The sequence below is a fragment of the Adiantum capillus-veneris genome, chromosome 24 (genome assembly GCF_014529385.1).
Source record: "Adiantum capillus-veneris isolate H3 chromosome 24, ASM1452938v2, whole genome shotgun sequence".
Lineage (NCBI taxonomy): Eukaryota > Viridiplantae > Streptophyta > Polypodiopsida > Polypodiales > Pteridaceae > Adiantum > Adiantum capillus-veneris.
This window is the reverse complement of record NC_140954.1, coordinates 125,398,191-125,470,279: the sequence shown is the minus strand read 5'-3', so window position 1 is coordinate 125,470,279 and position 72,089 is coordinate 125,398,191. Positions and strand designations below refer to the sequence as shown.

At 43.6% G+C, this 72,089-nt stretch overlaps 1 protein-coding gene and 1 pseudogene across 4 annotated transcripts; one reads left to right on the top strand and one right to left on the bottom strand.

The window, feature by feature from the left end:
* The first annotated feature begins 1,247 nt into the window (after positions 1-1,247).
* LOC147427094 (uncharacterized) lies at positions 1,248-2,269 on the top strand (annotated as a pseudogene).
* A 14,776-nt stretch (positions 2,270-17,045) lies between these two features.
* On the bottom strand, positions 17,046-64,318 carry LOC147427093 (RNA-binding protein involved in heterochromatin assembly dri1-like). Of its 4 annotated transcripts, none has more exons than XM_086497955.1 (5): positions 64,074-64,318; positions 63,891-63,974; positions 63,115-63,748; positions 17,758-17,867; positions 17,046-17,498 (listed from the first exon to the last, which is right to left on the bottom strand). In XM_086497955.1, the coding sequence occupies exons 3-4, from the start codon at positions 63,729-63,731 to the stop codon at positions 17,783-17,785; spliced, it is 702 nt and encodes a 233-aa protein (XP_086354081.1). In that variant the 5' UTR covers positions 63,732-63,748; positions 63,891-63,974; positions 64,074-64,318; the 3' UTR covers positions 17,046-17,498; positions 17,758-17,782. The 4 variants fall into 4 exon arrangements, with proteins under 4 accessions (XP_086354081.1, XP_086354082.1, XP_086354080.1 ...); XM_086497956.1 differs by having other exon boundaries at positions 63,891-63,966; XM_086497954.1 differs by having other exon boundaries at positions 63,891-64,318.
* Between the last annotated feature and the right edge of the window lie 7,771 nt (positions 64,319-72,089).

The following is a 72,089-nucleotide window of genomic DNA, read 5'->3' as shown; positions in this document are numbered from 1 at the left end:
TTTTTGTGGTCTAATTTATGAGAGTAATAGAGAATAGATGTAGGAAGGAAAAATGACAATAGTGAAAAAATATACACATAAATAAACTAGTTTTTTTGGATTTTTGTTGGGATGGAGTTACACAAAAAATAAGAGAAGCTTGCATGAAATTATTTTTATATGGAATAAAGAGTATGCAAAATGGTAAGAAAAAATATGGTAATGGTGAGTCAATGTACATAGCATAAATAACACACCATAGGTAGAAATATTTAAATAAATACCAAAATAATTATGAAAAATCTTTTTATTTAGGCCCTATATACAATGAAATATTTACACACAAATGGGCCATAATATACTTATTTTTTTATTTTTTTGGCGCAACTAGCCCAGTGACTAGCTAATTGAGGGTTTTTAAGAAAATATGGAGAAAGTCCCTAACTCACACACACCTATGTACAGTGAAATGGTAGGGATAACCAAAATGTTTGAGTGATTTAATAGGGTGAGGTAGCTTACTATGGCAATTATGGAAAGCCGAAAAACGGCTATCAACGTGTAGGTTTCTATGTGGCTTGGGGTGTTGTATATCTACTGGGCTATAGAGAGGCATCTAGTTTGTATATTGTGTGTGTTCCCATTTCCCCCATCCCATTAGTGGTGCCCCTACTGAGGATCTATTGATTTCTCCTCGATGAAGTGTGAAAGTCTAAAGATGATGCATGATATTAACTTGGTGCTTGCTGGAGAAGAAGAGGCTGCAGATTGGTTTTTCGATCTGGAGCTATACCTGTTGGCAGTTGAGAATTTGTGGACATGAAGCCAAATTGAATGCCCTACCATTGGTTCTACAAGGATGAGCCAAAACCTGGTTTGAAGGATTGAAGGTTGCAGATCCTCAGTCGATGAGCGAGATTCGTAAATAGTTTGTTGAAGCTTTTCAAACACGAGTTTCTCCAGCGGACTTGGGTGAGCAATTGAGCAAGCTCAAACAGGATGTAAGTGAATATTTTGCTTTGTTTTTGGGTAAATTTGAGTCTATTTGGGGGAGATTAGATGTTGTTCCATGTGTGCAAAATGGAGACCATTTCAAGCGAAAGCAGTTTCTAGCATGCTTGCATCCGCGAATCAAAGAGAAGGTCGAGTGCGGTGGTGCAGAGGACTATGAGAAAATATTTTGCTTGGCAAAGGTAAAGAGCAGGAAAGCAAAGAAGAAGCTGGAGATGGGTTTGTTGAAGCCGACAAACAATGGATATAGCTCGACAATGGAGTTGCGTCATGCCATGAAGCCAAAGGGGAGTTCAAGTGTCAAAGAGGTAGGTGCTTTGCCATTGGTAAGCCATTCTCGTCATTTGTTTCAGTTTGTACCTCCAATTTGGTGTGCTGCTATACAAGAGTCTGTTAGCCCGGCTAGCAAGGATGCAGTCCTAGCCGAAGAGGAGATGCATGAAGAATCAAGTGAAGTTATGGATCAGAGCTCACAATACAAGTTTGAAGGTGTTGGCAAAGTGATGGTCGAAGCTGTGCAGAAAGAAACTAGCCAAGGGGTTGGGCAACCTTGCCCTACCGATTGTGTTGAAGAGTGGCATTGCATTCCAGAAGGTGTGGACGATGTTGACATACCAAAAAACGACGTAATAGATCATGGCTTTCTCTTTTGCTTAGCAGATGATATGGTCGTAGAAGAAGTCCTTGAAGAGCAGGCAAAGGTAATCGAGCAATCCAATTTGCTCTCGCATGAAGTGGTTGAAGATGAAGTGTCAAAGGCTATGGCAGACAAAGATTGGCATGGTGAGTCAGGTATGGAGTGTATGCCATTTAAGGAACCTACAATAGAGCGTATGCTTGGAAAACATGTAGGCTTGGATATGCAGCAGGTGGAGGCAAATTGCATTGTGTTGCTACTTTATGCTATGCTATGGGTACATATTGTGTTGAAGGCTGCTCTACATGTATCATGGTATCGGTTGCCGGGCTCTTTTGAAGAGGATTATGATATGGAGAGCTCTCTAGTCGCGACGACTGGGACACAGATGATGTGCAAGGTGTGCAGGCTTGTGTTGGACATGGAGATGGCTCATGCTTGCAGTTTCTTGAAGGATTATGTTGTCAAGATCTACAGGAAGGATTGGTTTACAGGTTTACCCATGCAAAGCATGGATAGTGCCTATCTGTCTTACAGACGAATGGTGATGATCAATGCCATGTATTTGATCCCGGCGGAGTTTGTATCACACTTGGGAAAGCTCGAGGCTTTCCATTTGATCCGGGGGGTTTATGTAGTTGATACGATCTCCCTCTCTATCTATCTATACAATTCTACTACATATAGCTTCTTATTATGCTATCATGTTCTCGCTTCTTATGCAATTTTTTCATACCTAAATAAGACTATGGTTGACATGAATGCTCAATGAGGGGTTGGGCAATGATGGTACAGCTGAGTTATGTCAGTCCAGAATAATGGATATTGCCTCGCTATGGAATCATGCAGATACAGGTCGAAGCGATGGAGTCGGTGCCAGATGCCGATAGCGGCAAGCTTGATCATGATGTGTATGCTAAATGTGGCTCGAAGTTGGTTGAAGGCCGTTCCGGTCCAAAGCTTGGCCAGGTTGGGAGGCTTCAAAGTATTGAAGCTTGATGGAAGTCGTCGCGAAGTGTTGCCGTGATATGTACGCCAAAGCTACCTTGTGCTTGAAGACCATTGTCAAGCAAGACCATAATTATGGTGGCTTAGTTTTTTGGATGTTCGGTTTGCGGCCATGCTGCCTTCTCAATGGAAGCACTATTCAAATTCACATGTCATTTTCTCAACAAGTAAAGGGGAGTTACGTGAACTTTTTTGGTCATCGACATTGAGGCCTTGCCATGGGTGTTGGTGGAATATGGTCGGCAGTGGGGACCCTGTGAAAGGGGGCCAAACCCAAGGTTTTTTAAAGCTATTAATAAAAAGGAAAAAAACAAACTACAGGAGCAAGGAGACGGCGCTGCAAGTATGGGAAAGGAGCGCCAAGTGTTTGAGTGCATGGAGGAAGGCCAGGTGGTAGTTCCAAGAGGGGAGTACGACATCTGTGGGGGCTGCATGGGGAGAACTGGGAGAGCCAAGCCAGGTCGTGACCAAGGGCAAAGCAGGGCCGCCACTGACGGGAAGAAAAAAAAACGAGGGCGAGCATCTGTAGGAGGGGATCCCGTTATCCAGGAGGGGGACCAGCTCATGGAGCAGGCGCAGCCAAGGAGGGATCCATTTGTGGCATGAAGGGACGTGAGCACTGAGGACCTATTCCCCGAAGATCTACAAGAGCAAGTAGACCTCCGGAAAGGTTGGGCAGGGCAGCATCCAGTCGGGGGAGCAGGTATAGGAGAGGAAAAGCCGCCAGGGGCTGGTCTTGGAAGGTGAGGAGGTGTTGCAGCCAGGGGTGGCCATACTAAGCTACAGAGAGAGTCGAGGACGGCCTAGTGTACATGGTTGAGGGCCCGCCAGTGATGCGAGATGAACAGCGGCTTTAGACAAGCTAAATAGCCACGTTACGGTTGGCCACAAGAAGGGTGGGGAAGTTCAAGGTAGTCGGATCATCTAGGTGAGGGCACTACTCTCTGAGCAGAGTGGCCACATGGAGTTGTTGGCTTTGGAGTAAAGTGGTTTGTTACAAAGAAGGGGATTTGTGTCCCTCGCATGCTAGGAGCAGGGCCGCCAGAGTCGAGGAGGGGTTGCATCAGGCAGAAGACAGGCCAGGAGGAGCCGTAGCTGTGTGTAAGGATCACTAAGGGAAGCATGATCATGTGAAGCTACAGGGCATGCAGGAGGTCAATGATTGAGGAACCGCCACAATTATTGAAGCCGACGGCTTGCCTTGGAGCAAGCGTAGAAGGTCATCAAGGCATACAGTTACCAACAGCCAATGAAGGGTATCCAACTGCACCAATGCATGCAATTGACAGTGAACAAGATTGTATTAGAGTTTCTTTGTTTACTATGCATAATCAAGTTTATGGTTTGGTTGAGTTATTTGGTATTTTGGCTGACATCTTCTCGTCTACTCGTCGTCTCGTGCATAGAGCCCGTGGAAGCAGTGGCTCTGGGTCTTTTGTGTGTGTGCAGAGAGAGAGGGAAGATTGATTGTGGTTGCAGATTGAGTGTGGTTTTGTGTGCGATTGAGGCGTGCAAGGCCTCCCGGTGTGCGTGTGTTTACAGATATGGGTGCATTGGTGTGTGCGTCAATAAATGCAATTGGGTGTAGCCGAAGTTTCTCGTAAGTAAGGCTGTTCAATGCAAGTTGCAGAAAGTGTGTGTGCATGTAGGTTTCTGTGTGGCTTGGGGTGTTGTATATCTATTGGGCTATTAGAGAGGCATCTAGTTTGTATATTGTGTGTGTTCCCATTTCCCACATCCCAGCGTTGATCTTGAGGGAAAGTGTTGAGATGTCAAGCTCAACATGTAGGACTCTTGGATGACTACCATCGATAGTCATCATCACTAGATTGCCTTGGTGGATACGCATATCTTTGCCAGAGCTGGTATATCTACCAGAGTGATGGTTCACTTATCTACTCACCTCAATCACTAGCAGTTTATACTAGACCATTGTACTAGTTTTCCTTTTTATGTTGTATTTTACCTTATGTTTTGTAGACTTTTTATCTTGAGCTAGTGAAGAAGGAGAAGTACAATCTTTTGCCTCCATCTTTGTGAACAAATGCTCACTTGAACATTATAGAGCTTTTGAACAACTTTGTAGTTGTGCAAAGGATGGAAACACCAAAAAAGTTGGAAACCTTCAAAACAAGACAAAAAGCGGTGGCAAAGCACTTACATACAATCTAAACTTTGTAAAACTCAGCGGAGAGACTTGAAATTGCATGTAAAAAGCCAATAAAATCAAATTTTTGGACAAATATCTCTTGAAATAGTGAAGTTTTATCTTCAGTGTGCCACAGATAGCATGCAACTTGGATGCAATTGACTTGGGTGACAATTTAGATAATTTCAATGAGAAAAGCAATATTAAGGATACGTAGAGTGAGCGGACCACATCTACCATGCTTGAACAAGTAAGAACAACTATGTCAGCTCATGTCAATGTTGCGGAGGACATGCTTAAGTGCATGAATGGTATGGTGAACAAATGCAAAGGATTCCTATGAGAGGGCCAAGACAGGTACACCAAAGGGACCAACTATGGGACAACACAGACCATTGAAATGGTGTGCCATTGAAGGGAAATGGACAAACCACAAAACTAGTGAGTGCTTTATAAGCCTAAATATGACTAAAAATTATAGCATGTGCCAATGAGACAACAGGGACATCCCATATATAGATATCCACAAAAGATGACAAACCACCTATAGCTATGGAGAGACCACGACCCATATTAGGCCAACAACAACCACTACTAGGAAACAATGCTATACCAGTCAAGCACTTTAGGCAAGTGGATGGGTAGGATCTAGTACCAATCAGGCCATATAATGAAGCGATATCTGGGGGATGGTGGGAATAGAGGACAAGTGGTACACTCAGTCAACTCTTGTCATAGTGGAACAAGTTTACAAGGCACCTTTAGATGCAGTGTTGGTTTACTTCATTGCAAACCAGAAGGACCAGGCCATGATGAAACCAATGCCTAAACCAAAAACCAAGCATTGCCATAACTATGGATCAAATGACCACTGAAAAAATGATTGTCTTGAGCCAGATAAGAATTTTAGACCAATTGAGTCATATTGCTTACAATGTGGCTGCAAGGGTGTACATTTTTTAGATGATTGCCCAAGAAATCTAGCCAACAAAGGGAAGGAAACTATAAATGTAGTTCAAGTCATGCTGTGTAGCTCATCAGAGGGGGCACCCACAATTTTGATCTAGGTAGCTAAGGGAAATAGACAAAAAAATGCAAGGGGATCATTCACTTGAATTCTTGGCTCAACTCGGGTCCATGCTGGCTTGATCTGTAAAAGTTACCTCTAGCAGATTCTGTGGTTGCACTGTCAATTTTCTCTTACTTCGATTGAAAATACAGCTTGGGCCAAAGCAATTTTGGTAGTTGATTGCTCTCTAAAGTCAGAAGAGTTGATTAACTCTAGCTGGAATGTGTCAGAATTGACTTCAATCTTTGAAACGATGAAAATATTTGCTCATAATAGCCTAATCTGCAATCACATGTGAGTGGTGCCCCGGGTCATTAAATGATCTTAAGCCCAATTCGCAATGCAATTGTTTTTAGTTCCAATTTTTGGCATGCACAATGACTTCTAGTCTCTAGCGTTCTTCAACTGAGCTGTGGGATCACCCTCCAAAATTGGGTAGAACATTGTTGTTTTTCCACCAAAATGGTGAAGACCTAGTTGGGAGAGTCTTCCAACTTTCTAGGCCAAATCTTGAGCTCTCAAATGTTTTTGACTTAAACTTTGCTAGTTTTCATCAAAACTTGCTATTTTCAGCCTCGACTAACAGATTCGGCTCGTAAACTCTGCCCTAAGGTTGGATTTTATTGAAATTCAGTTTTGAATTGAGATTTTGTGTGAACTTATCCTAGCTAGTTGGCTATGGATGCAAATCCGATTTCTCGATTTCACGTAGCTTCGTTTTTTGCTCCTTTTTGACAAATTTTGAATCTTTTCTGGCTGCACACGGCTTGCTTTGTCTTGCCTCGATTCAATTGTTTTCTCACGTTTTCTTTCCTTTGTGGCTTTTCTACTCGGCTCACCTTTGTGATTTTTTCGTTTTTTTGCACCTTCTCCTTTTTTATTTTTGTTTTTTTGTGAAATTTTTCAAAAGAAATTGGCAAATCTTTGATTTCTAATGGATTTTTTGGTGAATTTTTTGAGAGTTTTTATGATTTTTTTATTCTTTGTGTTTCTTTGTAACTTTTTTTATATTTTGTGAATTTGAAAGGATTTTTATTTTATTTTTCAATAAGATTTTATTACCTTTTATTGTTTTTTTTTACTTTCTAGCAGTTTCCCTTGGTTTACACTCTGTTCAATAGAAACTTTGCTCTTGGTTTCTCTATTATAAAGACCTTAATTTGCAATTACACAACCTAGTCTAAGGTAGATAAAGGCCCAAAATGCTCAATGAAAGTAATTATCTGCTGCTAGCCTTTAGAACCAATACCAACCTGTTTCAATGGTTGCAAATCCAAACTGACTATTGACTCAAGCTTGATTTCGATCACTCTTGTACAATCAATAGTATACAAGTTAGTGTATTAGCAACAAATATGTGCAAGGGCTCCTTACCAAAAATTTTAGCTTCAATTCTACAAAAGTAGCCTACGGACCAATCTACACCCTTCAATTTCTAGAAACCCAGTTTCTAGTAGCAAATAGTGCCAAATGGCTCCAATTTTTTCAAGCTATATGTATGATAGTTTTTCTAACCTTGCAAACAAAATATATAAAAAATGACCTCTCTGGATAGCAGGACATAATAAGCGCACTTATTATCTATTGGATCAAAAAAGTGCTATTTTTTCACTTTTGTTTTCCCACTAGTCAGGTGTATGTTTAATAAGCTCTGAATGAGTTTTTGCAATTTTTGGGCGAGTTTAGCTCAATTTGCCAACATTTTCTGTGTCTAGCAATTTTTGTTGTAATTCAAGTGGCTTCTCAAGCCAAATTTTTCTAAATCACTTAAAATTTCACACAAGCACCCTATTACTATCGTACCATTTTTTTTTCAAAAAGTAAACAAAAGCAAAAGATGGTACCGGCTATGTAATTTGTGGCAAAGTCTTGTTAGCCAAAAGACTCAAGAAAATGCATGATAATAGTGACCTTCCTATAACAATTTCTAAAGGTGAACCTCTGGAGTATGTGAAGAGCTTAAAAGACTAAGGTACCAAATAATCAAGTATGATCATTTCCCAAATCATAGCCAATGTGTCTGATAGCTATCACTATCAATTTTGAAAAGACACAATAACAAGCTTCAATGGAATATGGTATTTGGATGAAGTAATCATCAACAACAACAATGGCCATAATAGAAATTGTGCTACAATGTACCAAGGGAGCTAGAATATTCCAAGCTCAACGAGACGAGATCATGAGGCAAGTACAAGAATTGGTAGACAAAGGTATGGTGAGGCCTAGCTTCTCTCGCTTTTGTATTCCAGTCCTTTTAGTGCAAAAGAAAGATGGTACATACCGTATGTGTGTGAAATATTGAGCACTAAACCATATCACTATCAAAAACAGATTTCCTATGCCTTGGATAGAAGATCTGCTTGATAAGCTACAAGGCTCTACCTACTTCAATAGGATAGACCTTAAAAGTGGCTATAATCAAATAAGGATAGTGGATGAAGATATCCTAAAGACCGTGTTTCGTACAACGTTTGGTCTTTATGAATATCTAGTCATGCCTTTTGGCTTGACCAATGCACCATCCAAACTCAATTGTTTGATGGAGAAAATATTTAGACCCTACTGCAAGTTCACTAGAGTGTTCTTTGACAATATCATCATCTACTCCAAGTCCTTGGAGGAACACAAGCAACATCTCCCAGTGATTTTTCAAGCATTGAGGGAGAACAAGCTTTTTCTCAACCAAAAGAAAAATGAATTTTTTCTTCAAGAGATTCAATACTTAGATCATATTATCTCTCAAGATGGTATCCATATGGATCCATCAAAGTTAGTGGTTATAAAAGCATGGTCTAATCCAAGTAATCCACATGAACTAAGAAGCTTTATTGGTATGTATGCATACCGCTTCATAGCAAAATTTTATCAAATAGCAGGACCATTACATGACTTAACAAAGAAGAACGTTAAGTACTCATGAACTGCTAAGGATCAAAAAGCTTTTGATAAGCTCAAAGAGAAGCTTACCTCTCAACCAGTCCTCATGCTTCCGGATCTCTCAAAGCCATTTGAGGCCCAATGTGATGCTTGTGGTGATTGGGTTGGAGTAGTCTTGCTTCAAGAAGGGAATGCCATAGCATATGAGAGCCGAAGGCTCAATACGGATGAACAGTTCTCGGGCATTTATGAGAAAGAGCTTTTAGTTGTTCTACATACCCTAGACACATGGAGGCACTATTTATTGGGAGCTCCATTCATTTTACGAACAGACCACCAAAGTCTCAAGTACTTCATGACGCAAACCAAGCTTTTCGACAAACAAATGAGGTGGGCAAATTTTCTTTTGCAGTTTTATTTTCATATTGCTCATATTGTTGGTAAGCACAATCAAGTGGCCGATGCACTTTCACGAGCGACGGTCAAAAGTCAATGCGGTGTCTATAGCAACTCACAATGATCTATCTTCCATGATAGATGACTATGCTATTGACCCTGACTTCAAAGATGTAATGTCAGCCCTTGCTTTAGGGAAGAAAGAGGAGTCATTCACCTTGCAGGCTGGTTATCTTCTCCATGGCAATAGGCTGTGTTACCCACTCCCTTTGTGAGAAAGTCATGTATGAGTCCCATACTTCTCCTTATGCGGGGCAAAGAGGGATTCCATAATCTACTCTTCGAGGAGTAGAAATTTATTTCTATTGGTCTACCATGAAAAGTAAACATACAAGAGTATGTTCCAAAATGTGTGGGATAACAAAAATTGAACTTTGATCTACGGAAGCAACTTAGATTGTTTCAATCCGACAGGCTTAGCAAGAAAACACACTCTATGCCTATCAAAAAGACTATTATGGCACATCAAACGGCAACCCTCTTTAGATCTCAAATTTTCAAGTATCATGGCTAGCCAACATCCATAGTGTCGGACAAAGATCCTAGAATTACCAATAATTTCTAGAAGGGTCTCTTTGAGAATCTAGGAAGTAGATTAAATTTCTCTTTGGGCCTATTCTCCACAAATGGATGACTAAATTGAAATAACTAATCCAACGATTCTTGAATCTACTAAAAGCCTATTCATGGAAGTAGATCAACGTTTTCAATGAGAGAAGTACCTACCTCTTATAGAGTATGCGTACAATGACATTGTACATACTTCTATGGGGAAATCACCTTTCGGGGTTAAAGAGGGAAGATCCAAAAGTCCCTTATTACTTAAAGTATATGGGAAGATCTTCGTCGCTGCTGATGAATATAGCCGAGACTTATAAGAATCTTTTCCAAAGATTAAAAAGGTTATATCCATCTCACAACAAAGGCAAAAAAGGATGCTGCTAATAAGCACAGAAGAGCCTTAGCATTTAAGAAAAGTGATTGGGTCTTGCTAAAGTTTCTCAAGGCTCCTCTAAGGCATACTACAGGCAAGAATCCTACGGGCCACCAAGAGTATTATGCTAAACTAGCAAAAAGATACTATGGTCCTTTTTAAATTCTTAAGCCAATCAATGAGATGGCTTATCAATTAAAGTTGCCCAACCATTGACTCATCACAATGTTAACCATGTGAGCCTACTCAAGCCTTACAAAGGAAATCCACAAAAAGAACCAATAATTGAGGACCCGCCAGAGATCAAAGATCAAGAAGAGGTGTTGCAGTCCGAATCGATTCTTCGACACGAATACAAGGTACTAAGAAATGGTAAGATTATCCAATGATATCTTGTAAAGTTTAAGAATTATCCTTTTAAAGATGCTAGATGGATGCAAGGAACCTAGCTTAAGGATAATATGAACCTTTTCAATGCTTACAATGCTAAACTAGAGTAAGCAAATGAAAATTCATTTTAAATGAACAATGTGTTTGTCTTATAAGACTCGTTCTCTTTCCTTTATTGTGCACAAAATTTAAGAAGTATGCATGCATAGGATCATGTTTGTGGTGAAGACATTTTCCAAACACCAAGTAGAACTTGTCACTCTACTTTGGAAGTATGATATGGACTAAAGAGTAGACATGCTTGCGGCAGCTACGTCTCCCAAGAACCAAATGGACTAGTCATCCATTTTGGAATGATGTCACAGGGTGAAAAGGGATCCTCTACCCGCTAAGAAACGTAGACTAATGACTAAGACTTTATCTCTTCTACCTCATAGTCGAGGACGACTCTGCTTTCAAGAGAGAGGTAATGTCATAAAATCTAATATCTAACCAACCCAAATGATTTTTTCATATTAAATTGATCATTTAATGTGGGAGAATAAACGAGAACAAGGGTTAGAATATAGCCATGTTCTTATGGATCTATCTCAACACGGGGCTTAGGTTTAAAAGGGTCCAAATGAGAGATGATATGTTAAAGAGAAATGATACCTAATGGAGCGTAAAGACCATAGGGTTAGCTTCATTAAAGACCTCCAAAAGTTAGTGTTCAAAAGTCCTTTGACCTTAGGCAAGCTAGGGTTGGCCTTGAGGTGGGAATCCTACCCAAGCATGAGGTGTTTGTTGGCTTGCTAAGTGTTAGTGGGAACCTTACCCAAAAGCTTGAGGTGTTTTTCACATGCTTAAATGACTAAGGTTCTTGAAGTATTCAATTCAAAAATAACTCTCATGAGGCATTAAAGTTTCCATGCTTGATTGACTAAGTCCTTGAAGTATTCAATTCAACCAAATGACTTAAAAAGCATAAAAGACACATGTTCAGATGATCCTCCACATGTGGCCCTCAAGATGTGTTTAAATGCTATTGAATAGGTTTTAAAGGGGTCCAATGAAAATTTAGATACATAAAATTAAATAATTAAGTTCTTTCTCTCAAACAAGAAAAAGAGAACACATGTCCAAATGAAATAATAAAATAATAAGAGAGAGAGAGAGAGGTGGACCAAGCATAAGAGGGGGGTATACTCTCCCACCCACACACACACACATTCTCTCATTGTGTGGAGTGCAAAGGCAAGAGCTCCATCTGCTTCTCCAAGCTTGTTGAGAAGTGGAGAGCCTACACCAACACTCTTGGCTATGGAATGCAAATCCAACCAAGAGCCATGCTTCAATGCTTAAGCTTGCCATCTTCTTCATCTTCATTACTATGCTATTATGCTATGCTAATCAAGAAGAGTGATGATAAGGGAGGAACTATTTCTTTCTCCCATGGATGATTCTTCTTCCTCTTCCCTACCCTCATTCCTTGCTAGCTCTCTCCACCTTCGAAGGTGTTTGAGGCCTTGGGACTGAGGCTTGGGATAGTTAATGCTTTTTGCAAAGTTTATGTTATGCTCGTGATGCATGAAGCTTTCCATCTTCATAGAATCACCAAGGTCACAAAGAACACAAAGATTGTATTGTAATAAGTCTCTCTTTATGGAAGAATCTATAATACAAATGCCTTTTGGAGGGGGGAACGGCTCCAAGTAAATCCAGTCCTCAACTATTGTCATGTTCTCTAATACTCTCTCTCTCTTGCAAAAGTATTGTTCATGCCAGGTTAATTAAGTACTATGTTCATGTTGCTACCATCAATTAAGCTCACCCTCTATGTTCTCAAAGTAATTTCACAAAAATGCTCACTCTAATTCTCTTAATTCCTCTATTCTCAAAGTTCATATGCCATTTTCATTACACACCTTGAGTGCGACCTCATCCGTACACTATATTTCTTCAAAATTTGTAGGTTTTCTCACCCTCAAATTTAAAATTTAGAGGTAAATTTGAAAATTTATAGGAGGGATTGCACTAAACCTAAGTTTTTTTTTACAAAAGTGTGTGAATGAAGCAATGGCCCCGATATGCAAGACCTTGCCCAGAGATTAATAATAAATCAATCATTTTCCACCTCCACTACTAGAAATTTGATCGATCCCACTCATTCCTCAATGTCATAAATAGATTTGCAAAGTCAAGAGATGAATAGGTCAAATATAGGGGAGAAAAATGTGAAGAAAAAGAGGCTAATATTTGTGGATGCAAGTGTAGTACTGGAGGAGGATAGCCATAGGTGTGAGTTTGTTATAATCATTGAACCCATTGGTGGGAGAGGGTATGCATTTGCACATTGGTTTGAATAGAATATTGGCCGAAGATAAAGGTTGAAAAGATAGTATGGACGATTAGAAGAATTGAACCATGACATAAGATGACATGTTTTTGGACTCTACAAAATTGAACAGATAGATATGGAAGATTCATGTTGGCTCACATGATATTAAGCATGGGGTTGTAGCACCATGTTTTTGGGGTCACAACAAATACATTGCATCTAGGTCAAACCCTGGGGGGTCATGAAGGGTTATGTTTGGTTTTGCATTAATATAAGCAACACGCACAATTGGAAAGATTGTTAAGGGGCAAGATCAAAGCTAACCAAAAAAATTTAGACTAGAGTTGATTTGGGCAACTACATTAGAATTGAATTAATTAAAGAGGTTATTATTCCGTGCAATGAGACATGTTTTCTAGTTTGGCAAAGAGGGATCAAGGGCAAAGGGAGTTACATACTCTATGAAGTTTTCTAATTTTTCATGATGTGCCTGCAAAGGCAACTTGATGTACCTGCAAAGATTCCAAAAGGTTGCCTTATGTTCCATGCAAGAATACCTACTATGCATTTCTTCAAATTTTTGTTTTGAACTCTCAAGCCCATGAGAACATGCTCCAAGCACCCTTCACCAAGATGGAGCTCTTTCAAACCTTGGGTGGAGCATGACCAAATGTATAGCAATAATTTAAGTGTCTCGTGGTTGTAAGAGTTTTACATTGTAGGGTATTTGTTGTCGCCTATTGTCGATCTGAGATGTGGCCCTAAGTGTTTATCAAAGTAAGCACAAGTTTTTGAAGTCCGTTTTATAATGAGGTTCTTGGATCTAGTGTTAATGCTTGCTAGCACATTTTGCATATGTGTTTGTGACTATGTATCAAGGTGCATGTGAACACATCAAAGTAAGAGTATGGTTCTTTTGTTTGAGACTATTTGAGAGGCAACATATTTACTTTGCTACACTATTACAGAGTAGCTATTGAGGTCTTGATCTAGTCTTTCTCATTATATGTGCAACACATCAAAGTAAGAGTATGGTTCTTTTGGTTGAGACTATTTGAGAGGCAACATATTTACTTTGCTACACTATTACAGAGTAGCTATTGAGGTCTTGATCTAGTCTTTCTCATTATATGTGCTTGCTTGCTTTCTTGTTTGCTCAAAAGTACTCGCTCGAGGACTGGGTTTCCTCCCATCATTCCACACATTTGCTCAACAAAAAAGAAAAATGAGCATGGAAGATACTCTAGCTTCTTTTTGCGCATGAGAAAATGAGGGAAGGCTTTGTTCACTTGCATAAGAGTTTACTATCAAAGATTGTGCAACAGGAGGATATAGATGTATTCTTTGCAAAATTTAAAGAGCTCATTATTATTCTTTATGAGATCAATCCTAACAATTCCCTTGTGCTAACAATACTTGACATTGCCAAATTTCTATCAGACTTTTGCTTCCACTTAATTAGTCTTGTTTGGTGGGTGTTGCTATAGAATGACATACGCAGATTGACATCAAGCATCTAACATTGAATTAAACAAGTACAAAGTGCATTGGAAAATTTTAAAAAAAGAATTTCATGTGTAATTATTAAACATATATGATGATTGATTACCTCTATAGATGTCTCTAGGCTTTCTCTACAACCCCTTGAGTAGTGAGACCAAGGCAGCATACATGTTCTAATAGATTTTGAAGCGCAGTTGGTTATTACTTGGTTGGTTGTAATTGTTTTTGCCTCGACTTTTGTTGTGGAACACAAGCGAATGAGTAGAACCATCAGATAGGCAATAGCAACGGCTTAGATGGGGACCTGATGACTATTGGTGGGAAGAAGCAAATTGTGTCCCCCCATAGGGCTCACTATACGACAAAGAACTAATAAAGGGGATAATTAAATCGAGCAAAGGGTTGCAGCTTAATCATTATTCTTAAACCCTAATTCTTAACCTACTTTGGTAGTTTTTTTGTAGATTTCCATTCAGCATGGTAATATCACCCGCCATTTGGTCTCTAGACTGGGGACCCATCTTACTTTGAATCAAGCGACGTCAATTTTCACTTATTTCTCATAGAACCTGAGAGAGAGAGAGAGAGAGAGAGAGAGAGAGAGAGAGAGAGAGAGAGAGAGAGAGTGTGTGTGTGAGAGAGAGAGAGAGAGAAAGAGTTGCATGTTGTCATAGTTGGAGGGTCTTGGCTGTCAATCACAAAACTTGGTGCAAAGAATATCTAAGGAAAAAACACTGGGATAAAAAATTGTCTTCGTGCTAAAGAACGGTTATGCAAATTAGAATGTTGACCACAATATATAAGATGCATTGCCAAACAGGGACATACATAGATTAACATCAACCACCTAAGAATACAATAAACATGCACACAATGCATTGAGTAAAATTTCATTACATAAGTTGAATCGTCTACCTCCTAGTCATAGAGCCAATGCGGGCTCACCCGCGAGCCTAAGAGCCTGGAGCTAACAAGCTAGCCTCTACCACAAGGGCTAGTGTCACATACCACCAATTCGACACTGCTACAGATCTACGTGTAGAGTTGCAAAGGGCCTAGAGTCCATGTGTGGTAATCACACAAGATGGTTCACAAATAAGCCCAAGGTCCGATTTATAGGATTCCTCAACCACCCATGTTCACACATGGCCAAACAGCCATCTTGATGTCTAGGGACCTAACATGGGTAAACAATAAATTTTTTTAATTGTTCAAGGGTTGCAAGAAATCATGTCATGCATGAAATTTCGTTCAAAAAATATATTATATTCACCAGGACTCCAATTTAAGGAGTCTTTCTCAAGTAAACTCACTTGAAAACCTGTGATAGGAAGAAGAATTTTTACCAAGGCAACAACATCCATATTGATATCCTTCGAAGTGAGTTACTTGAGAGTACACAATATTGGATGTATGCCATCCGTGACAACGCAAATACCAAAGCAGAACACAAGTTTGCCTCCAAAAATGTCTTACAATTATTGACAAGGTTGAGGCTAAGAACCTGAGTTGTTTCATCAGATGCAAAGTGAGCGTCAGATGTGACCACCTCAGCTCGCATCATGAAGACGTGGTACTGTACAAAAGGGTGACGCGTCAAACGTCTACATGGTAACATTATCGGCTAGGCTTCTGAAAAATCCTTGTAATGATTCTCTCTTCACGTGTATTGAATATAATGTTCTTCTGACAGTGGAAAAAGTCCTTTTGTTGTGCCTCATGTTCTGGATGAACGCATCGAGTGCAAGACATGCCCAACAATTGGACAGTAGGGAAGCACAAGAGATATTCAGCAAGAAGCTGATATGGGAAAACAAATGTATGATGGGATTACTACTCGCTACTTTTGCAAGATAGAAGGTTAATATATGCAAAGGAATTAAAACCTGCCTTTTGTGTACCAACTAAAAGCCTGTACCAAGTAGTAGGATACATGCTGATATTAGGTTGTTACTTAAGAGGGACAGACGCTCAAGGGACAAGTTGGCTAAAATAGTGTATGGCGTTTTGGGGGCCGGAAGGCGCGGGGGGGGGGGGGGGGGGGGGGGGGGGGGGGGGGTACCTATCTATCAAAGCAAACAGAGATCAATCAAGAAACAAGAGGCTCTTTCAACAATTCCATCTTATCAATACATCTCTGGCTACACCCCAATGAGAAGTAAAACTTTTGGGCATCCATCTCCACTGAACCTTTGAGATTTGTCTCCAAATATCTTCACCATCCTTCTGTCCATGCAGGATCTCAGGGAGCCTATTCAGATATGGCAATTTACATAGTCTTCCATATTCATGCCCTTTCACTTTTCCTTGCATACTCGACTCGCAGTAGAATGGACAAAAGTGGTACTCGCATCAGAGAAACATGCACAAGCTGCTTAGAAGAGCCAGCCTCAACACAGAATGGAACCAAGCATGACACAGAGAGAGAGAGAGAGAGAGAGAGAGAGAGAGAGAGACCCCTCAGAATTGGCACCATTTGAGATAGGGACTTCTCAAGTAACAGAAATCAGCTCTATCTTCGCCAGAAGAAAAAAAAAGGGGGAGAGCCCTCCAAGACGCCTGTCTACTCACACTTTCGTGAACGGCGGCAAGAGAAGATGAAGCCATCAAACAAATCACCATTTTGTTAAGCAGCAGTGAAACAGTATGCTTGTTGGCCAGTCTCTCCAGTGTATGGGCTCACACGAATCAAACAGCGAAGCATGAACCTCCCATAAACTAAATATGTTTCTTCTTCCTTGAGACTACTGCAATCATACAAACTTCAAAGAAAATTAACTAGGAGCAAAATAGTGGCACAGTACCAGAGCCAAGAGTACCAAGATGCCATATGCTACCACATTGAAGTGGGAGAAAAATTTGATCACCTTGAGATGCACAAGGCTCTTACCTACAACGAAACAAAACCAAGGTCGGAAGGACATACTTCCGACAAAATACATCTCCTCTAAAAGTCAAAATCCACCTCCATCAGCTTTGTCTCGTCACTCACAAAAACAGCACAAACAAGTTCCACACATTGGCCTTTTTTATGATGTCTGTAGTAACCACGGAGCCATGTGTCCGCTTCAGCAACAAATACCAGAAATCCTTTTCCATCAATTCAACAGATTAAGTCAAGAGAGCTCCATGACAGCAACGAGCTCCCATTGTCATATTTATCTGCAAAATGTACAGCATCTACGACAAAGTCAACAAAGTAATGGAGGAAAAAAATTAGGCAGTCAAGTTCACAGAATAAAGAAAGAAACTATTCTCTCTTGCCGTAAGAAATCAAGCAAAACCATAATCTCTCTGCTTCAAAAAGGCAATGCAGCAGCATTACATCGTCATGTTGCTGCCTCTGGTCGCGAAGGGTAAGTCGACCACAATTTGTAAACATCAAATATACCCATCCCAAATGAGTGAGAACTGTCCTTACCGGCCTGTTAGAGAATTCAGTAGATCTATCTGGATGCAGTAGCCTCCCTGGGAGCTTGGCATCGAAAACATTCTGTGCGACTTGCAAAATTATGCTCACTGCATCCGGACCTGAATTTTGTATAAACTTGACTTTGTGAGAAACTAGAAAAATTAGGAGCTTATTCATAACAGCATTCAAGATTAAAGTAGCACATTCAAAACTTCGAAGCTACATAAACAGACTGAAGCTTGGCAATCACTGAATTGGATCTCTGGGAGTCAGCTTAAAGAAGTAGCTGGTGGGTTCCCTCTTAGAACACTGGCCCCTTGGCAGTATTTGTTCACGGAAGAGTGTGCAGCAGAACGTAAGGAAGAGACAATGGCACATGAGAGAGAGAGAGAGAGAGAGAGAGAGAGAGAGAGAGAGAGAGAGGAGAAGAAGAGAGTTTTAACATCGTAGGAAACTATCCAAAGAGACCTTAAAGATCTAGCCAACGAGGGGGGAGAGAGAGAGAGAGAGAAAGAAAGAAAGAAAGAAAGATTTTTAACGTCTATGTCAAGCCAAAATCGGCCTATGAGACAAATCAAATGTACATGGTGTGTATGTCATCCGTCTATCGGAAAGACAAATGAAACAAAACTGATACAAAACTGAACTGAACTGAATGTAGGTAGTGGAGTATTTGAGGAGGGATGGAGCTCTATCTCTAGGGGTATATGCATGTCTATATGCTCAAGGTAGTACAATCATGAGAATGCATCAAGCTATCTAGCTCCATCCTGTACTAATGGGGGGATGTAAGATGTGGTACATGGGCGGGTCTGGTGCCGAGAGAGAGAGAGAGAGAGAGAGAGAGAGAGAGAGAGAGAGAGAGAGAGAGATTTTATAACGTCTTCGAAAGGCCGGACTCGGCTTATGAGACAAATCAATGCATGTGTGGTACATTCTCTATCATCCCAAAAAAGGAAAAACTGATAAGCTGATGCTAAGACTCAATCTGGAGTATACACTCAGTGGGGGGTGGGGGGGTAGTACTGCTGGTGATGACCATGATGGATGGATGGATGGAGGATGGAGCTCTACTACTAGTGTCACATGACACATCCAACCCTATGTGTCCGTGGACAAGCCACAGCATGACCAAGGTTCAATTCAATCAAGTCAGTCTAGAATAGGAAATGTTCTGGCACTTTTGTGAGTCTGTTCGCAGACCGTGCATGCCTAGACACTGAGAGTAGATGCATATCCTCTGGTTGCACACAGCAGGATCATCAGCATTACCATCAGAATCCATCAGGGGAATTTTCCAGTGCATTAAACCTATTTCCCTATTTTTGACATTTTTCACTTATTTATTAAGTGACTTTTTGTTGGGAACTAGGTAGGGCAATTTTGCTAATGAAATATATAAGGAAACCAGAGCTAGCACTTTCTGGCAGAAGAGACAGCAGGAACTTCGGTTCACAGGCACCTTCTCAGCAAGACCCCAGCAGGACTAGCGTTTTTGCAACACAACAACAAGGACCTAGCGTTTTGCAACCACAGATCACCCTTGGCGTTTTTGCATGGCAGAGCAGCCCCGGCGATCACAAGACACAGCAAATCAGCCCCAACGTTAGCAGATTCCCCAACGACAGCAGATCAGCCCTAGCATTAGCAGTTTCCTCACCAAAGACAGATTTCAGCCCCTAGCGTTTTTGGTTTGCAGATCCTATCTCAATGTTTTTGTGAATCTTCGCGACGGAATCAGCCCTAGACTCAGCGTTTTCAGCTTTCAGCAGTCGGTCTCCGCAGTAGAACCCCCAAACCTCGCAGATCTCACCTTCCCGCAGCAGTTCCTCACCGCACGGTCAGATCCATCGAAGTTTGCAGTTTCAGCCCGGTAAACGCAGATTTCAGCATCTGCGTTTTCAGCGCGTCGTCATCGTACCATCGTCATCGACATAAGAGTCAGAATTCAGCAAATAAAGATTTGCAGATTTCAACCCTCAGCGTTTTCATATTTCAGCCCGTCTCGTTGTCGTCGACAACGTCGATAAGTCCAAGCATTGTAGAGATTTGTGCAATCATAAGTAGACTGCTCTCGCCATAGAGAGTGGGGCCTTCGGAGGAGGGTTTGACAACATTCTGGTGTCGTATTCTTCTCTCTCTATCTCTTAGTCTCATGCACCTTCATTCACAGTGTTTATCCACTTTGTTTGTGTCCATTGCACTCTCACTAAAGGAACGGAAGGCTCTCCCTTCTGTAAGTAAAAGGAACCCTTGAGCACAGTTCGGAGCACTCATCTTGAGCAAAGTTCAACATTCACTTCCACTGCACCTTACATTGGTATCAAAGCTTTGGCAGTGTTCTGTATCACTCAAGGAAATAACCATAAGAACCACATAATTTTTTTTTGCTTGTTGCGGTCGCACGTAACCCAGGATTTCTTGGGCGTGTCAATTACTAATCGTGTTTTTGAAGAGTGACAGGAATCCCAAGAAAGAAGGGCTTTTCCAGCCTACCCTTGTGCCTCTTTTCACTCAGAGCTCGGGTAAGAGAAGATCCTTCTCTAACACAGATTGCAAGCTAAAGAAGAACCTCAAGACCCCCAAGAACCTCAAGACCCTCAAGAACCCAAGACCCCCAAGAACCCAAGTTCCTCGTGAACTTAAGAACCCAAGACCACAAGAACCCACGACTTCAATGGATGGTCATCACTCGAAGCGGAATGGATACTTCGCTTGGAGGTGATGAGCATGAGAGAGGCAAAGAAGAGGGTTTTCCGACCCTCCCCCTTCCCCATCTACGCCAAGTGCAAGAGATTCAGGAAAAGGAGACTCTCTCAATCTCTTCTTTTCCAAAGCACGACACACAAGATTTGAATGATTATGATAAGCATGATGATTTGAATGACAATGATAAGCATGATGATTTGCATGATCAAGATGTGATTTCTCAAAAGCATGAGGATTTGCAAGAAGATGATGTGATTGTTCACAAGAATGATGGTTTAGTTGTTGCTTTGTCTAGTGAAGCTAACCCCATTGCAGATTCGATCAATCACAAGGAATCGATCTTGGCTTTCAAGTCGAGGTCCACAGAACCCCCACAGGAAGATTCAATCAATTACGAAGAACAGATCTTGACTCTCGAGTCGAGGTCCAAAGAACCCTCACAAGAAGTACTATATATTCGAATGATTAGTCAGCACGCATTGTTCGAGTGTTTCATTCGTGATTGTTTCATGTGTTTTAGTCAGCGTCTTTATGTGATCCCTTTTCCTAGGCATGACATATTGTACGTTGAGCATGATTCACTCATGAATGAGCATCGATGTATGCGGATAATTCATGAAAAAATGAAATGTTTGCCTTCAAAGAATTCACATTCCATGTCTCTTCCTTAGCATGACATAGTATCAAAAAGAGCACAAGAAGGATTGAGCATCAAGCATTGGCATTTCCATTGTGTTTTGCCACAGTTGATAGATTTCAATCAGATAGTCAAGATTGACCCCATTGTTTGCGTGTGTTTGATGAACGGTTTGGCACTCCGTCACTTTGTTCATCTGCATTACATACTCAGATTTTTCTAAGGAATAGAATTTTTCCAATCACTTTACATGGAATGGATATGTTCATGTTTTTGTGTTGGAAGTGGTTTCAGGAATTTTCAGCTTCGGAGATCCTTGAAGAAGGTAGACGCATGACTCTAGACGAAGTGGAAGCATTGAAGGAGCCTCAGAAAACTTTGTGTCGCTTTCGGCGCAGCCCAAAGAAGCAAGCGTTGCAGACCTTTATGAAGTTCAAGTATCGCATGACCCACGCATCAGAGTGGACCGACGAAAAGTCCTTTCCAAGATTCCAGACGTTGGCGATCTTTCTCGACGCCATACGGTTCGGTACCAGTACCTCACTTTGAAAAGGAGGAGATGTCACGTGACACATCCAACCCTATGTGTCCATGGACAAGCTACAGCATGACCAGGGTTCAGTTCAATCAAGTTAGTCTAGAACAAGAAGTGTTCTGGCACTTTTGTGAGTCTGTTCGCAGACCGTGTATGCCTAGACACTTAGATGCATATCCTCCGGTTGCACACAGCATGATCATCAGCATTACCATCAGAATCCATCGAGGGAATTTTCGAGTGCATTAAACCTATTTTCCCTATTTTTGACATTTTCCACTTATTTATTAAGTGACTTTTGTTGGGAACTAGGTAGGGCAATTTTGCTAATGAAATATATAGGGAAACCAGAGCTAGCACTTTCTGGCAGAAGACGCAACAGGAACTTCGGTTCAACAGGCACCTTCTCAGCAAGACCCCAGTAGGCCTAGCGTTTTGCAACCACAGATCACCCTTGGCGTTTTTGCATGGCAGAGCAGCCTCGACGATCACAAGACACAGCAGATCAGCCCCAGCGTTAGCAGATTCCCCAACGACAGAAAATCAGCCCTAGCGTTAGCAGTTTCCTCACCAAAGACAGATTTCAACCCCTAGCGTTTTTGGTTTGAAGATCCATCTCAACGTTTTTGTAGATCTTTGCGACGGAATCAGCCCTAGACTCAGTGTTTTCAGTTCTCAGCAGTCAGTCTCCGCAGTAGAACCCCCAAACCTCGCAGATCTTTTCAGTTTTCAACAGTCAGTCTCCGCAGTAGAACCCCCAAACCTCGCAGATCTCACCTTCCCGCAGCAGTTCCTCACCGCACAGTCAGACCCATCGAAGTTTGCAGATTCAGCCCGGAAAACGCAGATTTCAGTATCTGCGTTTTCAGCGCGTCGTCGTCGTACCGTCGTCGTCAACATAGAGTCAGAATTCAGTAGATAAAGATTTGCAGATTTCAGCCCTTAGCGTTTTCAGATTTCAGCCAGTCTCGTCATCGTCCTCATCGTCGTCGACATCGTCGGTAAGTCCAAGCATTGCAGAGATTTGTGCAATCATAAGTAGACCGCTCTCGCCATAGAGAGTGGGGCTTTCGGAGGAGGGTTTGCCAACATTCTGGTGTCGTATTCTTCTCTCTCTATCGCTCAGTCTCATGCACCTTCATTCACAGTGTTTATCCACTTTGTTTGTGTCCATTGCATTCTCTCACTAAAGGAACGGAAGGCTCTCCCTTCCGTAAGTAAAAGGAACCCTTGAGCACAGTTCGGAGCACTCATCTTGAGCAAAGTTCAACATTCACTTCCGCTAGACCTAACAACTAGGGGCTCGAAAGGCTGCAGCTGAGAGGAGAGAGAGAGAGAGAGAGAGAGAGAGAGAGAGAGAGAGAGAGAGAGAGAGAGAGAGAGACTGTGTTAGGTGCAGCGGAATAAATGTTTGAACTTTGCTCAAGATGAGTGCTCCGAACTGTGCTCAAGGTTCCTTTTTGTTCTTATGGAAGGGAGAGCCTTCCGTTCTTAATGAGAGAGTGCAATGATCACAAACAAGTGAATGGACACTGTGCGTGCAAGTGTATGAGACTGAGAGATAGAGAGAGAAGAGAAATACGACACCAAAGACCTTGTAAAACCCTCCTCCGAAGGCCCCACTCTCTATGGCGAGAGCGGTCTACTTATGATTGCACAAATCTCTACAATGCTTGGACTTGCCGACGATGATGAGGACGACGACGAGACGGGCTGAAATCTGGAATCATTAAGGGCTGAAATCTGCAAATCTTTATCTGCTGAATTCTAACACTATGTCGATGGCGACGATGCGACGACGACGCGCTGAAAACGCAGATGCTGAAATCTGCGTTTTCCGGGCTGAAACTGTAAACCTTGCGGAAACTGACCGTGCGGCGAGAAACTGCTGCGGGAAGGTGAGATCTGCGAGGTTCGGGACTTGATCTGCGGTGTCTAAAGGCTGAAAACTGAAAAGGCTGGTGGTTCTTGATGTTCTGTCGCGGTGAATCTGCAAAACGCTGGGGCTGATCTGCAAATCAAAAACGCTAGGGCTGAAATGTTGTCACTGGATGTCCTTCAAATGTAAAACGCTAGGCTGATCTGCTGTGTCGTGTTGACGCCAGGCCGATCTGCTGTGCACAAATCGCCAAGGTTGGTCTTGTAGATAAAAAACGCTAGGGTTGTCCTGCTGATGCAGAAAACGCAAGGCCTCTCGGGTTCTGCTGAGAAGTTGCCTGTTGAGCGGGTGCTCCTGCTACCTCTTCTGCCAATTAGTGCTAGTCTAGGTTTGCTGATATACAAACTTACTCAATTTGCCCTACCTACTTTCCAACAAAAGTCACTTAAAAATAATAAGTGAAAAATGTCAAAAAAATAGGAAAAATAGGCTAAATACACTGGAAAATTCCCCTGATGGATTCTGATGAGAATGCTTATGATCATGCTGTGTGCAACCGGAGGATATGCATCTACACTAATTGACTGGGCATGCACGGTCTACGAATAGACTCACAAAAGTGCCAGATCACTTCTAAATCTAGACTGACTGGACTGACTGAACCCTTGTCGTGCTGTAGCTTGTCCACGGACACATAGGGTTGGATGTGTCACGTGACAGACCGACGAAAGGCTGGCAAGTTCAATAGTTCCAAATGGCAAACTCTGCAAATGATACAACAACACGGACAGAGAGCCATAGTGAGCCCCAAAGGCCACATATATAGTGAGCCACAATAAAATCTCTCTGAAACACCACAACCAAAAGTTAAATCTCATACGGAAATTTTTAGCAGGCTTGAGACGGGCCAAGTGCTGATGCAAACCCTAAATGTGCATGATATCCTTTGCTAAGCCGCATTGCTTCCGGATTCTCGAGATTTGTCACGATTCCTGCATTTTCCTTAGCAACTTTTCTATATTTGTTGTGTGTGTGGGTGTTGGGGGGGGCAGGGGGTTAGAGAATTATGTTCACCTTATATGCTTTTTCTCTTGCTTACATGCTTCTCATCATACCTTGGTTGTACAAGACAATGACCCATACAGCAATGTGGTGATCACCAAGGCTGAGATGCCACGGATCAAGAAGGAAGCTGATGGAGTGACCAACTGCGGAACAAGGTTGAAGTAATATGTAGGATGTAAGGTGCAGCGGAATGAATGTTGTATTTTCTCAAGATGAGTGATCCATATTTGCTCAAGGTTCCTTTTAGTTCTTATGGAAGGTAAATCCTTCTGTTCTTTATGGAGAGTGTTGTGATCACGAACAAAGTGGATGGATATTGTGCGTGCAAGTGTATGAGACTGAGAGAAAGAGAGAAGAGAGATACGACACCAGAGACGTTGTAAAACCCTCCTCCGAAGGCCCCACTCTCGTCGGCGAGAGTGGTCTACTATTGATTGCACAAAGTGGTACAATGACGATGCATGTGACTGATGCAACTCGGGACTATGTCGGTGACGACGATGGTGACGACGTTGACGACTTAAGGGCTGAAATCTGTGACCTTCTATCTGCTGTCCACAAAAACGCTAAGGCTGAAAATCTAGGACTGATTTCGGTGGCTGAAAATGATTGTTCAGGCTGCGTTTTTGAGGGCTGAAATGGCGATCTCTTGCATGCATCTAGGGCTGAATCTGCTGCTGTATGGAATGCTGAAAACGCTGAACCATCTACTGCAACAAGGCTGAAAACGCTGAACCATCTTCTGCAACAAGGCTGAAAATGGAAAACGCCTGGGGCTGTAGGTGTGCTAGCGATCTATCCAATGCTGAAAACGCTAGAAGACTGTGGGCGATAAGGGAACTGGAAACGCTAGGGCTTGGAGAGGGAAATCGCCAAGGCTTGTGGGTGCTGACGGGTTCTTGCTGAGAGAGAGGGAGTACCTACAGCCTGAGGGCCTATTGTGCTCCTTGCTCATCTGCCCAAGAGTGCTAGCCTAGGGTTGCTCATATATTAAGTTACCCAATCTGCCCTACCTACTTTCCAACAAAAGTCACTTAAAAATAATAAGTGAAAAATGTCAAAAATACGTAAAATAGGCTAAATGCACTAGAAAAATCCCCTTACTGATTCTAATGGATTCTGATGGGAATATTGATGATCATGCTATGTGCAACCAGAGGATATGCATCTATTGCTAAGTGATTGGCATGCACGGTCTACGAATAGACTCACAAAAGTGCCAGATCACTTCTAATCTAGACTGACTGGACTGACGGGAACCCTGTTATGGTGTAGCTTGTCCACGGAGACAAAGGGTTGGATGTGTCACGTGACATCCCCTCCTTTTCAAAGTGAGATACTGGTACCGAACTGGATGGCGTCGAGGGAGAGCGCCAACAGCATCCGGAATCCTGGAAGGGACTCTTCGCCAGCCCACTCTGATGTGTGGGTCATGCGGTACTTGAACTTCATAAAGGTCTGCAATGCTTGCTTCTTTGGGCCGCGCCGAAAGCGACACAAAGGCTTCTGTGGCTCCTTCCTTGCTTCAACTTCGTTTAGAGACCTACTTCTTTCGTCTTCAAGAATCTCCATGGCTGAAAATTCCTGAAACCATTTCCAACACAAAAACGTGAACATACCCATTCCATGTAAAGTGCGTGGAAAAAATCTTGGCTTCCTAAAAGCCTGTGCATGCCATGTAGGTGAACAAATAGACGGAGTGCTAAACCGTTCACCACACACACGCAAACAATGAGATCTAATCTTGTCGTGCTGATCGAAATCACTCAACTATGGCAAAACACTACGGAAATGCCCATGCTTGGTGCTCATACCTTTATGTGCTCTTTCTACAAATGTGTCATGCCAAGGAACAGACATGGAATGTGACTTCCGTGAATGCAACCATTTCATCCTTTCATGAATCATCCGCATACATTCGTGCTCATCCATGAGAGAAACGTGCTTAACATACAATATGTCATGCCTAATAAAAGGGATCACATAAAGATGCTGACTAAAATACAGGAAACGATCACGAATGAAACACTCGAACAATGCGTGCGTATCAATCATGCGAACACAAAATACTTCCTGTAAGGGTACTTGAGACCTAGGCTCGAGAGCCAAGATCGATCCTTCGTGATTGATCGAATCTGCAACGAGGTTAGCTTCGCTAGAAAAAGCATCAACTAACTCATCATCCTTGTGAACAATCACGTCTTCTTCCTGCAACTCATCATGCTTGTGAGAAATCGCATCTTGATCATGCAAATCATCATGCTCATCATTATCAATCAAATCATCATGCTGCTCACAAACATGCAAATCCTGTGTGTCAGGCTTGGGAGAAGAAGAAACTGAGAGAATCTCCTTTTCCCGAATCCTTTCAATCTTGACCTGCATATTAGCAATGAGAGAGGGAGAATGAACAATGTCTTCTCCATGAATGACAATGGGAGAATCACTTTTGGCATTGAGAATGAAAGTGTTAGCCTCAAAATCAATGAGAGGGTTTTTATCACGAAACCATCGAATGCCCAAAATCATATCACATCCTGAGAGAGGAGAAACAACAAATCTTCTAGTGAAGGCAGCTTGTTGAATTGCAAACAACACATCAAGGCACTCCTCCGTGATGAGAGCGTCCATACCGGGAACAAAGCCAGAGACCTTGATAGGAGATCTCGGACTAACTTCGAGGCGGGCTCTCTCAACAAGAGAGGGACTGATCACATCATGCATACTACCTGGGTCAAACAATATGACAAAACGTTGCCCCGACGTACGACCATGACATTTAATGAGAGAATCATCAACGAGAAGGTCATGAGAAACATGGGGCACACTCGTGTTGTCACTAATTGCATTGACAGAGGAAGTGGGTTCTGTGGATTCTTTAGATTCATTCGATTCAAGCTTAGGGCATGTTCTTTTTATGTGACCCTTAATGTGACAATGATAACAACGTCCTTCCTTAGAATAAGTGCTTTGCTCTTCCGACGTGATGTATCCTCCTACAATTCCTTGTGCTACCTTTTCATCTTGAGTAAGCTTAGGTTTAGCAATTGTGTTAGTCTTACCCTTAGATTCATTGGAAGAATTCTTTTCTGAGAGACTGTTGGAAGATTGGTTAGAAGAGTTACCATTCTTACCGTTCAGAGGGTTCTGAGAAGTCTGCGAGGTACTTAGGCTTTCCCTTGTTGTGCTTCATCTTCTGTGTGAGAGCAATCGCTACCGCCTTGTTGAGATCGATTGGATCGACTCGACATCGTACTTGATATACTCGTCCAATCCATAACGGAATGCCTCTTTGCGTTCATCATCCGACTTGCGTAATTGGGTACCTAGCTGCAAAACACGATTAGAAAAAGACATAACCGGCATACCCTTTTGCTTGAGAGCGCGCCAATCGTCCTTCAATCGTGCAAGGTACTGAGGTGGCATAAACCGCGCCTTGAGCTTGTCTTGGAAATCAGCCCAACTAAAAGAGAGGGACATGAATCCGTCGGCTTCCTCTACGTGCGCGGCTAGCTGTGCCTCTTGCCATGCGTGATACCAATTTATGGCATCACCGGTAAGGTACATAGCTACCGTCAAAACTTTGCTATTGCCTGTTTTCTTAGTTGTCGCAAAATAAGCATTAAATTGATGTAACTAAGAATGAATAACCGTAGCATCCCTCTTACCGTCATACTTACTGAAAGTCAACTTCTCTGTGACTGGGTTGTTGGAATCCGTATCGTGGCTTGCGCCACTTGATGAACTCCCACGATCCTTGGGTGGTTCAGATTTCGAGGCAAGTACTTTTCGAACCAATTCTTGAGTTCGTAGTTCTCTTTGAGCCTCTCGCTCGATCTCCAAGGCCGGGCTTCGTGCTGCCGCTTCCTCCTTTCTTAGTTCTTTTCTTTCTTTTCGTGCGTCGCGTTCGCGTTCTAAAGCAATGCGATTTTCTTCTTGTTGTGCGGCAATTCTTGCATTTCTTTCATCGCGCTCGCGGTCCCTAGCTACTTGTTCTGCGGAAGGTCTTGCGTTTCTTTCGTCGCGCTCGTGGTCCCTAGTTGCTTGTTCTGCAGCAAAGTTTGCGTATCTTTCGTCGCGCTCACGGTCCTTAGCTTCTTGTTGTTCTGCTTTGCTTGCGAGTTGTGCCACCGCAATTCGATTCGTTTCTTGTTGTTGTGCCATCATGTCCAACATCGACTTGACCATCGCCTCCATAGACGTGGGTCCAACTCGTGGCATAGATGGCAAAGGGGGAGGGTTGGAAAAATCTCTTAGTGGGGAGAACTCTTCGTCGCCCCTCTCATGCTCATCACCTGTATGCGAAGTATCCATTCCGCTTCGCGTGACGACCATGCACTATGATCTTTGGTTCTTAAGTTCACGAGGAACTTGGGTTCTTGAGGGTCTTGGGTTCTTCGTTCTTGAGGGTCTTGAGGTGCTTGAGGTTCTTGAGGTTTCCTTTTGCTTGCAAATCGCGTTTGAGAAGAATCATCTTCTCACTCGAGTTCTACTCTTTTCCGCGGGCGCACCCCTTGGCAGCCTTGCGCTCACACCAAGGTTGCTTTTTCCCACCTCACGTCGATTGGTCGGCCGCTAAGTGCACGGTCCGCTCTCAATGAGTGAAAAGAGACAAGAAGAGGCTGGACAAGCCCTTCTTTCTTGGGATTCCTGTCACTCTTCAACAAAACACGATTAGGAATCGACACGCCGAAGCAAACTTGGGTTCGTGCGACCTCAACAGGCAAAAAAAAATTCTTGTGGTTCTTTCCTTGAGTAATACAGAACACTTCCAAAGCTCTGATACCAATGTAAGGTGCAGCAGAATGAATGTTGTATTTTCTCAAGATGAGTAATCCATATTTGCTCAAGGTTCCTTTTAGTTCTTATGGAAGGTAAAGCCTTCCGTTCTTTATGGAGAGTGTTGTGATCACAAACAAAGTGGATGGATATTGTGAGTGCAAGTGTATGAGACTGAGAGAAAGAGAGAAGAGAGATACGACACTAGAGACGTTGTAAAACCCTCCTCCGAAGGCCCCACTCTCGTCGGCGAGAGTGGTCTACTATTGATTGCACAAAGTAGTACAATGATGATGCATGTGACTGATGCAACTTGGGACTATGTCGGTGACGACGTTGACGACTTAAGGGCTGAAATCTGCGACCTTCTATCTGCTGTCCATAAAAACGCTAAGGCTGAAAATCTAGGACTGATTTCGGTGGCTGAAAATGACTGTTTTGGCTGCGTTTTTGAGGGCTGAAATGGCGATCTCTTGCATGCATCTAGGGCTGAATCTGCTGCTCTATGGAATGCTGAAAAGCTGAACCATCTGCTGCAACAAGGCTGAAAATGGAAAACGTTGGGGCTGCTTGTAGCGTTAGTAAAAACGTTGGGGCTGTAGGTGTGCTGGCGATCTATCCAATGCTGAAAACGCTAGAAGATTGTGGGCGATGAGGGAACTGGAAACGCTAGGGCTTGGAGAGGGAAATCGCCAAGGCTTGTGGGTGCTGACGGGTTCTTGCTGAGAGAGAGGGAGTACCTGCTGCCTGAGGGCCTGTTGTGCTCCTTGCTCATCTGCCCAAGGGTGCTAGCCTAGGGTTGCTTATATATTAAGTTACCCAATTTGCCCTACCTACTTTCCAACAAAAGTCACTTAAAAATAATAAGTGAAAAATGTCAAAAATAGGTAAAATAGGCTAAATGCACCGGAAAAATCCCCTAACTGATTCTAATGGATTCTGATGGGAATACTGATGATCATGCTGTGTGCAACCAGAGGATATGCATCTATTGCTAAGTGACTGGCATGCACAGTCTACGAATAGACTCACAAAAGTGTCAGATCACTTCTAATATAGACTAACTAACGGGAACCCTGTTATGGTGTAGCTTGTCCACGGACACCTAGGGTTGGATGTGTCACGTGACATAGGAAGTGACCGTCGCATACGTCATCGGTGCCAATCATTACTAATATAGAGAAACCCAATGTAGCAACAGCAGAGGAAGAGAGCAATATCATATGGGAACCTTTCCTAAAGAGAAACTCTCTCACCAGAAGGAAAGAGCTGCCAAGCAAAGAAACTGGCAACAAATCCAAGTCTCTAGCATAGGAGTGAGAAAGCCATCTCGAGGCAACATAAGACACAAATGATCTACCATTCCAAGACACACAGTAGTCAAAGGATCCTAGCTAAGTCCACAGTGAGAGCACCACCATCACAAGGCCGAGACAAACTATTCATGAGAGATCTTGCAAGTCGAGAAGACACTACATAGGAGAACTCTCCCCTTGGGACAATAATGGAATGCCATGAGGTAAGGAAAATGTGAGAGGATGCATCGGAAAGAATGATTGTCAATGTAGAAGCCATAGCCTCCAAGAAGACCATCTTGCCACATCTGCAAGTGTGAGTAAATAGAATAGAGATCTTCACAGGTTCATTCATCATGGTTACATACGTACATCCAAACTATAGAGGTATGAGCCACAAGCCCAAGTAGAAGCAAGATTAAAAAGCCATTAAGTATGTAGGAGAATACCAAGCAGACAATGTCACTAGTGTGATGATGTGGCACTTAAGGTGGACATTGTCCAGTTATAAGGGATCGGACAAAGCAACACAAAAACCTACCCAAACCATTGTTGACATGGCAGTCGTATGGACATCCGAAAATTGCGGAACTATACAGACCTTACGTAAAAACGCGGAAAAAACCTCCAAGCACCAGCTTTTGAGGCAGGGTGCTTTTGGAAACCCATCTTTTCATAGCAGTTGCTTTTGGGGTCAAGGGCCTTTAAATATGCACCTTGGGGACTCATTCTAGCATTCTTGTATGAGCGGAAGCAAAGTAAGGGCTCCCCGAAACTTGTACCTTGTGTAGATCAATATACAAGAAATATCGAAAGGGGCACCAAGGTTTTAAGGCCAGTACATCTAGGAGTGGAACTCCGCCACTCCATGTTAGGTACAGCAGAATGATTGTTTGCGCTTTGCTCAAGATGAGTGCTCCGAACAAGGTTCCTTTTAGTTCTTATGGAAGGGAGAGGCTTCCGTTCTTAATGGAAAGTGCTATGATTACAAACAAAGTGAATGGACACTGTGCGTGCAAGTGTATGAGACTGAGAGATAGAGAGAGAAGAGAGATACGACACCAGAGACATTGTAAAACCCTCCTCCGAAGGCCCCACTCTCATCGGCGAGAGTGGTCTACTTATGATTGCACAAAGTGGTACAATGCGGATGCAATGGACTGATGCAACATGGGACTATGCCGATGACGACAACGGTGATGACGACGACGACTTTAGGGCTGAAATCTGTGGTCTGCTATCTGCTGAAAATCTGCAAATCTTTGGCTGTATTTGGGTGGCTGAAAATGACTGTTTTGGGCTGCGTTTGTGAGGCTGAAAATTGGGGTTCTTTTGCATACGACTAGGGCTGATTTGGGCTTGTTAAAAATGCTGATCTGCTGCGTTTTTATACTGCTGAATCTGCATTTTTGCTATGCTGAAAACGTTGAGGCAAACGCTGGAAAATGGAAGCTCTTGATGGCGATCCAAATGTTGGCTAGGGGGACATGCTGCTGTTGCTTGAAAACGCCAGGTTGCCAGAGAAGATGGCGATGATCCAAGCTGAAAACGCTGAGGCTGATGTGTGGCGAGGATGGGGACCAAAAACGCTAGGGGTTCCTCCTAGGGTTCTGCTGAGAAGGTGCCTGTTGAGCATGTGCTCCTGCTGCCTCTTCTGCCAAAAAGTGCTAACTTGGGTTTGCTTATATATTAACTTAGCAAAATTGCCCTATCTACTTTTGTTGGGAAGTCACTTAAAAATAATAAGTGAAAAATACCAAACATAGGGAAAATAGGCTAAATGTGCTGGAAAATTCCCCTAACTGATTCTAATGGATTCTTATGGGAATTCTGATGATCATGTTGTGTGCAACCAGAGGATATGCATCTATGCTAAGTGATTGGGCATGCACGGTCTACGAATAGACTCATAAAAAGTGCCAGATCACCGCTAAATCTAGACTGACTGGACTGACTGAACCCTGATCATGTTGTAGCTTGTCCACGGATACATAGGGCTGGATGTGTCACATGACACTCCATGTGTGTGGAATCTAGATTCTCCCTCTATTTCAAGTTGTGTTGAAGTGCTAAAGCCTAAAAGTCTAATCTAGTTTGTTCTTTTTAGATGGCACGTGGCGCCCTCCCACTATAATGGTATCAAAGCGTCCAATCATTTGCTATTATGAAAAGTAAATTGGACCTACACCAACCTACAACGGGAAGCTATGGAGTTGGAAGGAGAAGAAACGACAACTGAAAGAGGAGATAAAGAAAGAAGAGTTCGTTTTTGCCTTGCTTTTTGAAATTCTTCTGTATTGCAAAGACCTTTGAAAATCTCTTCAACAAAAAAGAATATGGATAAGCAACACAAGTCAAAGTTGATCCTCAAGACAAACCCTACGAATTGACATGAATGGATTTTGATTCTAACATTTTTTTAACAAAAAGGAGTTTTCAGCAACAAATTAGACTTTTGCAACATGTGTTAAAATTATGTTTTGGATGCTCTTTTACACACAATAGGCAGCAAGATGGAGGTAGATGGATTTACAAGCATTTGGAAGCATGGGATATGGAGATCCACTCTTATGCAACGAGAAGAACCACTTGTTTGAGATTTTAGCTGGTTTTTGAAAATACTATCTAGAAATTGTTTGGACTTGATTAAATCTTGTTTGAAAAACCTGTGATCTTGTTTTGGTGCCAATTAAATTTGTTTGATTCTGGTAGCAATGTTGGTTCCAATGTTATTCGGAAACCTAAGGACGACGTAGTGTCACGTGCACATCTAACCCTATGTGCATGTGGACAAGCCAACTCCTACGTTTAGGACAGCCTAGGAAGTGTTATGGCACCCTTTTGAGCCTGTACGCAAAACACGCATGTCTAGGCACTTTAGATTAGTTGTATACCCTTTGATTGCACATGAGCACAGCCAATGTCTGCTAGGTGTAGGCATTAAGAAGTGTTCGCATAGTCTAGCATCGGTATCCTAGCCTAGGTATTTACCTACACGTGAAGCACCTCCTTAAGTGAGTTTATTAACTTATTTATAAGTGACATTTAGCTAGCATTATAGAAGTCTTGGGTTTTTTGTTGGCATTGCCCGACCCAACTTTAATGTCGTTAAATGGCATCCACCACCTTTTGCAGACAGTATCACTAGATCTCCTTGCGCAAACTGTCACAAGGACGTAGCAGCTGCTAACCTTAGTTGTTGGTTTCTTTCCAATGATTTTTGTTTAATTTTTGAGACCCTCTGTCACGTGACACATCCAACCCTATGTATCCGTAGACAAGCTACAGCATGATCAGGGTTCAGTCAGTCCAGTCAGTCTAGATTAGAAGTGATCTGGCACTTTTTGTGAGTCTATTCGTAGACCGTGCATGCCCAGTCACTTAGTGTAGATGCATATCCTCTGGTTGCACACAGCACGATCATCAATACTCCCATCAGAATCCATTAGAATCAGTTAGGGGAATTTTCCAGTGCAATTAGCCTATTTTCCCTATTTTTTGTATTTTCACTTATTATTTTTGAGTGACTTTCCAACAAAAGTAGGTAGGGCAATTTTGCTAAGTTAATATATAAGCAAACCCAAGTTAGCACTAAATGGCAGAAGAGGCAGCAGGAGCACATGCTCAACAAGCACCTTCTCAGAAGAACCCCCAAGTGACCTAGCGTTTTTGCTCCAACTGCAAATAAAATTGGTAATGGCGTTCAATCTTTGCCGATCAAGCAGGCTACGCATTGTTCTTTGAAATTGTAATTTTGTGCTTACCATAATATATATGTTTTGTCTAGTGATTGGGATTCATTGTGTGTACAAATCCTCTTGGTTCATAGCAAGATAACTACACTTACGTCAAAAAAAAAGTTATAGTCTATAACTTGGGGTAGTATCAACAGCCTAGCGTTTTTGGACCAGATCAACCAGCGATTTGCACTTGTAGATTCCGGATCTCAAATCAGCCCTAGCGTTTTGCATTTGCATAGCCACGGCGACAGAAACACAGATTTTCAGCCCTAGCGTTTTTGCATCTGCCAGCAACCTCAACGTTTTGCAGATCTATCACGACAAAATCAGCCCTAGGACCAGCGTTTTCAGTTTTCAGCAGTTAGACATCGCAGATCAAGTCCCAAACCTCGCAGATCTCACCTTCCCACAGCAGTTCCTCGCCGCACGGTTAGTTTCCGCAAGGTTTACAGTTTCAGCCAGAAAAACGCAGACTTCAGTATCTGCGTTTTCAGCGCGTCGTCATCGCATCGTCGTCATCGACATCGTCATCAACATAGAGTCAGAATTCAGCGAATAGAAGATTAGCAGATTTCAGCCCATAGCGTTTTTGGACAGCAGTAGCAAGACCGCAGATTTCAGCCCTAAAGTCGTCGTCGTCATCACCGTCGTCGTCGTCGGCATAGTCCCAGATTGCATCAGTCCATTGCATACGCATTGTACCACTTTGTGCAATCAAAAAGTAGACCACTCTCGCCGACGAGAGTGGGGCCTTCGGAGGAGGGTTTTACGTCTCTGGTGTCGTATCTCTCTTCTCTCTCTATCTCTCAGTCTCATACACTTGCACGCACAGTGTCCATTCACTGTGCTTGTGATCATAGCATTCTCTCATTAAGAACAGAAGGCTCTACCTTCAATAAGAACAAAAGGAACCTTGAGCACAGTTCAGAGCACTCATCTTGAGCAAAGCGCAAACAATCATTCCGCTGCACCTAGCACCCTCTTTTTGAAGTAGCAAACGGTCGAACATTGTATAGCCAATGTGAACGGTAGTTTCACCCGCAGACGAGAAGTGGTCGGCACAAGAATTTGTATAGTAAGAGGATGTCTAGGCTCAATTCAAGATCATGTAGGTCCCCCCGTCGCACTTAGCAAGTTGGTGGATACTAGGAAGTGAACTCAATAAAGGCATAAAGTCAAGGTGGGATCACCAACAGAAAGGATCTAACAGTTGGGCCACATTGCACTTTTGGATGCGGTCCCAATGGGGATAGATGGTCAGAAGACCAGTGGGAGCCCAACGAAAGCATCTCCTAAAATTTAGGGAACTGCTATTTTGGGCCGTGAAATGTGTTCGCGTCATTACCTTCAGAATGGCAAGGGGAACATTTTATTACTCTGCTGCAAAATCAACTGATGCAACAGTTGAGAGATTTTAAGCAGGAAGCCCAAAGCGGGAAAATTGCATGTATGAGTGCCAAGTGGCACTTTTTGGCCAATTCACCAAGTCTGGGAGAACAGAACTGACTTTTTGGAGCAATTTTGGAGGCTGATAACTCTGATTTTCAGCGATTTCTCTCCATTTTTGAGCTTCACATGACTTTACCTGAGACCAAGGAGCTCATTTTCAGCATAGGAAGGCATCAGATGCGTGTTTACAAGGCTGTTTTGCTGCGTTTTCAGCGATACGCAGGTTTTGGCAGCCATGGAAATCTTCCCCTTTTGCATCTATTTGTTCACAGATGCATTACAGGTCAAGGGCAGAAGAGGGGGCACTCGATTTATGCTGGCCCTGGGGAGGATACTTCATTGAGAACCTGTCACGGGTTAAGAGCTATGGAGTGCTTTCCTTCCCTCCCATGTATAGTGTGGTGCTAGGAGTGATGCCCTGCACGCTACACACTGCTCTCTCTCCCCTACGTGCAGTTATGTGATGCCCCACAAGAGGGCTCTTCATTTGACTGATGTACAGCTCTATGGGTTCATGCTTTTGTGCTGAGGCAAGAGCCTCCTTGAGCAGGAACAGGGGTAGCTAGTTGCTACTCCAAAGCAAGCACCGGTGAGGGTCATAACCTCACCGTACACGTGCGTATTCTGATGGAATTAGGGTTGCAGAGAAACGCACACAGCTTGGAGAAGACGAAGGAAGCTCAAGGCACACAATAGAGTGTGTTACTTAGTGTGCAATGGAAAGATAGATAGCCCTAGAGTGATGGGCGTATATACAATGCTCGGGGGAAAAAACCTCCTAAAGAGGGAAAAAATGCCCCAGCGGTCCTAGTGTGTTCACACACATCACTACCACATGTATATGGTAACAAATCCCCCCCTGGAGTGATGCGGTGAACGAGAGCTAGCACATGAGTAAAGGGAAGTGCCATGCCCTGAGGACATGATCAGTCCACAAAGGGGAGTAAGCCCAAAGCTTTGCGGAAAGCTTCAAGCTTCTCACGAGACAAAGCCTTTGTGAAAAGATCTGCAAGGTTGTCCTGTGTTGGCACATAAGCCAAGCTGATCTCTCCTGCTGAGAGCCTCTCCCTGACATGGTGGTTGAAACCGGCCTGTTCAATCCAAAAAGGGCGGTAGACTTTACTTCAAACCTTGGTTTAGCTTTCACCCATTATTAGTCGTCTATTTTACCTGTACTTTCAAGACACAACAAAGGGGAGAGGGATACAGGCTGCTAGATTGCACCTGTATGAGTAGACAGACACCAGATTGGCCCCTAACTTAGGCGCCCCTTTCGGTATTTCTTTATTGTTCAAAAGAGGGAATAAACGATGTGGTTCCCTACAAGCTGCCCCGCACAAACTCGGCTGAATTTCCACTGTTCCAGCCCAATTTCGACAACATAACTGTACTAGAACCCTTCACAGTCAGTATTCCCACGCATTGACCGACTTTCCCGACGCATACGGGAACTTTGCAAAACCTGGCGAGAATCTGCAGCACGCTGAATTCTCTGTTTTCAGCCCTGAAAATGCGCCAGATCACCTGTACAACAATCCCCTTGCGTCCCCGAACCTCCTGGGGGTATTAGGGTCCGTTTAGGGCCAAAACCCTAAACCTGAAAAAATACACAGCAGGCTGTAATTCACTGCTTCGGGCTCCGTTTCGCGTGCCGGTCGCATCCTTAGCAAGTCCTCGAGCTCCCGCACCTGTAGGGCTACTTGCCCTTTGAATCCGACGAGATTTCTGGCGTGAAACCTCTCCGAATTCACCTGTACCTGCGGGGGGATTAGCCGCTAGCTAATCCAGTACCTGTGCAAGAGGCTCTTGCCTCGGCAATTGCGCATGAACCCACACAACTGTACATTGGTCAAATGAAGAGCCCACTAGAGGGGCATAACATACTGCCAAAGGGGAGAGAGAGGGCAGTGCGTAGCGTGCAGGGCATCACTCCTGGCACCGCACTGTGCATAAGAGGGAAAGCAAGCACTCCATAGCTCTTAACCTGTGACAAATCTGAAAATGAGGCTCTCCCCTCTTCAAATTCAGCGCCACTTCTTGTTGCATGAGGCAAGTGCACCAGAATGTGCCACTTGGCACATTTACAAGCATTTTCCCATTTCGGGGTTGCCGCCTAAAAATATCCCAACCGGTTGCCCAGTTGACTTCACGGCAGAGTAAGAAAATGTTCCCTTTGTCATTCCGGAGGTAATGACGCCAACACATTTTCAGGTCCCAAAATAGCAGTTCCCTAAATTTTAGGAGATGCTGCCATTGTATCTTTCTAGGTCATCCGACCCTCTTTGTACACTACGGCCACATCCAGAACTGAAATGTAGCCTCTGTAGCAAAGGATTCCACTTTGGCTAGTCAATGACCCCACTTGGCTAACCATAGTCCTTGTCCAACCTTAGCGCTCTTTTGCCCTCATGCCTGGACTCCCTCTGGACAGTTCCACACTAGCTATGCAATGCAAGGCAGTTAGATTTCCCGAGGGGTGTTTCCAAAAAGTGAAAGTAAATAGATAATAAGAAAGAAATCAACAAAAAGGATAGATAGTAGTCACATGCTGGTGACATACCCCCCTCTTGAAATCTCAAACGTCCTCGTTTGCATCTATGTCGTTCATGCTCCTAGTCAACACTGATGTATTCAACACCTGTCGACACATGTACGACACATACATGCTCATTGTAAACCCTGGTGTATTCAACACCTTGTCGACTCATGTATTGCCTGTGTGTGAACCCTGTCCCAATGACATAGTGGTAGCTTCGCACTCTGCCATTGCTTTGAGTCACTTACTTTCCAATGACAAAATGGTAGCTGCACATTTTGCCACTGTCTTATAGTACACGTTGGATCCCGTAACACTTTCGAGCATACCCAAACCGACAGTTTAAGAATGCAGTTACACATGTACTCTTCAATATAAGCAATCACTGTATCCTTGACAAACTGACAAGAAATACTCACTTCTATAGCACTAAGCAAACTTTTGGACATTCCATAAGAGCAATTGCCAAACTGACAATCTGTACAGCTCTAACATTCATGTAACAGGTATTTCATTTGAGCTCACTTTAAATACCATGTACATCATTTGTTTCACAAGCCATTGTCACACTGACAATCCATTTAGCTTTGAAACTCAAGGGGTCAAGGTAGGTTGCAAATCGAAGGCTTCCAAGTAAAGTGATAACACAGTTGGTGACTCTGCAAGTTCACCTTCTTCCATCCACTTAGCATCCATTGGTGGATAGTTTCTGAACTTTACCAAGTAACGCCTAGCAACCTTGCCTTTCACTTTCCTTTCTTTGTGTGCCAAAATCTGTTCAGGGACCAAGATCTCGTCAAGTTCCTCGACTTCCGGCTGATCTTCAGCTGGCATATCTTCTGGCACATCACCCACATAGGGTATGAGAAGACTCACATGAAACGCATTGTGAATCTTCCGACTGTCAGGCAATTTCAGCCTATATGCAACATCATTGATTATGTCGCATACTTGAAAAGGCCCATAGTAACGCATGCTGAGCTTTGGAAACAGTCTTTCCTTGCCCTTCATCTTCTTTAACCTTGCCTTTTCAAAGCGTAAAAGCACCCAATCACCAAGTGAATATACCACTTCACGACGGTGACGATCAGCTGCTTTCTTTTGCTTTGCCTAAGTCCTTTCTAAGGCCACTTTGACCTTCTTGTACATTTCATCCATGTCCAGAACATACTTATCTGCTTCAAATATCTTGTCCTTTGTATGCAGTATGGGAGGAACTTTCTTGCCACCTTCAACTATCTCAAAGGGTGCCTTGCCAGTTGATGAATGCACTGTATTATTGTATGCATACTCCACCAATGGCAAATACTGCTCCCACTTTCCTTTATGCTCTGACACATAGCACTTCAGCAGATCTAGGACAGTAGAATTTGCCTCTTCTGACTGCCCATCTGTTTGAGGATGAAATGACGAAGAGAATTTGAGCGTGGTGCCCATATTCTCAAACAAGCCTCTCCAGAACAAACTTGTCATGCGTGGATCACGGTCGCTAACAATCGACTGTGGCATGCCATGATACTTGAAAATATTGCTCATAAACAAGCGTGCCATCTGATCTGGCTTTATCTTCTTCCTGACAGGAATAAAATGAGCCTGTTTGCTAAATCTGCAAATAATGGTCCAAATACCATCGTTTCCTGTCTGCGTTCTCGGAAGATCAAAGATAAAATCCATAGCAATACTTTCCCATGGTTTATCTGGAATAGGTAGTGGTTGCAATAACCCTGGTGCCTTTTGCCTGTCAAACTTGACCTTTTGGCATATTAGGCATTCTCGCACAAAGGCATCCACATCCCTTCTCAATGTAGGCCAATAGAAGAATGTCTCAACCGCTTTAACTGTAGCATCGATATCACGATGACCTGCATACGGTGGGACATGACTCTCTTCCATAACTTTGCGTCGCAATGGCTTTGTGACACACAATCTGCCATGCATCATCATGAACCCATCTTTAAGAAGATAGTGTTCATGACGTTGTCCATCCATTAGTTGCTCGAAGACCCTTGCAAAATCTTCATCATTTGCATACTGTTCTCTCATATCATCAAGTTCATGATGATAAGGAATCGACACAGCTGAAATTTGTGGCTTCCTTGACAAGGCATCAGCCACAACGTTCTTCTTGCCTTCCACATGCACAATCTGAAAATGGAACATGGACAAGATATTTGCCCATCGCATATGCTTCTCAGATAACTTTGTCTGTGTCAAGAAGTATCACAAGGTCTGATGGTCCGTTTGGACAACGAAATCTGCACCTAGCAGGTAGTGTTTCCAACTTAAGAGCGCATGAATCACAGCCAGTAACTCTTTCTCATAGACCTGCATGGTCATCTCTGGCCCTTGCAAAATTCTGCTCTCATAGGCTACTACCCTGCCATCTTGCATTAGCACTGCACCAATGCTACTACCGCAGGCATCACACTGGACCACAAATGACTTCCTAAGATCTGGTAACACAATGACTGGATCTGAAGTCATCTTTTCCTTTAAGAGATTAAAAGCTGAAATCTCTTTCTGTGTCCATCTAAAGGTGACTGCCTTCTTTTGAAGAGCATGTAAAGGTGAAGCAATCTCAGCGAAATTTCGGATAAACCTTCTGTAATAGGAGCATAGTCCCAAAAAGCTTCGGACATCATGCACCGTCTTCAAATTTGGCCATGACTTGATCGCTTCAACTTTTGCAGGATCCATTCTGACACCATCCTTTGATACAATGTGTCCCAGAAAGTGAATCTCTTCCAGAAAAAACTCACTTTTCTTTGCATTGATGAGCAACCTATGACTGCGTAGCTCTTTGAACACAATGGCCAAGTGATGCCTATGCTCCTCTTCATTCTTTGAATAGACTATCATGTCATCAAAGAATGTACCAACAAACTGCTGGTGTGGACGGAAAATTCTGTCCATCATCCTATTGAACGTAGCAGGAGCATTTGTGAGACCAAAGGGCATCACTAAAAATTCGTAAAGGCCAAACGTCGTTCTAAAAGCAGTCTTGTGCACATCCTCTGATCTAATGCGGATCTGATGGTACCCACTCTTTAGATCTATCCTGCTAAACATAGCTGCTCCTTCTAATTTGTCCATAATATCATCAATTCTAGGTATAGGGAACCTATTCTTGATGGTATTCTTGTTCAGTGCACGGTAGTCGATGCACATACGCCATGAGCCATCCTTTTTCTGCACCAACAACACTGGAGAACAGAATGGAGATGAACTGGGCTGAATCAGCCCCTTTTCTAACAGCTCCTGTACTTGGCCCACTATCTCTTTCTGCTGAGCCGCACTAACCCTGTACGGAGGCTTATTTGGTGGGCTACTGCCTGGCACCAAATCTATCGCATGGTCCTCGGGTCTCTCTGGTGGTAATTGAGACGGTAATGAATCGGAAAAACAGTCACTATACTGTTGTAAAAACATTGACCTTTCTTTATCTAGCACAGATAAATTTGATTCATCACAATCTGACACTTCATGTGCAAAAACCAAGTACGCAGAAAGATGCTTTTTCATTACAGAAGTAATAGCAGAAGCTGATACAGTAGGAATAGACTCCCCTTTAAGCTTTACATCCAGAATGTGAGTCTTTCCCCTGCTCTGTACAGTGATCTTTTTGTTGTAGGCATCCATGATTCCCTGTACACGAAACAACCAAGGAATACCTAACAACACATCACATCCGTCCAGTGGCATGATGTAAAATTCTTCAGCATCCACATAGGACTGGATATGTAGACGCAACTTTCCAATGATGGGTGTCACAGCCTCTGTATGGCCAGGACATGCCAAACCTGCCTCTGCTGTATACCCCATCTCTTCAGGTCTGATTCCCAACTTTGAAGCCAATTCTGGGGAAATGAAGTTGGCTTTGGCACCTGGATCAAAGAAGATAAGCACTGTTTGATCCCTGACCTTTCCCCATGCTCTGCAAAGCTCACTTGCATCTGAATTTGGCTTGTCGCCCACCATATCTGGCACTAGACCAGCCATGGGCTTCTTTCCTTTCCTGTCCTCCTTGTCTTCAGAATCAGCTGGCCTTTTCTTTGTAGGACAGTTGTAAGCAATGTGGCCAGGCTGCTCACATATAAAGCATTTGTTTTTTGTCCTCAGGACCTTCTTTTGCTCTTCTGACTTGCGAGGAAAACGTCTTTTCCATTTCTTTGCTGATCCTTTTTCTGATTCAGCCGTAGCTTTGTCTTTCCCTGCGTTGGCTGACTCCTGAGTCCCTTTAGGAGCCTCATTGGGAACGTGCTTCTTGGCTGAATTTTTCTTGCCTGATCCTGTCTTGACGCCAGTGTTAAATTCACAATCTTCTCCCTTGAGCAAACCATTGCCAGTGTTTGCTACCTCGATGAGCTGCGTCAAAGTAGTGACTTTGGTCTTCGTGCAGTATTTCCTCAATCCTTTAGGTAGGCCACAACAATATTTTTCAATCTGTTCTGTCAATGGCACAAACCTATAGGAAGTTACTGGAAGTAGAGCTTTCCAAAACTTCCGATTGTAATCATCCAGATTTCTGCAAGTGGCAGCATTTAGTTGGTGACATTCTGTCATGACATCTGCTTCAAAGTCATCAGATAACCATGCTGCTGCAAAAATCTGCTTGAAGTAAATCCATGTGGACGGAGCTTGCCCTTGAAGCAATAAAGTTGTCCACCATTGTCCCGCATTCCCTGTCAAGAAAGTGGCTGCCTTGCGGACCTTTGAAGCCTCTGTAAAGTTTCCCCCTGCATAGGCCTTGTCAAACTGCTGGAGGAATGAGAGAGCCTTCTTCCTGTCATCAAACCCTGTAAAGGTCGTGAATGTCACACCCTTGCCACCTTCTTTGTACGGAGTTGGCCTCTCCAGCGGCGTTAAATTGTCATATGGAAGTGACTGAAACATGGGAACACTATTAGGGTTCATCTGTGTTCCTTGGCCGCTATTAACTTGACCTGGAAATGCCATATTTGGCTGCTGATTTGTAATTCCAGCCATACCAAAATTTGCCTGTGGCATCCCAAATTGGCCCTGAGTGCTCTGAAACCCTGGTTGCATACCCATGATACTGTACATGGGGTTAGGCATCATCGTTTGAGCACCCCCGAACACTGTTCCTGGCGTGTGAAACTGATTTCCAGGTGCATGACCAGCCATGCTCTGGAATACGGATCCACCTCCAAAATAGCCAGGGTGTACTGAAGGTGGTGGGAAGACCTGTTGCATAGCCTGTAGGTTGCTTCCCTGCCCATTAGAACCAGCTATAGGCTGTTGAAAGGTGGCGGGCTGAATTGGTACAGCTTGAAAAACTGGCATTTCAGCCACCTGTTCTTGCACCTTAGGCATAGGTTGTGGAGACTGCATGTTCTCCGTCAAGTGTACAGGTGTTTCCATTGACTGTGCGGTATGAATCACCTGTGCTCGAGCCTTAACAGGCTTTTCAATATGATCCAGTGACCCAACTTGCTGAGACGGAATAGGAGGTTGCAGAAAGGCTAAAAACCTTGGGTTCTGCATTACTTGTGTGAACATAGCCACAGAAGTAGCTAACTGGGTCCTGAATATATCGTCATCTGTCTGTGGTGGTCTTGAGGACTCACCCACTTCATGTGTCTGTTGACCCTGTGAAGAGGAAACCTCTTCAATCACATCATCTGGTCTGTCAGCCATAATTGCAATTCCCTGTGTCTGGTCTATGATCCCCTGTGTCTTCAAGCCCAAAACTGCCCAAGGCTCACTTCTATGGGAAAAAGTGATTTAATCCCGTCGATGGAACCATGAAACCGGCCTGTTCAATCCAAAAAGGGCGGTAGACTTTACTTCAAACCTTGGTTTAGCTTTCACCCATTATTAGTCGTCTATTTTACCTGTACTTTCAAGACACAACAAAGGGGAGAGAGATACAGGCTGCTAGATTGCACCTGTATGAGTAGACAGACACCAGCACCCTAACTTAGGCGCCCCTTTCGGTATTTCTTTATTGTTCAAAAGAGGGAATAAACGATGTGGTTCCCTACAAGCTGCCCCGCACAAACTCGGCTGAATTTCCACTGTTCCAGCCCAATTTCGACAACATAACTGTACTAGAACCCTTCACAGTCAGTATTCCCACGCATTGACCGACTTTCCCGACGCATACGGGCACTTTGCAAAACCTGGCGAGAATCTGCAGCACGCTGAATTCTCTGTTTTCAGCCCTGAAAATGCGCCAGATCACATGTACAACGGTCCCCTTGCGTCCCCGAACCTCCTAGGGGTATTAGGGTCCGTTTAGGGCCAAAACCCTAAACCTGCAAAAATACACAGCAGGCTGTAATTCACTGTTTCGGGCTCCGTTTCGCGTGCCGGTCGCATCCTCGAGCTCCCGCACCTGTAGGGCTACTTGCCCTTTGAATCGGACGAGATTTCTGGCGTGAAACCTCTCCGAATTCACCTGTACCTGCGGGGGGATTAGCCGCTAGCTAATCCAGTACCTGTGCAAGAGGCTCTTGCCTCGGCAATTGCGCATGAACCCACACAACTGTACATTGGTCAAATGAAGAGCCCACTAGAGGGGCATAGCATACTGCCAAAGGGGAGAGAGAGGGCAGTGCGTAGCGTGCAGGGCATCACTCCTGGCACCGCACTGTGCATAAGAGGGAAAGCAAGCACTCCATAGCTCTTAACCTGTGACAAATCTGAAAATGAGGCTCTCCCCTCTTCAAATTCAGCGCCACTTCTTGTTGCATGAGGCAAGTGCACCAGAATGTGCCACTTGACACATTTACAAGCATTTTCCCGTTTCGGGGTTGCCGCCTAAAAATATCCCAACCGGTTGCCCAGTTGACTTCACGGCAGAGTAAGAAAATGTTCCCTTTGTCATTCCGGAGGTAATGACGCCAACACATTTTCAGGTCCCATAATAGCAGTTCCCTAAATTTTAGGAGATGCTGCCATTGTATCTTTCTAGGTCATCCGACCCTCTTTGTACACTGCGGCCACATCCAGAATTGAAATGTAGCCTCTGTAGCAAAGGATTCCACTTTGGCTAGTCAATGACCCCACTTGGCTAACCATAGTCCTTGTCCAACCTTAGTGCTCTTTTGCCCTCAGGCCTGGACTCCCTCTGGACAGTTCCACACTAGCTATGCAATGCAGGGCAGTTAGATTTCCCGAGGGGTGTTTCCAAAAAGCGAAAGTAAATAGATAATAAGAAAGAAATCAACAAAAAGGATAGATAGTAGTCACATGCTGGTGGCAGTGGTAATGCACCTCAATGTGCTTTGTGCGAGCATGAAAAACTGGGTTCCTCGCAACTGCAAATGCGCTCTGACTGTCAGTGTAGATAGTGTTGGCAGTGTCCTGTCCAACACTGAAATCAGCCATAAGGCGTCTGAGCCATACACACTCAACCGTAGCTGTGAAGACTGCCCTGTACTCAGCCTCACAACTCGAAGTGGCCACAGTAGGTTGCTTCTTACTCAACCATGATATACATGAACTGCCAAGCATGAAACAAAAACCACTTGTCGACACTCGCGTGTCAAAACAACTAGCCCAATCTGAGTCTGAAAATGCATGTAAGTCTGGCGGCAATGATCCCCCCTTGGGATAAAACAAGCCAAGGTGTAAAGTGCCACTAAGGTAGCGGAAAATCCTCTTGACAGCCTGCCAATGCTCAGACCCTGGGCTATGCATGAATCTGCTGACCTGTGAGACTGCAAACTGAATATCTAGCCTCATGTTGTATACATAAATGAGGCAGCCAACAGCAGTTTGGTAAAGAGTGACATGAGCAAGATCGCCAGCATCATATAGACTAAACTTCAAACCTGTTTCCATGGGAGTGGCAATAGGTTTGCAATCCTCAAGTCCAAACTTACATAGCAATGTTTCTATGTAACTTTTCTGACACAAAGCAATACCACCATCACACTGCTTAACCTGTATACCCAAGTAATGATGCAACAGCCCCAAATCTTTCATCTTGAAAGTAGCATTCAAATCAACCTTAAATTCAACAATATGTCTCTCATTTGGTCCAGTGATCAGCAAATCATCAACATAAAGAACCACAATGAGAAGTAAATCACCCTCACGCTTTACATACAATGTGCTTTCTGTTGGACTGTTACGAAAGCCTTGTTTGACCAAATGAGTGTCAGCTTTCTCATACCAAGCACAAGGAGATTGCTTCAACCCATGCTTCAACCCATACAAAGCCTTGTTACATTTGCACACTTTGTCCTCTTGTCCTTTTATGACAAAACCGCGAGGCTGCGTTACATAAACTTCCTCAAATATGTCACCATTCAAGAAAGCAGTAACAATGTCTGATTGATGTGCATCCCAACCAAAATGAGCTGCCAATGCAAATAGAAAACGCACAGTAGTCATATGACAAGTGGGAGCAAAAGTCTCTTCATAATCTATGTCTTTTTGCTGTGCATAACCCTTTGCAACAAGTTGAGCCTTATGGCGATCAATCTCACCATCCGGCTTGCGTTTCAACTTGTAAACCCACTTCGTACCAATGGCCTTTTTGCCAGGAGGCAAATCACATAAAGTCCATGTGTCATTTTCTATGAGTGCATCATATTCTGATTGCATGGCAACCATCCAATTTTCTGAATTCTGTGCTTCATCAAAAGACAGAGGCTCCTCAACATCATGTAAGCTAGACACAGCCAAAGCATAACAATCTGATGCATAAGATGCATGGCGAGAGCCTGAACGAGTACGACTAGACAAAGGTGCATCCAATTTACTGTCACGCAAAGTGTGCACCAGCCATTTTGGCATACCTCTAGCCTGCTCATTTTCAACCCTTTCCTCATCAAGTACATCATGTACATATGCATCAATAATAGGTTGATCTAAAACATTTTCAAAAACCCCCATAGGTTGTACGTTTGCCTCATTGGAACTTACATTCGTATTTCCACCACTGAAAAGAGGCAACAAAGTGTCATAAATGTCCTGTGAGCTTACATTACTGTCTCTCGTACATGACAGCAAGGGCTGAACAGAATCTTCCACAAACACTACATTCCGTGAAACCAGAATACGTTTTATTTGCAGATGATACAACCTGTAACCTTTGCTTTCAGCACTATAACCAATAAAAATACATTTGACAGTCTTATCATCCAATTTTCTACGCTGCACTTATGGCACCAAAGCATATGCCAAACAGCCAAAAACACGCATGTGCTCAATAGAAGGCTTTCTATCATGCCATGCTTCATATGGAGTAATAAACTGCAAAGCTTTCGTAGGACACCTGTTAAGTACATAAGTGGCACACATGATGGCCTCAAGCCAAAAAAAAATGCGGCAAAGCTTGACTTTTGACCATACATCGTGCCATTTCCGTCAGTGACCTGGTTTTCCTCTCAGCAACACCATTTTGTTGAGGTGTATAAGGCACTGTACATTGGTGTTCTATCCCACAACTAGCCAGAAATGCATTAAATTCATGAGACATATACTCCCCCCCTCGATCGGAACAGAGGGTGCCCATAGTACATTTCGAGACATTTTCAGCCATAGCCAGAAATTCTTTGAAGCACATAAAAACTTCGGACTTTGCTTTAAGTGGAAATACCCATGCATGCCTGGAGTAATCATCAATGAAAATCACGAAGTACAAGTAATTGCCCAAGGACGGAGTTTGCATGGGCCCACAAACATCACTATGCACAAGCTGCAACTTGTATGTGGAAATCCTTTGGAAATTTAGAACGCTACATCTTACCCAAAATACAGCCTCCACAAACATGTTTGACAGGTGCTTCAAGAGGCGGCAAAGAAGCAACCATATCAGATTTCTGCAAACGCAGCAAACTGGCAAAATTCAGATGACCAAAACGTGCATGCCAAAGTTTTGCATCTGAAATAGCCCTTGAATCTGCAACAGCATTTGCAAAATTTTCTCCACACTTGTCATACAAAGTGAGCTTATACAGCCCACGGCACAAAAGCCCAGATGCAACAATTTCATCACCAAAACTGAGATCATGAACTGTGCATCTATCATCCACAAATTTGACAACAAGTCCAAGTCTAACAAGTGCGGATACAAACAAGAGATTCTTCTTGATCCCAGGTACACAAAGTGCATCAACAAGCCTGAAGAAACTGCCATTAGCAACAGTGAGCACAATCTTTCCAACTCCCTGAACTGGATAAGAGGCGTTGTTGGCACAAGTGACTGAATTCCCATGAGGAACAGACTCGAGAGAGGTAAACAATTCACTATGTGAGGTAATGTGCTTTGTAGCACCACTGTCGAAATACCACACATGTGAATCTGCAGCAACTGACAAGCATGCATCATGGACAGCAGGATTGTAAGTGCACTCTGCGCTAAAAGCCCATTTTGCATCAACATCAGCAACACAGTCTCCTTTCACAGAAGACTCAACAATGGCTGCATTTGTAGTGGAACCAGCATTTGCAATGGAACCACCCTCTTTCTTCTTAGCCTCTTTGGCCTTTAACTTAGGACACGACTTGATCAAGTGATCATTGGCTTTACAATAATGGCAACGCATCTTCTTTTTGCCCTTATCACCAGAATTTCCAGACAAATTGCTGCCAGCAGAAGCATTAGGAACAGAATTTTTGCCACTCGCAGCAGAACCATAAGAAGTGGCTGCATTGCTGTTACCACCCTTTCTTTAAGAAGCAATAAAAGCCTGTTCAATTGCACGCTGTCTAGTCCTGTTTTTTCTGGAAAGTGACTCTTGCAACAGCAATGTGCATAATGCATCAAACTTGACAACTTCTGGATTTCCTTGGGTCATAAGTCTCCAAGTACTAGCAAAAGTCTGGTAAGAATCTGGTAAGGCATCAAGAACAATCTGCACAAGGGAACTATCTGAAATAACTTTACCTGCAGAAATAAGTTGCTCATTGATATCCTTGACACTAGCAAGGAAAGTGTCCGTATCATCTTCCTCATGCATAATCTTTGACTCCAGCTCTTTACGTAGCAAAGCAATTTTAGCCTCATTGCGACTTGCATAAAGACTAGCCAAAATATCCCAAGCCTGTTTTGCAGATTTCGCTGAACGGATGTGAGCAACAATGGTGCGCTTCACAGACAACGCAATCAGTGCATGAGCCTGCGCATCCTTAACATCCCAACGAGCTTGTTCTGCCGTAGGCAAAACAACTCTAACAGCTGCAATCCTTGCAGCAAGACCTGCAACATCCTCAACATCGCCTACATCCTCAGAACCAGGACGTACATCAATGCCCTGCACAATGTTCCAGACGCCCTTTGACACAAGAACATGTTGCACAATATAAGCCCACATAGGGTAGTTGTCCCCATCCAACCTGTCCTCAGCAGCAAACATCTTGAACACATTTGTGTTGTTGTCAGCTATGGTAAATGCTGCACTTGATGTGAAAACTGCCCGAAAATAGGAGAAACGGAGCGGGAACAACTTGTGCTATATAGCACAAACCGTAGAAGACTATAAGGCACCTGTTATGCAGAAAACGGTTGACAGAAATTCTGCACAAAATGACGAAATAGCCAGTGCAGTACTGCCTGTAGTGGAAACGGAGGCCGAAATAAGCCCAAATCAAAAATCTGAGCTGACCTGCGATACGAGCTCTCCCAAAGTATTTGTCGACTTGCGAACGCTTGCCAAAGCTCACTGAAATCGGAGTAAGTGAGCAGGCGTGTGCTGGAGCAGTTGGCGACTAAGCCCGGGATGACGCAACTTGCTCTGATACCAATTGTTGGAATTAGGGTTGCAGAGAAACGCGCACAGCTTCGAGAAGACGAAGGAAGCTCAAGGCACACAATAGAGAGAGTGTTACTTAGTGTGCAATGGAAAGATGGATAGCCCTAGAGTGATGGGCATATATACAATGCTCGCGAGAAAAAACCTCCTAAAGAGGGAGAAAATGCCCCGGCGGTCCTAGTGTGTTCACACACATCACTACCACATGTATATGGTAACATATTCAACGCTGTGTATGCGCAGAAAATTCACTGTTTTTCAGCCATATGGACGCCAGAACACTTGGGAATCGTGCCCTATTGGCAGAGGACAGCTAGGGGACTGTTGGGGACTGAAAACAGGGCAAAAACCAATAAATACAGCGAGCTGAATCTACTGTTTTTGGGCAGGAAGCAGAGGGTTTACGCCAATGCAAGTGAGCTCCAGCGGGGCTGTTATGCTGCCGAAATTTGGCCAAATCAAGTAGTATTTAGCGGGATATAGGTAAGGATTCCCAAGACTATTTTGTAATTTACCCTCTCAAAGAATAAAGAAATACCGAAAGGGGCGCCAATTTTGGGGCCTACAAGTTGTCGGCATCTGCTCGGGGCATTCTAGCTTCCGAGCCGTGTGTATTCAAATGTTAATTCCCGTCGCAGGTTTCCTTTGCAAAGTGCTTTATGTGTGCGTTTAAAGTAAAGAATTTCGGGTGACACCCAACGCCTACCGCCCTACGGGCCGGTTTCACAAACCGCTGTCACAAGACGAGCACCACGTGCCAATAGAAAAGAACACACTGAACAGACTTTTAGCACTTAAATAACAGTTGAACTGAAAGAGAGAGATGACACTCGACACGGAGTGGCGAAATTCCACCCCAGAGAGTATTGGCGCCAAACCTTGGCGCCCCTTCCGGTATTTCTTTATATTGCATCAACACGGTACAAACCGGTACGTCAAACTCTGCACCTTCTCCAGGAAGCATGCCAGAGAATGAGCCCATGGCCTCATATTTAAAGGCCCTAGGCCCCAAAAGCAGTTTTACATGAAAAGCCTTTAAACTCAAAAGCTTCTGGGCCAAAAGCAATGCCAAAAAGTTGTCAACGTAAATCTAGAAAATCAGTACAATTGCCACGTCAACAGTCAACGCAAAACACGGAAATCCGTACAGCCTGCCACGTCAACACTATCAACGTAATTTCTAAGATACAGAGTCATTTGTCTATGCATTGGAATGGTGTACACGTGTTGCAATTTCAAATGCACTCTCGATGTCTGAACTTTGAAGCTTGCTTATCTCTTTTAAGTATGCATGACTAAACGATCACTCTTCTCTGCTATCTCTTGCAATCGAGGACGATTGCTTTGATTTTAGAAGGCGATATGTGATGGATTTTAGGGTTAGGGTTTTTACGTCGAGGTCATAGGTGTTTTTTGTTTTGTTTTGGGAGTCGGGTTTGGGCACGGCCCTCTCAGTCGTTCTTCCCCTGTAACATCAAAAATGCACAAGAAGAACGACCGAAACTGAATGCACCCAACCTCCTAGGGCAAACGCTTTCGTCACTAGTTTCCCTTGGACTACATGAGGCTTTGCTTCCCCAAGAGGCCAAGATTATCTACACTCTTAGGGCAGTGCCCTTGAGAGACTAGTAATGGGTGCGACCGCGACCAAGTACCTCAGATCTAGAGGGCCAGGTACTGCGGGACTTGCTTCGGCCTTCCCTTTGGAGTTTCCTCCGCCACGTAGCTTATCGCTCACCACACTAAACTACCCTTGTAACCCGACGGTTTTCCCATAGAAAATGCTATACCCGCTTGATAGGGCGTCGGCTCACAGGTGGCATCCACTCAGGTTGGTGATGTCTCCCTTTTCATCTCCCAACCTCTTTTTGGCGAGGCTGACCCCCCCGCGGGGCTCTAGTCGCTCATTTGGCTTCGCTTGCGTCATTTCCCTCGAGAGGAATCGAAGTATAATAGTATGCATATGAAGGAAGGTATTATCCTTCCATCCACCTATGCAGAGCACTCAAGTACTCGGGCACAACCTTCGCCACAAAAATCGAGAAACTTTGCCACAGAGACGTGCCTTGCAGTTCCGTTCCTCGAGTGCGGATCATGGCCTACCCAAAAGAGCAGCCACTTCCCACGAGCCTCTCCACCAAGGAGGGTAACGCTCATCTCTTCAAGGTCAACAGCGGGTCGATATCGTTGAAGCTGGAGTTGAACCATCGCCCCCTAGGTCCATCAAGCGTCGAGCAACCCACCAGCCAAATGCAAAAGCGAACGACCCTCCGACTGGGAGCACAGTGCACAAACACTGTGTCCGCCCCTCCAACTATCCGCCAGTTTGAGTCCACCTACTCTTTCGGGAGCCAGTATTCTCTCCTTCTTTCTTATCACTATAGTCCCACTGAACTTGTTAGGTGCAGCGGCATGAATGTTTGAACTTTGCTCAAGATGAGTGCTCCAAACTGTGCTCAAGGTTCCTTTTACTTACGGAAGGGAGAGCCTTCCGCTCCTTTAGTGAGAGAGTGCAATGGACACAAACAAAGTGAATGGACACAGTGAATGGAAGTGCATGAGACTGAGAGATAGAGAGAGAAGAGAGATACGAAAATAGAGACGTTGTAAAACCCTCCTCCAAAGGCCCCACTCTCTATGGTGAGAGCGGTCTACTTATGATTGCACAAATCTCTACAATGCTTGGACTTGCCGACGATGTCGACGACGATGAGGACGACAACGAGACGGGCTAGAATCTGAAAATCTTGTATCTGCTGAATTCTGACTCTATGTCGATGACGACGATGCGCTGAAAACGCAGATGCTGAAATCTGCGTTTTCCGGGCTGAAACTGTAAACCTTGCAGAAACTGACCGTGCGGCGAGGAACTGCTGCAAGAAGGTGAGATCTACGAGGTTCGGGGGTTCTTCTGCGAGTGCTAAGGGCTGAAAACTGAAAACGCTGGTGGTTAAAGAGGTTCCATCGCGAAGATCTGCAAAAACGATGGCTTGTTTGGCAGATCCAAAAACGCTAGGGCTGATCCTTGTGCTGATGCAAAAACGTTGGGGTTCTGCGGTGGGAAACTGCTAACGCTAGGGCTGATTTGTTCCTTGCTATCGCGCCGGATGTTCTGCAAATGCAAAACGCTAGGCTGATATGCTGTGTCGTGATGACGCCAAGCTGATCTGTTGTGCACAAATCGCTAAGGCTGGTCTTGTAGATGAAAAACGCTAGGGTTGTCCTGCTGATGCAGAAAACGCTAGGCCTCTTCGATTCTGCTAAGAAGTTGCCTGTTGAGCGAGTGCTCCTGCTCCTACTGCCTCTTTTGCCAGAAAGTGCTAATTGTGGTTTGCTTATATATTCACTTAGCAAAATTGCCCTACCTACTTTCCAACAAAAGTCACTTAAAAATAATAAGTGAAAAATGTCAAAAATAGGGAAAATAAGCCTATGCACTATAAAAATGCTACTGATGGGATTTGGTGGGAATCTGATGGTCATGTTGTGTGCAACCAGAGGATATGCATCTAATCTAAGTGTCTGGACATACACGGTCTACGAACAGACTCACAAAAGTGCCAGATCACTTCCTATTCTAGACTGACTTGACTGAACTAAACCCTGATCATGTTGTAGCTTGTCCACGGACACATAGGGTTGGATGTGTCACATGATAGAACTGCAACAAGTATCCACGCGTTTGTTCATAGCCAGTCGTCTTATAGGGCTCCAACGCCAAGCACGAATGCCTCTCTTCCCACTTGTCCCATGCGTGGGAGCTGATTGAGCTAAAGTCAGCCATAGGGATATATTTCTTCATCCAATTCTGGGTTCTGTGTCTACCAAGATTTTTGAAGCCGACCAGTACACGAGGGACTTTGACACTACTATTACCAAGGTCTGGGAGGCTTTAGCAAAATCTCAAGAAAGACACAAGAAGGCAGCAGATCGACGCCGTCGCGATTTGAAATTAAAGGAAGACGATTGGGTGCTCTTACATTTTGAGAAGGCATGCCTGAGAAAGAAAAAGGGAAAGGAGCAGCTTTTTCCAAAGCTTAGCATGACATACTATGGACCTTTCTAGATAAAAGAAAAGATAAATGATGTCTCCTTTAGACTGAAGCTGCCCGACACTTGGAGAATTCACAATGCTTTTCATGTGAGTCTGTTGAAGCCTTTTAAAGGCGATGTGCCCGATGATGGGGAGCTAGATGAGACACCCGAAGTGGAGGAAAGCGAGGAGATACTCGTTCTAAGATACTGGCACATAAAGATAGAAAGATTAAAGGTAAAGTGATTAGGCGGTTCTTGGTTGAATTCAAGAACTATCCTGCATTGGATGCGAAGTGGATGGAGGAGGACCTCGCAGATACTCCTCAAATTGTGGAACTTTACCTTGAAGCATTTGGTTTAGCATAGTCTACTCCAATAGTGTCACGTGATACATCCCAACCCTATGTGTCCGTGGACAAGCTACACCACAGTAGGGTTCAGTCAGTTCAGTCAAGTCTAGATTCGAAGTGATTTGGCACTTTTGTGAGTCTATTCGTAGACCGTGCATGCCCAGTCACTAAGTGTAGATGCATATCCTCCGGTTGCACACAGCATGATCATCAATATTCCCTTCAGGATCCATCAGATTCAGTCATGGGAATTTTCCAGTGCATTTAGCCTATTTTCCTATTTTTGGTTATTTTCACTTATTATTTTTAAGTGACTTTCCGACAAAAGTAGGTAGGGCAATTTTGCTAAGTTAATATATAAGCAAACCCAAGTTAGCACTTTCTGGCAGAAGAGGCAGCAGGAGCTTCTTGCTCAACAGGCAACTTCTCAACAGTACCCCCCAGCACCCCCAGCGTTTTTGGATTCCATCCTCGCCAGGCCAGTTCCCATCCTTGGCGTTTCCTCATTTGCAGACCCTTGCCATCACCCTCTGCATCCTAGCCATTGCAGATCCCCAGTATCACCATCAAACCCCATTTGCTAGCGTTACCACAATTCAGCCCATTAGCGTTTTTGTCTCCAACAGGCCAGCGTTTTGGCAAGGATCAGAGGCAGCCGAGTGTTAGTACATTTCAGCCCTAGCCGCGTCAGAATACACAGCGTTTTCAGCCTATGACACAGAAGCAGATCAACCCCAAGTTGGTTGCAGATGTTCCCCCATTTTCAGCCATAAAAATGCAGCCAACACAATAAATTTCAGCCACCGAAACAGTCCCGGAAATCAACAGTTAGAAGACCACAAATTTCAGCCATCAAGTCGTCGTCGTCGTCACCACCGTCGTCGTCACCACCATCGTCGTCATCGGCATAGTCCAAGTTGCATCAGTCCATTGCATACGCATTGTACACCTTTGTGCAATCAAAGTAGACCACTCTCGCCGACGAGAGTGGGGCCTTCGGAGGAGGGTTTTACAACCTCTCGGGTGTCGTATCTCTTCTCTCTCCTTCTCTCAGTCTCATTCACTTGCACGCACAATATCCACTCACTTTGTTCGTGATCATAGCACTCTCCATAAAGACAGAAGGCTCTCTCCTTCCCTAAGAACTAAAAGGAACCTTGAGCAATAAAGATCACTAATCTTGAGAAAATACAACATTCATTCCGCTGCACCTAACATTGGTATCAAAGCTTTGGCAGTGTTCTGTATCACTCAAGGAAAGAACCACAAGAACCACAAGAATTTTTTTGCTTGTTGAGGTCGCACGAACCCAAGTTTACTTGGGCGTGTCGATTCCTAATCGTGTTTTGTTGAAGAGTGACAAGAATCCCAAGAAAGAAGGGCTTGTCCAGCCTCCCCTTGTCTCTCTTTTCACTCATTGAGAGAGGACCGTGCACTTAGCGGCCGGCAAATCGACGTGAGGTGGGAAAAAGCAACCTTGGTGTGAGCGCAAGGCCGCCAAGGGGTGCGCCCGCGGAAAAGAGTAGAACTCGGGTGAAGAGAAGATCCTTCTCAAACGCGATTTGCAAGCGAAAGAAAACCTCAAAGACCTCAAGAACCCCAAGAACCCAAGTTCCTCGTGAACTTAAGAACCCAAGAACCCCAAGAACCCACGACTTCAGAATGATATCACTCGAAGCGAAATGGATACTTCGCTTGGAGGTGATGAGCATGAGAGAGGCGAAGAAGAATTTTCCCACCAAGAGGTTTTTCAGACCCTCCCCCTTTTCCACCTACGACAAAGATTGCACTAACTCCTATGAAGGAGTTGGACCAAGAAAGAGAAGCAGAAAGAAAAGCGTACGAAGAAGACATGGCAGCCATAGAGCGCTCGTACCAAGAAAGAATGGCATCCATAGCGCGTGAGAGCGAGCAAGCACGCTTGGAAGCCAAAGCAAGACAAGCTGAATACGACCGCGAGACCAATGCAAGAATGCAAGCGATGTTGCGACTCTTTTCTCAAATGCAGACACAGATTCAACAGGATCGGGAAAAGGAGACTCTCTCAGTCTCTTCTTCTCCAAAGCATGATACACTGGATTTGCATGATTGTGTGAAGCATGATGATGATTTGATTGACAATGACAAGCATGATGATTTGCATGAAGAAGATGTGATTGTTCACAAGAAAAATGTGTTAGTGGATGCTTTGTCTAGCAAAGCTAACCTCGTTGCAGATTCAATCAATCACGAAGGATCGATCTTGGCTCTCAAGCCTAGGTCCAGAGAACCATTACAGGAAGTATTATGTGTTCGCATGATTGATACGCACGCGTTGTTCGAGTGTTTCATTCGTGACGGTTTCCTGTATTTTAGTCACTATCGTTATGTGATCCCTTTTCCTAGGCATGACATATTGTATGTTGAGCACGTTTCTCTCATGGATGAGCACGAATGTATGCGGATTGTTCATGAAAAGCTGAACAGTTTGTATGTCAGGATTTCACATTCCATGTCTCTTCCTTGGCATGACACAGTTTCCGAAAGAGCACATGATTGTATGAGCACCACGCATGGGCATTTCCATTATGATTTGCCACAGTTGAATGATTTTGATCAAACAGAAAAGATTCCATCTCATTGTTTGCATGTGTTTGATGAACGGTTTGTCACTCCGTCTCTATGTTCATCTACATTGCATACACAGTCTTTAGAAAAGAAAAGATTTTTTTCCTTCACTTTACATGGAATGGGTAAGTTCATGGTTTTGTGTTGGAGATGGTTTCAGGAATTTTCAGCCATGGAGATTCTTGAAGAAGAAAGAAGCAGATCTCTAGACGAAGTTGACGCAAGAAAGGAGATTCAAACGACATTGTCTCGCTTTCGGCGCGGCCCAGAGAAGCAAGCGTTGCAGACCTTTATGAAGTTCAAGTACCGCACGACCCACACATCAAAGTGGGCCGGCGAAGAGTCCCTTCCAGGATTCCGAATGCTATTGGCGATCTCCCTCGACGCCATGTACCTCACTTTGAAAAGGAGGGGATGTCATGTGACACATCCCAACCCTATGTGTCTGTGGACAAGCTATACCACAGCAGGGTTCAGTCAGTTCAGTCAAGTCTAGATTAGAAGTGATCTGGCACTTTTGTGAGTCTATTCGTAGATCGTGCATGCCCAGTCACTGAGTGTAGATGCATATCCTCCGGTTACACACAGCATGATCATCAGTATTCCCTTCAAGATCCATCAGATTCAGTCATGGGAATTTTCCAGTGCATTTAGCCTATTTTCCTATTTTTGGTTATTTTCACTTATTATTTTTAAGTGACTTTCCAACAAAAGTAGGTAGGGCAATTTTGCTAAGTTAATATATAAGCAAACCCAAGTTAGCACTCTCTGGCAGAAGAGGCAGCAGGAGCTTCCCGCTCAACAGGCAACTTCTCAACAGTACCCCCCAACACCCCCAATGTTTTTGGATTCCATCCTCGCCGGGCCAGTTCCCATCCTTGGCGTTTCCTCATTTGCAGACCCTCGCCATCACCCTCCGCATCCTAGCCATTGCAGATCCCCAGTATCGCCATCAAACCCCATTTGCTAGCGTTTCCACAATTCAGCCCATTAGCGTTTTTGTCTCCAATAGGCCAGCGTTTTGGCAAGGATCAGAGGCAGCCCAGTGTTAGTACATTTCAGCCCTAGCCGCGTCAGAATACACAGTGTTTTCAGCCTATGACACAGAAGCAGATCAGCCCCAGGTTGGTTGCAGATGTTCCCCCATTTTCAGCCATAAAAATGCAGCCAAAACAGTAAATTTCAGCCACCGAAACAGTCCTGGAAATCAGCAGTTAGAAGACCACAGATTTCAGCCATCAAGTCGTCGTCGTCGTCACCACCGTCGTCGTCACCACCATCGTCGTCATCGGCATAGTCCAAGTTGCATCAGTCCATTGCATACGCATTGTACACCTTTGTGCAATCAAAGTAGACCACTCTCGTCGACGAGAGTGGGGCCTTCGGAGGAGGGTTTTACAACCTCTCGGGTGTCGTATCTCTTCTCTCTCCTTCTCTCAGTCTCATTCACTTGCACGCACAATATCCACTCACTTTGTTCGTGATCATAGCACTCTCCATAAAGACGGAAGGCTCTCTCCTTCCCTAAGAACTAAAAGGAACCTTGAGCAATAAAGATCATTAATCTTGAGAAAATACAACATTCATTCCGCTGCACATTACGGATAGAACCCCGATTTCAGCATGGGCGAATCTAGTGCAGCGGGTTTGAACAAGAGGGGAGTCACTCCACTCCTTTATCAACAGATTGCCCGGATTTTTTATATAGAGTCACTGATGTCCCTTTGGGTTTCAGGGATACTGCTGAGCTGGCAGTATTCTGTTGTATGACTTTATGAACTGGAATTCCCGAATATGAATATGATATTGATTGATTTGTACTCACCTTGTTTGAGTGCAGGAACTAATAGACGAAATGACTGCAGTATTTCGGTCTCATAAATCTTTATAGACATGTAAGGTGCAGCTGAAATGAATGTTGAACTTTGCTCAAGATGAGTGCTCCGAACTGTGCGCAAGGGTTCCTTTTACTTACAGAAGGAAGAGCCTTCTATTCCTTTAGTGAGAGAGTGCAAATGATTACAAACAAAGTGGTAAACACTGTGAATGAAGGTGTTGAGACTGAGAGAGAGAGAGAGAGAGAGAGAGAGAGAGAGAAGAATACGACACCAGAATGTTGTCAAACCCTCCTCCGAAGGCCCCACTCTCTACGGCGAGAGCGGTCTACTATTGATTGCACAAATCTCTACAAATGGTCTGGACTTGCCGACGATGTCGACGACGATGCGAACGGCGACGAGACAGCTGAAATTTGAAAACGCTAAGGCCTGAAATCTGCAAATCTTGTAGCTGCTAAATTCTGACTATGTCGGTGACGACGGCGATAGCGACGACACGACGACGATGCGTTGAAAACGCAGATGCTGAAATCTACGAATAGCGGGCTGAAACTGCAAACGCTTGCTGATCTAACTGTGCGGCGAGGATCTGTTGCGGGAAGGTGAGATCTGCAAGGTTCAGGGGCTGTTTTGCGGTGTCTATATGAAAATGCTGGTGCAAAAAAGGGACTTGTTGCCGGGAATCTGCAAAACGCTAGGCTGTCCTGCTGACCCAAAAACGCTAGGCTGATTTGATGTCCTGCTGCAAAAACGCTAAGGGATCTGCTGTGTCTGTTATCGCCAGGCTGATCTGCAAACTGTAAAACGCTGGGGCTGATCTGCAATGCTGAAAAACGTTGATCCTTGTTGGCTGAAAACGCTAGGTTGCCTGCCACGGGGTCTTGTTGAGAAGGTACTCTATTGGACAATTGGTCTCTACTGGAAATTGCTCTACTCAGTTTCCCAACAAAGTCACTTATTAATAATAAGTGAAAAATGGCTAAAATAGGGAAAATAGGTCTGTGCACTGTAAAAATGCTCTTGATAGGTTCTGATTGTAATTTGATGATCATACTGTCTGCAACCAGAGGATATGCATCTACTCCAAGTGCCTGGACATGCACGGCCTGCGAACAGACTCACAAAAGTGTCAGACCACCTCCTAAGCTAACTGAACTAAACTGAACCCTAGTCATGAAGTAGCTTGTCCACGTACACATAGGGTTAATGTGCACGTGACATCCCCTCCTTTTTAAAGTGAGGTACTAGTACCGAACTGTATGGCGTTGATGGAGATCGCCAACAGCGTCTGGAATCTTGGAAAGGACTCTTCGCCGGCCCACTCTGATGCGTGGGTCATGTAATACTTAAACTTCATAAAGGTCTGCAACGCTTGCTTTTTTGGGCCTCGCCAAAAGCGACAGTTATCTGTGGCTCCTTCAATGCTTCAACTTTGTCTATGGACGTAGGTCCACCGTCTTCAAGAATCTCCGAGGAGTAAAATTCCTGAAACCACTTCCAACACAAAAACATGAACATACCCATTCCATGTAAAGTGACTGAAAAAATTCGAGTCTTCTTCAAAAACTATGCATGTAATGTAGATGAACATAGAAACAAAGTGCCAAACCGTTCATCAAATACACGCCAACAATGGAATCGAAACTCGTCTTTCTGATCTAAATCAATCAACTATGGCAATTCACAATGGACATGCGGTGCTTGATGCTCAATTCTTCTTGTGCTCGTTCGGAGATTGTGTCATGCCAAGGAAGAGACATGGAATGTGAATTCCTTGAATACAAGCATTTCATCTTTTCATGACTAATCCGCATATATCCGTGCTCATTCATGAGTGAATCATGTTCATCGTACAATATGGCATGCCTATGAAAAGGGATCACATAAGGACGGTGACTAAAATACAGGAAACCATCACGAATGAAACACTCGAACAATGCGTGCTGACTAATCATGCACACATAATACTTCCTCTGGGGTTCTTGGGACCTCGACTCGAGAGCCAAGATCGGTTCTTCGTGATTGATCGAATCTACAATGAGGTTAGCTTCACTAGAAAAAGTATCAACTAAACCATCATCCTTGTTAACAATCACATCTTTGTCATGCAAATCATCATGCTCGTGAATAATCACATCTTGATCATGCAAATCATGTGTGTCGTGCTTTGGAGAAGAAAAGACTGAGAGTCTCCTTCTCCCGATTCTTTTCAATCTTCGCATGCACATTAGAAAATAGTAGAACCGACTCTTGCATGCGTTGGTCTCTCTGCGCTTCACGCCCTTCGCGCTCGCGATCCAATTTGCCTTTTCTTTCTTTGTGCTCGCAATCCAACTCTGCTTTTCTTTCTTTGTGTTCACGATCAAATTCTACCTTTATTTCTGCTTTTCTTTCTTCGCTCTCACGCTCCAAGGCAACGCGTTGCGCTTCTTGTCTCCTGATGGATTTTGATAATAATGTTGATAATCATGTTGTGTGCAACCAGAGGATATGCATCTACTCTAAGTGTCTGGACATGCACGGTCAATGAACACTCACAAAAGTGCCAGAACACTTCCTAATCTAGGCTGACTAAACTGAACCGAACCCATGTCATGAAGTAGCTTGTCCACATGCACATAGGGCTAAATGTGTCACGTGATACTTAGGGTGTCCAAGTTTGTTACAGTCCAAGTGACATAAAGACATAAAAAATAAAGCAAAACACACTCGGAAGACTTTTCACATCAAAATATGATGACGTGGCACCTGTACGGAAGTTCCGCAATTTACGATGATTTTTAAGAAAATCCCGAGATTTTAGGAAAGTGTTTTTTTGGCGTCAACTTTTCATATTTGATGCTTTTAGGCTAAATATGAGCCTTGAGGCCCTCTTTGGCACCCTTCAACGCGCACATTGCAGAGGAGGTGCTCCCCGGTTGTTGTACTTTGCGAATCAGCAATAATCAAGAAATACCAAAAAGGGCGCCAGCATTTAGGGCCAGTGCTCTCTTGGGATGGAACTTCGCCACTCCTTGTCTCATGTCGTGCATCTTTTTCAGTTCAATTGTTATTTGAAGTGCTTAAAGTTGTTCAATCTGTTCATTTCTATTGGCACGTGGTGCCCGTCTTGTGACATCCTTAACTACATGTTGCCATCTATGTTCCTCAGGGCTTCCCTCCTTCGGCACCAAAAAGAATAAAAAGCTAGCAAATGGGCAGAAAGGACTAAAAGGGATATGCCGATGCATAACTCACACAGTACATTCCAATCGATTGTTGCACGAAGACTCGAAGTTCGAACATCACAACAACGAGAAGACTTCCAATTTGCCTCAAACATTTTATTATTTTCAATAAATAAATACCCAAACACACGCCACTGATTCACTTGTACAAGAGCATCCCGGTCCATCATCTTCTCGCAATCCCTTTGCTCTCTTAAGAAGTTCCATTCGCTTAGATGCTTGAAGAAATAAAGTTGATTCAAACTATATATTTTCCGACCACTAGTCCATGGTGGTTACAAACTATCTTTTGGCTTGTTATAGAAATGCAGCTTCATAAGGTACAAAAAATCCAAATAAGAAAGAGTCTAAAGAGGACAACAAAGAGAAAGAGGGATAGGAGATTAAAAATCAATAAGTGGATAAGAAGAGCACGAACAAGATAAGAAATCACTAAATATGTCCGAAAATTTCGTTGTTAAACAAGAGAGTTAACATTAATGAACTAGATGTGAAATCACTAAATAGGACCAAAAATGCACTACTGGACAATCATACAACCATAAGGTGGCTGAGACTCCTACCATTGCGTTAACGTTTCAATCAACCAATCACACTACATTGTGACATTTGCAATGTATCTATTCAAGAGAATGTACTAGCCTAAAGGAATCTCGGACTACAGAAAATTATACACACACTGAGGGTCGTTATTAACCATAAAATATTTAATAGTCAAACAACATGGAACAGGTTGCAGGTACATTTGTCTTCTCAAAAACAAAGTGACTTGGTTTACAAAACTTCCAGTTACACGCAATGGGCAACGATTGACACTCTATGTTTCCAATCATAGCAATTACTAAAGCATGAACCCAAAATTCTTGAGTTAATATAAGAGGCTAGAGACTATTTAAACTCCCTGAAACAAATATATTTTATATAATTTATGATTAAAATCAAAGCAAAACACATACCTGGTACACATCCAGTCACCCGACTTCCAGCCAGCACAACCCCCACCACCAGCACCATCTCCAGAGTCATATGATTTTCCGAAGCCCCCTCTCGAGCCTCTATCATAACCATCACTACGATCGTAATCATAGCTACCACCTCTGTCATTTGAACCCCCTTCATCCTTTGCTGCTCCACACTTGAAACAGCTGTTCCTGCTTGCAAAATTATGCGCACCACATCCCCGCTCCTGACAGTGCCAATCGCCCGGTCTCACATCCGAGCCACTATAACCACTTCCAAAGCTTCTACCATTATAACTATCGTTTCCTCCATAGCTGCTCCTGTACTCATCTCGATACCCACTCCTGTAATCGCTGCCCCGAGGGTCACTTCTGTCATAGTAAGAGCTACCGCCACTGCTGCTGTTGTAGCCAGATCCAAAACCGTACGAACTGCCACGCCTTCTGTTATCCCCTCTGTCATCATCCCGCCCACCTCCATATGCAGCATCACTAGATTTTGCATGACCATCCCCACCCGACTTTGGTTCACTGCAGCGCTGGCATGACTCCCGCCAGCCAAAGTTTAAATGATCACATGATGAGCAGTTCCAATCACCAGGCTTCCGGTTCATGGTGGCTAAGAAGAAACCTAGAAAGCAATCGAAAATCACTACCAGAAAAGCGAGAAAGAACCTCTCTAACACGCACGCACACTCATGCGCCCACAAACAAAGATCGATTATCTGTTCTGAAAACCCAGATCCGATCAGAGGAGAGTTGGAGACACTCACGGAAGGGGGGGAAAAACGCTTTGTGTGCGCAGGAGCTTCCCTGTTTCCTACTCCCACGTCCTTCGCATCAACTTATCTATAAACCTACGCGGACAATTTGTTTAGTGACATGACTCCTCAACTATGGTAATATGGTTAATAAATATTTTAGTGGCTACTCCCTCATGGCAGCTTCGATATTACATTGCAGGCGACTCTCCCCGGATGCCTTTCCTGGCTTTCCTGTGGCGCACACGAAGCAGCAAAACTCATCAAGGATTTGAACTTTGACAGCCTCAACTTCCAATCGCTACGCTAACCACCAGGCAAGGCACGGTCGTCGCTTCAAGATGGGAACCTGTGAAATACATTCAAACCCCTCCCAGCCCCTTCTCCATCTCAGGCGCTGCCGCCTCTTGCTGAGAGTGACGTCGCAACCTTGCTGCTCAGGCCTATGCTGCACGTGCGTGCATCGGCGTCTGGTTGCTTGAGGCATCCACGCAAGATGCCATCCGTAATTTGTTTTCCAAAATGGGTAGCACATATTTCCCTCATCTTTCATTTTACTGCCCGGAATCTCCACAGATTCCACCACATCATGCCTTCCTATACAATAAAGCGTTGGATTCGGACTCCCGCAACCGTAGGCAAGATCAATAGCCAATAGGGTAAAGGGGCCAATAGTGGGCCACCTAAGGAAATGAGCTGGGATCTTTTGCCTCATGGCCCAATTTTCAACGCTCAATATCTCATTGAAGCGCCTTCTCAAGAGCTTTCAGAAATAATTGGTTTTATGTGCATCGAAATCTATGATTGAAATCTATGGCAACATTTATGGGATCAAGTGTAACAAAAATGGGGGTGAAAAGGAAGATGCACCTGGCCAATAGTGGGCCAAAGCTTCCAATATCGTGGGGCACATACTTGACTCCTATGATTACCTATTTGAGTACCTTGATTAATTGAATAGTCTTACCTATTTCATAGTTCCTATTCCTAATGGCTCCCAATTCATTGGGGAGATTAAGCCCTAGGCCAAAGAGCGTTAGGCTCAACTTTTTGTACCTACCTTGGAACAATGTTGGTTTTTTACCATCATTTTTTCTTATCCGAACAAGTGATTCTTCTACTTCTAGGCAGTGCTTTCCTTAGCCATTGATTGCTCCCCCTAGATAGTGCCTTGCCTTCTCTTGTGCCCCTTGCTGGCACTTTCCTTCTTGATTCTACGATCGCTCTCTTATTCCCTATTGCTTCTTCATGTGCACTCGTCATCACATCGTCGCCAGATTGTTTGAATATTGTCATTTAGCTTCCTCGATTCTCTTGGCTCCATCACCCTCCATCATTATATATGTTTCAGGATTGTTGCTACCACCCCACTACCATCGGTGTCTTATCATGATAATAGCCTCGGATTGCTACATGTAAGTGTGGGTAGCCAGGAAATTTTGCCTTGTTTGCTACTTCTCGCGATTGTCGTGATTGGTTATGGGCACTTCTTTCCTTTAGTTTGGTTTTGGTCCTTTTTCGGTGCGACTTTCAAATTGCATTCTACCCTTGATTCTTGATGACTAGCTAAAGACATGAGATTTTTGGAGTTTGATTTTGGCATAATGGACAGATTTCCCTAGGTATAGCAGATATTATCTCTAGATGTGGTGTTGCTAGATGCACTTATCTTGTGGATATGGTTCGATATGTCTACCATCGCTGTTGGAATTAGGGTTGCAGGAAAACACACATAGCTTAGAGAAGATGAAGGAAGCTCAAGGCACACAATAGAGAGTGTATTGCTTAGTGTGCAATGGAAAGATAGATAGCCCTAGAGTGATGGGCGTATCTACAATGCACAGGGGAAAAAACCTCCTAAAGAGGGAAAATTTGCCCCGGCGGTCCTAGTGTGTTCACAGACATCACTACCACATGTATATGGTAACGAATCCCCCTTGGAGTGATGCGGTGAACGAGAGCTGCCACATGAGTAAAGGGATGCATCATGCCATGGGGACATGATCAGTCCACAAAGGGAATAAGCCCAAAGCTTTGCAGAAAACTTTGAACTTCTCACGAGACAATGCCTTTGTGAAAAGATCTACAAGGTTGTCCTATGTTGGCACATAAGCCAAGTTGACCTCTACTGCTGAGAGCCTCTCCATGACATAGTGGTAATGCACCTCGATGTGCTTTGGCGAGCATGAAAAACTAGGTTCCTCGCAACTACCAATGTGCTCTAACTGTCAATGTAGATAGTGTTGGCAGTGTCATGTCCAACACCCAAATCAGCCATAAGGTGTATGAGCCATACACACCAACCGTAGCTATGAAGACTGCCCTGTACTCAGTCTCACAACTCAAAGTGCCCACAATAGGTTGCTTCTTGCTCAACCATGATATACATGAACTGCCAAGCATGAGACAAACACCACTGTGGACACTCGTGTGTCAAAACAACCAGCCCAATCTGAGTTTGAAAAGCATGTAAGTCTGGCGGCAATGATCCTCCCTTGGGATAAAACAAGCAAAGATGTAAAGTGCCACTCAAGTAGCGGAAAATCCGCTTGACAACTTGGTAATGCTTAGACCTTGGGCTATGCATAAATATGCTAACCTGTGAGACTGCAAACCGAATATCTAGCCTCGCGTTGCATACATAAATGAGGAATCCAACATCAATTTGGTAAAGAGTGACATCTGCAGGATCACCAGCATCATGAAGACTCAATTTCAAACCTGCTTCCATGGGAATTGCAATAGGTTTGCAATTCTCAAGTGCAAATTTACATAACAATGTCTCTATGTAACTTTTCTAACACAAGGCAATACCACCATCACACTATACCCAAGTAATGATGCAACATCCCTAGATCTTTCATCTTGAAAGTAGCATTCAAATCAGCCTTAAATTCAGCAATATGTCTTGCAGTTGGTCCGTGATCAGCAAATCATCTACATAAAGAACCACAATGAGAAGTACATCACCCTCAAGCTTTACGAGAGCTTTACATACAATGTGCTTTCTGTTGGATTGTTTTACGAAAGGCTCGTTTGACCAAATGAGTGTCAGCCTTCTCATACTAAGCATGAGGAGATCGCTTCAACCCATACAAAGCTTTGTTACATTTGCACACCTTATCCTCTTGTCTTTTCTTGACAAAATCGCGAGGTTGTGTTACATAAACTTCCTCAAATATGTCATCATTCAAGAAAGCAGTAACAATGTCTGACTGATGTACATCCCAACCAAAATGAGCTGCCAATGCACATAGAAAACGCACATACAACAAGTGGGAGCAAAAGTCTCTTCACAATCTATGCCTTTTTGCTGTGCATAACCCTTTGCAACAATTCGAGCCTTATAGCGATCAATCTCACCATCCTACTTGCATTTCAACTTGTAAACCCACTTTGTACCAATGGCCTTTTTTCCAGGAGGCAAATCACATAAAGTCCATGTGTCATTTTCTATAAGTGCATCATGTTCTGATTGCATGGCAGCCATCCAATTTTCTGAATTTTGTGCTTCATCAAAAGACAGAGGTTCCTCAACATCATGTAAGCTAGACACAACCAAAGCATAATAATATGATGCATAAGATGCATGACGAGTGAAGGTGCCAAGGGAAGCGTGTGCGAGTGCAAGTGCGAGAGAGAGAGAGAGAGAGAGAGAGAGAGAGAGAGAGAGAGAGAGAGAGAGAGCTGCTTTGGGTGGAGCGCACAACAACGTTATCATGTTGTGCAACTCCTTATTCTGTTGTATTAAAGAATAAGTGTATATTGGTTAAATTAGTAGATGGGTTAATAGTAAGTGGGATGTCCGGCCAGTTGGCCTGAATCCCAACAAACTTCCACTTGAAGGCCAACACAGCCCAAGTGACCTGGTATGTACAACCGTGAAGCAATCTAGTGGCTTCAACCTATACCCATCAACTCACTACAATGTGTAAACCGCTCCAAAGCTAAGCCTTTCATCAAAGCATCTGCTGGGTTGTCGTCAGTGTGTACCTTGACCAAATCAATGAGCTTTTTGGCCAAGAAATCTCTCACGAGATGATACCTGACTTCAATGTGTTCCGATTTGGAGTGAAACACGGGATTCCTTGCCAATGCAAGAGCACTCTGACTATCACAATATATCAATGGAGTCTCATCAATGCCAAGATTTTTGACCAAGCGAGATAACCATACGGCCTCTTTACTTACATCCCACAATGCAACGTACTCTGCTTCCGTAGTGGAAGACGACGTACAATGTTGAAGACATGACCTCCAAGATATTGCTGCTCCAGCAAATATGAAGCCAGATGTCGATCTCCTATTGTCGACACAACCCGCATAGTCTGCATCTGCATAACCCACGATGGATGCATCGCTATTCCCGAAGCGTAAACACCTGCCGACCGTACCTTTGAGGTACCTAATAATGTGCTTCACTTCTTCCCAATGCTTGCTACCAGGATTCGCCATATATCGGCTCACCACTCCCACTGCAAAAGCAATGTCTGGTCTTGTGGTCACCATAGCATACATGAGACTGCCCACTGCCGAAGAATATGGTACCTTAGCCATTTCATCTCGCTCAGCATCAGATTGGGGTGCATCTTCCTTGCTGAGTTTCAAGAATGCCTGCATTGGGGTACTCAATGCTTTCCCTCCCTGCATATTGAAACGTTGCAAAACTTTCTTGATGTATGTTTCCTGAGATAACTCAAGAATACGACGTTTGCGATCTCTTTTGATTCGCATTCCAAGAAAGTGTGTAGCATCCCCCAAATCTTTCATTGCAAAATTATTGCTAAGTGTTTTCTTCAAGTTGGCAATTTCCGCAATGGATTTCCCAGCTATAAGCATGTCATCAACATACAAAACTAGAATGATCATCGAGCCATCATCTAGCTTTCTTGTGTACGAGCAGTGATCCTCTTCGCTCCTTTTATATCCTTGAGACCTCATACATGCATCAAATTTATGATACCACTGCCTTGAACCCTGCTTTAAGCCATAAAGTGCCTTTTTGAGCTTACATACTAGCTCCTCACGAGATCCGTTCTCCTGAACAAACCCTTCAGGCTGCTGCATGTAAACATCCTCCTCGAGATCCCTGTGAAGAAATGTTGTCTTCACATCCATTTGGACAAGTTCCATGTCCACAATCGCTACAAGACCAAGTACGGTCCTAAGCATTGTCATCTTGACCACAGGCGAGAAGATTTCATCAAAATCGACTCGCTTTTGCGTATGTTCGTTTATGGGTAATATAAGTAGATAACTAACACACACACCATTGGCACTTCGTTCCAATTTTACCACTGGGTCAGGACCAAGCTCGCGGTATTTTTGCTAGAACAAATTGATCAGAGTGTGCATTTAATCTGAACTAGAGGGTCTAGCCTCACACAGTCATTATGAATTATCTCTGATTGGTTGAAGGTTGAGGAAGCTACCAAAGTACTATATTAAACCTTTAACTTTAGGGCTTATTCTAAGATTCTTTCATTCATATATTTTCCTTTTGAATTTTCTCTAACTACGCCTCCTTCAGGCTATTTCCTTGTATCAGGGATTGGAATTGCCAATGGAGCCACTCTCAATAGCTTCACTATTGGTTCTAAGATGCATTCAGGATGCTGAAGCATCTGCTCTCATTGTGGCCTCGTCGAGCAATCCTAATACCTCCCTTATTCACATAGTCTCGTTTGACAAATGGGTCAAAACATTAGCAATATTAGTCAAAAACAGTAAGGATGGTGTTTCAGCTATCTCTGAAATTATTGCAAATGTCCCGACTATTTCTAAGGCACATAAAGAGGACTTGGCTAAGTTCTCATCTGATGGTGCTGAACTTGCTAACCTTCTCAGAAAGCAATGTGGACTCAGACCCAGTTTTGTCACAGCCTCGACTATTCTGATTCTCCCACCTACAAATAGTCTTTTCTGTAGGGATGCAGCGGCTGCAGAAGCAGTTAAAGAATTTAAGAAAGATTTATGTTCTCTAAGTGAAACTTCTCTTTTGGAATTAGTCCACAAGGTTTCCAGGATATTTCCTTTCTTACCAATACGACAAGTTGAGGTGGAATCCTTAGGGGTGGAGCACAAACTTTGGTTACTCCCTAATAAAGGATTTTTGGCTCTTATTTCTATAGAGACCTGGGTTTTTTTGGCAAATCTACCGGCCTCCACAATGCAGGACTCTCGATTGAAGATACTCAAAGGAGTGTAATGTTTAGACAAAGGTGAGCTGATTAAAGCTCCGTTCAACATGAATTTTTTGGACTCCAAGAAGTGTGGGTCTAATGCAGGACTTTATGTGAGAACGAGATGACTCATGGAATTCAGTAAAAACAATGCTGATTATTATGCAGAATCAGTCTGGAATATTTATAGACCCTATCTCAAGTGTGCTTGCAGATTTTTGGACCCTAAAGTGTCTTGTGAGTCTAGCATCATATGGTTTGACCATGCAGTTTGGTTTGCCATCAACAATCTAGAATCTATATTCCCGAAAAAGCCTACATCATTTCATCTTACTCTCATCTGCTCATGGTTAGGTGGACAAGCCAAGGAGTTAGTTCTGGCTCAAATTGCCTTCATACAATTTCGTTCTTTGATGGTTGAAATGCTCAAAGAGCTAGAGGCAAATGAACCAGGAATGCTCCTGACTACCTATGGTTCTTACAAAGGGATAAAAACTATTCTGGGTCCGCTGAAACCTAACTTTGAAGATGATGAATCCCCCTCTCAAAAAAGACCCAACACACTGCTAACTCCAAATTCCACATTTACTTTCTTTCTTACCCCATCTTCGTCTGCTGACTCCAGTTTTGGAAGAGGGAAGTCTAGAAGCTTTACAAGAGGGCTACAAGTCTAGCCTTGTACTTTGGATTTGGATCACCTGAGGTAAATTTCTTCTTGTAAACCCATTTGCAAGGTAAAGCTTTCGCATCATTTGGCAGTTCTACCAAGTCCCAAGTGTCATTAGCCAGAATCGAGTTATACTCAGATTCCATAGCCTGCTCCCACTTCACCACATCATTCGTCATCATGGCTTCTTGGTAGTAGCTTGGTTCACCGCAATCGGTCAACATGATGTAATCAAGACCTAGCTTGAAACGCGCAGGTAGATGAGAGACTCTAGTAGATTGTCTCACTCCTTGACCAATGCTATCCGCTCCCTCTGGAGCATTGCTAGTGGAAGGTACATCACTAGCCCATTGAGTTGATTTCAACTGTCTCTAAGGCAACATCCTCAAAAGTGACTCTCCGAATCTCTGTTTCCTTGATAGGTTGTTTATGCATCTTCGACTCATTGAAGATCACATCTGAACTACGAATGACTTGACAAGATTCCGGGTGCCAGAGACGATATCCCATATCTCCATCTGCACCATATCCAAATGAAAATACATTTGTGTGACTTTGGCTCTAACTTTTGGCGAATTTGTTTAGGCACGTGAGCATAAGCTTCACAACCAAAAACACGTAGATGGTCATAGTGGGGCTTACGTTTAGACCATAATTCTTCTAGAATCTCATAATTCAATGGAGTACTAGGCGAACGATTTATAATGTGCACTGCGGTTAAGACGGCTTCTGTCCAAAAGCCTTGTGTGAGATTTGCCCTAGAAAGCATTGCTGTGACTCTTTCTTGAATCGTACGATTCATGCACTCAGCAACTCCATTCCGAGCTAGTGTGTATGGTGCAGTAAACTGCGTTTTAATCCCCCTTTTAGCACAGGAATTGTCAAACTCCTTGGAGACATACTCTCCACCGTTGTCAATCCGCAACCTCTTGATTTTTTTGCCAGACTGATTCTCAACGAGTGCTAAAAATATTTGGAACACAGGAAGAACTTGATCCTTATGTTTCAAAGGATATGCCCACACCTTTCGAGTAGAGTCATCTATGAATGTCACAAAATAGTTGGCCCCCCTAGAGGTTTGGTTGACATAGGACCACAAACATCACTATGCACTAAATCTAGAGGTTCAACTCGCTTTTGACCCAATAGTAAGTGCACGGACCTAGTCTGTTTTCCATAGATACAGTGCTCATAAACAGGAAATTCAACATAAGACAAGACAGGTAAGTAGCCAAAACGAGTCAGAGTTCTCATTCCTTTTTGGCTAATATGACCTAGCCGACAATGCCACAACACAGTAGATGGCAGCTCGGCTATAGATATGTAATCATGACCAACATCTGGCACATGCATGGAATACAA

Excerpts from the sequence above, each read along its gene's own strand:
- LOC147427093 (XM_086497954.1), bottom strand. The coding sequence starts at position 63,731 with ATGAACCGGAAGCCTGGTGATTGGAACTGCTCATCATGTGATCATTTA. Across the intron at positions 17,868-63,114 it reads GGTGACTGGATGTGTACCAG|GTCCGGATGCAGTGAGCATA; the intron begins GTATGTGTTTTG and ends TACAAAATTCAG.